General features: G+C 35.2%; 1 protein-coding gene and 1 long non-coding RNA gene across 8 annotated transcripts; one reads left to right on the forward strand and one right to left on the reverse strand.

Annotated features, from left to right (window-relative positions):
* Positions 1 to 33,488: 33,488 nt before the first annotated feature.
* LOC120090427 lies at positions 33,489 to 44,561 on the forward strand. The gene is made up of 6 exons (XR_005485540.1): positions 33,489 to 33,673; positions 33,911 to 33,974; positions 34,306 to 34,372; positions 34,686 to 34,745; positions 38,924 to 39,022; positions 44,426 to 44,561. It is a non-coding gene; the product is annotated as an uncharacterized LOC120090427 (long non-coding RNA).
* On the reverse strand, positions 35,484 to 45,989 carry LOC120090425 (DNA glycosylase/AP lyase ROS1-like). Of its 7 annotated transcripts, none has more exons than XM_039048086.1 (20): positions 45,468 to 45,989; positions 44,411 to 45,000; positions 42,244 to 43,938; positions 41,766 to 42,158; positions 40,946 to 41,036; positions 39,498 to 40,851; positions 39,327 to 39,406; positions 39,090 to 39,174; positions 38,922 to 39,013; positions 38,334 to 38,402; positions 38,174 to 38,210; positions 38,016 to 38,098; positions 37,251 to 37,724; positions 37,045 to 37,081; positions 36,873 to 36,936; positions 36,578 to 36,714; positions 36,411 to 36,476; positions 36,208 to 36,322; positions 36,103 to 36,141; positions 35,484 to 35,809 (listed from the first exon to the last, which is right to left on the reverse strand). In XM_039048086.1, the coding sequence occupies exons 2-20, from the start codon at positions 44,931 to 44,933 to the stop codon at positions 35,691 to 35,693; spliced, it is 5,553 nt and encodes a 1,850-aa protein (XP_038904014.1). In that variant the 5' UTR covers positions 44,934 to 45,000; positions 45,468 to 45,989; the 3' UTR covers positions 35,484 to 35,690. The 7 variants fall into 7 exon arrangements, with proteins under 7 accessions (XP_038904014.1, XP_038904011.1, XP_038904008.1 ...); XM_039048083.1 differs by having other exon boundaries at positions 44,411 to 45,036; XM_039048080.1 differs by having other exon boundaries at positions 44,411 to 45,084.
* Positions 45,990 to 72,089: the final 26,100 nt, after the last annotated feature.

The following is a 72,089-nucleotide window of genomic DNA, read 5'->3' on the forward strand; positions in this document are numbered from 1 at the left end:
TATACAAGTGGATCATGCCTTAAATGATAACCTAAATCGGTCTGTAGTATAAGGATTAAGGTGGGATACCTGATCCTAGTGACACTACGGATACGACCCACTTTGTAGAGGTTTGCAAGTGTTGTAAACTACTACAAATGATAGATCTTGACCATTCGTATGGAGACGTGGAGCGGGGGTGTTTTATACAAAGAGATTGTATAAGACCTAAACCACGAGATGACTAGACTCTGTATATAACGTCGTTGATACTAGAGACTGCATCTCACCTAAATGACCATAGATGACACGACCTCAATCCTGACTGTTTTGTGAACTCCTGCCTTTGAGGGCGGTTCTTTTATTAGTATGGGTGAGAGTTGCCAAATTGCCAACTCAACATGTCTACCTTTTTGGGGATTTGTCTGATCTGGGAGTTGGGAACTCAATCCACAATATGGAATTCATTCCTTTCCCAAAGCATGGATAAGTAGAGAGATTGCTCCCTTAAGGACTGATTCCGGGACTTGAACATAGTGGCTACAACTTCTCTTTGGAAGAGAAGACTAATTCATAGTAGGACTATGATTTATGTTCATTAGAGGGATCAGTGGTACTCAAGGAGACAGATGTAACTACAGGGGCATAATGGTTATTGGCCAGTTGTACTTATGTGCGATCTGTGAAGGGTTGTCGCACTGCTGATTGGTTAAGATGGACACATAATATATCTGTAATGAGAAGAGTTCAACTGTCGGTCTTTAGTGGAGTGTCTGGCAGTTAACGGATGGTGGATCCCGTGACTAAAGAGTTTAGTCAGTTATTCACATACCGTTGGAGCTTCGGATCTACAGGTCCATGAGGTCCTCTTGGTAGCTTGGATTCTATTGAGGATCAGTTCTTGACGTTGATTTGAAATGTTCAAATTGACAAGAGATATTTTGATTATATGTGATATAATCGGTACGATGTATGAGATACATCTAGTGGAGGATTGATATAAATGAGATTTACATTAAGTACCATGGAATAGAAAAAGAACTATGGTTTATATGTTTCATAAGATGAAATATTAAAACTATAGGTTATAATTATAGTATGATAAGTTGGTTATCATTTATATTTATAATAATATTAATTATTAGATAATTAATATTTTATCTTTTAAATAACCAAATGTAGTGGGTGGTTATTGGATCATGGTAACCGTGAGTATAAAGGAAAGTGATTTCCCATTTTTTAAGAATAAGTTTTTTTCACAAAAAGTTTGAAAATATTTTGAGTTTTCTCTCCGGCGAAAAGAAACTCACGGAAGTCTTCAAGTAAATACAAATTTACTAAATGACGGCAGGGCTAGGTAAGCGATCGTGTAGGTGCTAGCTAAACGATCATGCAGTGTTTACTAAACGATTGCATAGCTTTGCTAAACAATCACTGGCCCAAGGTATCTAAACGATAAAGCTAAATGATCGCATAGCTTTTGCTAGACGATCACATAGTTTTATCTAAAAGATTGGGCATCGACCTACACGATAGGTCTCCGACTTCTCCCACTTACCCAGTCGTGTACGCGATCGTTGTTTTCTCCACTCGTCTGCCTTAAACCAAGTCCGAACAGAGCCCACCCTCTGTATTCTCACACGAGAATACCAAGGTCTCCTTGTTGGTGGTGTTAGACTCAACTCGACACCGTCGAGGTTTTCCAAAGGCTGTTCGTGGTGCTGTGGTGTTCGTTCGTTGTTATGAAGGAGTTCATGACCGAGGAGATCGTTGAGGACGAGCACAAAATGTTCGTACTGTGTTCATGCAGTGTTGCGGTCATGTAGATTGAGTGTTCGTGGTTGTTATTGTTTGATCAAAGTTCGCATCAGAGCGTGGAGACGCTTCTGCCGTTGTTAGTACAGTTTTTCCTTTTGTAAATTTGATGTTCATGCTGTTGTACATTGTATAACCGCTTGTTTTGAAGTCGACTGTAAATGATTTATTGATTCACGATTGTAATTTGGAATGGTCTTGCTTCCGCTGCTCACGAAAATCTCGTTTTCGATTTCCTTCAACTACGTTAACAAATTATGCGTGCATATCTACTAAATTGATGTGATTTAACTAGTCTCTACAAAGGCCGACAATCAATTAAATCAAAATCAATCAAGTGTCCTAATTAATAATTAAGGTTGGAAAGACCGTGTCGTAACTATTTTACATGCTCCTAGATTCAATTGGGTTTTTGGCGACCATAAAGAACTAGAAACACATGCATTAAGTTTTAGGATTCAACTATGTTTATTAAGTGTCAAGAAAAGCCATGTTCAAATAACCAAGCAATCTTCAAATCTAAATTAAACATGCATACAAAGATTCAAGGTTAGCCTGTAAACCTAAACATATATGTTCAATTGTTGCTTCAGGGGTAAATTTAAGCATAGGCGAACTACTAGGAAACGTGCGAACTTGACATTAACTAGCAAAGAATTGCAATTATGATAGGGGCGTCAATCCAACATACAAATGCAAATCTAATTCAACTAAGATTTAAAGAAAACATAATTCTAAATTATAAACATCAAATTGGGCAGAAAAGTTAAGAGTTACATTGAATCCTTAATCCAAGAATAGATAGGAAATTGCCTCATCGGTTCATAGACAAACCCATGAGACACAATCCAATCCGTGCTTACAATCCAAAATTAAACTAAAAACTAGCCTAACTAAATTGAAAACATAAAGAGGGAAGAAAAAAGTTCTACCTTTTCTCGAACTCCATTGGAATTCAGCCTCCCCTAACCTAAAATCGAAAAAGAATATTGATAGAAAACAGGACAGCGTTGCAACGCTGAGGAGGCTGATCAAGAACGTAAGGGTGAAGAAGTCCAACATTGCCCTGACCCTCACTTGCGCGCGCACGATGCTCCTCATCCGTCAAAGCACATAGCATTGCAACGTTGATGGGCAGCGTTGCAACGCTACCCATTCTGTCTTACGACATTGGGCGAGCGTCAGGCTAAGCCAATCCGCGAGCGTTGCGATGCTGAAGTAGGGGCATTTCGGTCTTTTTGACTCCTTTGAAACTTGGAAGCTCAACTCACCTCCAAATTTCTTCAAATTAAACCTGATCAGCTCCAAATTGTCGATTCTACCTCTTGGCTGCTCAGTACGTACAAAATAGGAAAATAAACACGTAAAATATGATAACGAGCTCGAATTAAGCTAGAATAATAGCTCTTTTTTAGAGCTATCATTTAATTATTTGCATGTCGCCAATGCTACCCTTTTTCACCTTAGGTGAGGTTGATCGTATACTTCTCTCACCATCCTCGGCTAAATATCAAACTTAACAGCTAACTTAACTCCCTGACCTTCCATATACTTCATGGGCTATACTTCGACATAGTTTCCCTTCCTTAAAGACTTGGCCACATAACATTTTGGAAGGGTTGGCCGCATACATTGACATGACTTTGTCGCATGGAGCTTCTGTTTTCCTTCTAAGTGTGAACTCCTCTTCATTCACCCCAGAGTTCAACACCTCATATTAGTTTTTTATTTTTATTTTTTTACCTTCAAAATGCCTGAGGGCCATCTTTGAACATTTAGAAATTTCCTTCTCCCTTAACATCACATACATGCTCTTACACTTCATATTATTACAAACATTACAATTATTATAAACATAGATTTACAATGAAATTAAACACATAATTAAGATGACTTAAGCATAGTTAACTAGTAAAATGAGTTTAGGGGTTTATAGTAGTTCCCTACCAAAACAATGAATTCTATCCAACGTGCATGGTCACCGATAGGAGAATATGTATGGACTATAGGAAACTCAATGCAACGACAAAGAAGGACCACTTTCCCTTGCCTTTTATTGATTAGTCATTGGACGATTAGTAGGGAATGACTTCTTTTGTTTTCTAGACAGCTATGCAGCCTATAACCTAATTATGATTGCACCTGTAGATTAGGAAAAGACAACCTTCACTTGCCCATATGCACATTTGCTTTCTGACGCATGCCATTTGGGCTATGCAACGCCCCCAGTACTCTAGAGGTGCATGATGGCCATCTTTCCAGACTACCTTGAAGAGTCCATTGAAATTTTTATGGACAATTTTTCAGTATATTGCAAGACATGTGAAGTATGTCGAGATAATCTCGAGAAAATTTTGAGAAGATGTGAAGACACCAATCTAGTTTTGAATTGGAAAAAATGTCATTTCATGGTGATAAAAGGAATTATGCTTGGGCACAAAGTGTCTAAGTTGGGATTGGAGGTTGATAAAGCTAATTAAAGTTGTAAAAAAATTACCATCGCCTACAAACGTGAAAACACTTCAAAGCTTGCTTGGACATGTTGGGTTCTACCATAGGTTTATCAAAGATTTATCTAACATCGCACGTCCCTTGAACTTATTACTAGAAGTTAATAGACCTTTTGAACTCGATCATAATTGTTTAAGAGCATTCAAAGCACCAAAGCGATCGCTAGTCACAACGTCTGTTTTGATCACATTGGATTGGTCAAAGCCATTCAATTTAATGTGTGATGCAAGTGATTATGCGACGGATACAACCTTAACCCAACACAAAGTCCAAGTTCTTCATTCAATCATATGCAAGCAAAACTCTTGACAGTAAACATGAGAATTAGACGACAATAGAGATAGAGTTACTCGCAGTAGTATTAACTGTGGAGAAGTTCAGACCGTACTTATTAGGATAAAAAATGATCATTCATGTAGATCATTCAGCAATTAAGTACCTTATAACTAAGAAGGATGCGAAGTTGTGTTTGATCATATGGGTATTACTGCTGTAAGAGTTTGACATTGAAATCATTTATCGCAAAGGATCAGAAAATAAAGTTATAGATCATCTATTGCGGCTCGAGAACATTAAAAGTGATCGCCTCCAACCAGAGCTGAATGCTTATTTTCCTAATGAAACAATATTAAAAGTTGACGAGTTCTTTCCCTGGTATGTAAACATCATAAATTTTTTGGTCTGCAAATATTTTCTAGAGGAATACACCACGCAACAAAAGAAAAAGCTTATGCACGAATGTAAAGTTGATGAGCCACATATTTATAAAAGAGGCCCATATTATATTTTTCAGGCAGTGTATTCCAGAAACTGCATTTAAATGCATCTATATCAATGTCATGGGTCACCATTTGGTGGTCATTTGGGAGGTCAGCGCACAACAGCAAAAGTACTTCAGAGTGGGTACTATTGGCCCACGCTCTTCAAAGATACCAGAGATTATGTAATGAAGTGCGATAGTTGCCAACGCACTAGGAATATTTTTGGAAGAAATTAAATGTCACTGAATGTTATCCTCGAAGTTGAATTATTCGATAAGAAATTGACTTCATTGGCCCATTCCCACCTTCCAATGCCCGCAACTACATTTTAGTAGCTGTTGATTATGTTTCAAAGTGGGTCAAAGCAATTTCGTATGCTATAAACGATGCGCCAACGATCTCAAAGTTCCTGCAGAAGAATATTTTCACTCGCTTTGGCACACCACATGCCATCATAAGCGATGAGGGCACACATTTCATCAACTGTATTGTCAGCAAACTTTTGATCAAATGCAATGTCCATCACAAAACTGAAACAACCTACCACCCTCAGACTAATGGATAAGCTGAGATGTCCAACATGGGGATTAAATCCATTCTTGAAAAGGTTGTTAATTCAACACATAAAGATTGGGCACAAAAGTTGGACGAGGTGCTATGGGCTTTCCGAACGATGTATAAAATGCCTATTGGAATGCCCCCATATGAACTTTTGTTTGATAAGGCTTGCCACTTGCCTTTAAAACTTGAACACATGGAATTTTGGGCCACCAAGAAGCTCAACTTTAATATTAAAGCATCAAAAGAAGCAAGTAAGTTGTAGTTGTGTGGGCTGGATGAGTGGAGATTACAAACATATGAGAACGCTAAAATCTACAAGGAGCTAATGAAACGTTGGCATGACTGACGCATTAGTAAGAAAAATGTTGAAATTAGCCAAAAGATTCTATTTTTTAACTCACATCTCCATTTGTTCCCAAGAAAATTAAAATCACGCTGGTCAGGACCCTTTGTTATTAAAGAGATCTACCCTCATGGAGTGGTTGAGCTAACACATGAGGATGGGTCAAATACATTCAAGGTTAATGGCCAAAGGATCAAGCCATATTATGGAGGTGATTTTGATCGAGAAAAAGCCTCACTGACTTGGGAAAACCTGAATGATGCTGATTTAAGAGTCCATGCGTTAAGAAAGTTACCATCTTTTCAGGGATGTATTATATCGCTTTTTGTATCTTTTTGTGCTTTCTTTTATTTTGCTTTTACTTTTTGTTGATTTATTTCTTTACTTGAACTTTTGTGAAAAATGATTGCTTTATGAGATTGGATCTGTTTGGGATTAGTTAAGGACGCGATGAGTGCTACGATGAGTTTTGGAATGCATTGAAATCTCAACTCAACACATCCTAGCATAACTCATCGTAAGAGAAGAAACCTTAAACATAAATAATCTGACGGTTAGGATTCATTAAAAGAAGCCATCATGGGCACCGTCTGACACATTGTCACATTAAACTTTCATTTAATGCACATGCATCATGATCACATCAATTTTCGAAATGGGTGCCTGATCGTTTCCTCTTTCTTCTCGCGTCTATTTTAGCCATGTTTCCCCCACATTCCTTACACTTTCAAAGAACCCAACCCTTGCAATTTCTGGAGAAGGCTTTGTTTGACGATCGTTAAGTTCACCGTTTCCCATTTCTTTTTCACCGAACTCCCATTTCAGCCCAATCCTCTACCTCTTATCCAAATGTACCACCAAAAACTTACACTCTCCACTCCGCGACAACTTCCTCCTCTTCTTACGAAGTAGTAATTCCATTGAAGGATTCAACCCTTATCCTTTCCCATCATCCCCACACTTGTCTACATGTCACCACCAAACGTGGTGGCTCATCCATCATTCAACCCTACCTTCCTCATAACTACCTCCACGAAGCGTAAAGAAGCTGCGCTATCTCAATCATCGTCACCGCACGAGCACGCTCAACCACCAACCTTCATATGCCATTAGACGCAACGATGACATGAACAATTTCATTTCATCATACAATTTTTCCAAGATGTTCTTGCTCGCCTCGTGGTTGAGCCAGCCACTCTTCCATATCTGCAAGCTCCCTTGCAATTTCCAGAGGAAGACATGTTGGGTTTTATGCCCTAAAACTCGTAGATAGTAAATGTTATTAATTGACTGTCATCAATAAAGAGTTATAGATGTTAAATAAATAAATGTTATTATTTGTATTGTTGTTTACTTTTTCTTAATAACCATAAATCCAATAAACAAACATCCAAGCCTATCTTATGAGTCTTGAACTATATGTGGAGACATACAAGGATCAATGTTCAAACATAGCCTAAAAGGTGTATAGTATAGGGATAAGGCCATGTACCTTATCTATAAAACTATGGATACGATCCACTTTGTATTTGATACAAATGTAATGGTCCAACGCATTCATGTAGGTGACACACGAGTAGAGGTATCCTATGCAATGAGTTTGCATAAGACTGGACCGTGAAATAGTAACCACTTGATGCACACACTATTGCTAGTTAGGTTTCTATTTCAACAGGATGAACTAAGCGACTTAGTTTTAATCCCAAGTATATTATGAACTCCTGTTCACGAGGGATTGTTCTTTGATTTGTATGGATGATGGTGACCAGATCGCCAACCCAATATGCCTACCATTTTGGGGACGAGACCGAGTGGGGAGTTGGGAACATAATAATACAAGATGGAATTCATTCCTTCCCTCTTTGAGGGTAAGTAGACGAGTGTTCCTTTAACTGCTGTCTCTGAGACTTGAACAAAGAGCCATACCCTCTCATTGGCTCAATAGGGGGTTTCTGTTTATTGGTTGAACCATGAACAAGTTGTTCACTAGAGAAACACTAGTACTTAAGAAGCCAGAAGTAATCCAAGGGTAAAATGGTAATTTTACCCAGTTGAAGTTACAAACACTCGTGAATGATTAACTTGCTAGTATTAGTCTATCTTTGTGGACATATATACATGTATATAGTGAGAAGAGTCTGTGGGTCTTTAGTGGAGTGTACCCGCAGTTAACGAATATTAATTAACTTGGTTAATGAGTTTAACCAATTAATCTCATATCGTTGGAGCTTCTGATCTACAGGTCTACCAGGTCTCCTCGTTAACTTAATAGGGATATTTTGAATTGTTCAAATTATTTCGAGGAAACTATCTATTAATGAGATTAATATATAATTAATTATGGATGTGATCGATAATCAAATTGTAAATTAATATTTGAATAAGATTCAAATTAATTAATTCAGATGAACTAGATTCATAAAGAACTAATTAATAGAGAAATTTTGCACGTATACATGAGATGTATATGATAATTAAATGTATAAATTAAATTGAGTTTAATGTATAAGTAGTTATTTAATTATTGTGCAAATCAAAATTAAATAAGTGTTATTTAATTGAGCTAATTAGTTAAATAAATGTTATTTAATTAATTATAAAAAAGAAAAATATATGGGAAAGATGCTTGACTCTTCTCTATATAAAAACATCCCCATGGCCCTTTGGGAATGCACTAAATACACAATTCTCATTGCAGAGAAACTCTGACAATATACAACTCCCTAGTGTTATTGTGCATAATTTTATTTGAGCCTCTTTACTCTCCAAAACTTTATTCTCCTATCCCTTTCCCAATAATTGGATACCACATATCCTTCTATTGGAATCCCAAAGAATAATGAGGTAACTCTCGTGGTAGTGTTTGTGATCAAGATCGTTTAGAGATCAGTCCGTTGGAACCTTCGAGAGGATTATTTGTAGCATTTGGGGAATCTACAAAGGTAAGAATCGTTTTAACTCTTTCCCAATAACATGCTAGTTTATGTGTTTATTCTATTACACCTAGTATAATGATTTTGTTTATTGTAAAAATCGAATCGCGGGATGAAAGGCGATCTCACACGAGAAATGCTTCCGCTATGGGATTTGATCCCTTCAAGACACACCATCTTACGATCAAAACGACAACAATGTGGGCAAAAACTAGAATTTGGGGGTGTTTGATTTTATTTTCTATCTTTTTTTGTATGCTTGTTAATCAATTAATATGAATTTCATTCCAAGTGTCAATTTTTTCTTTGCCTTTTATTTAAGCTTTTCCCTCACATACCTTTATTATTTCTTACTATTCTTCTTTGTTTGGTTGTGTTCCACAAATGACCTCAATGATACTTGTGCTACCAACTCAATGATTAGTATGATTAGTTTTAGTACTTAACTTTAAGACTTTGTCTTAGGAAACATTTCTTGAAGTTAGTATGAATGCAAGCTTTATCTCAAACCTCTTTTACAATATATTTCTGAAGCCATCACATAATTCAATTTTTAGCAATGAGGACCTTACTACTCTCTAAATTTGGGGGTGGGAGAGGTTTGAGCTAAATTCATTCAATATAGATTTGTTTTTGAAACCTCGTTTGTCTTTATTATTTACAAAGAAAAAAAAGAGGGGAAACGTTTATATTAGAACCTGCTCTAGTTGGATGTTCACATGACACTCATGGGGGGCAAGCCAAAACGAATGCGACAATCATGTTCAACACATAAAATAATTGATCACAACTCTATTGCCTATGTTAAAAATTCACAAAGGCATGAGTTAATTTTGAAAAGAGTGTCTTGCTCGTAGTTGGATGTCCGCATGAAACTCGTGGGGGCAAGCCAAAACAAAGGTGAGATGCTCGGATCAGTGCATGATCAAATCAAAAGAAGCGCATAAAGGAGAATTTTTATTACTAAATTTTGAACCAAAAACCCATTCCTGAAAATGGAATATAAGATAACTTTGAAAATGAGTAAGAGATTTTTGAAAAATAAGCTTACCGCATCTAAAGGCTAGAAATATTTCCATAGATAAAAGAATATAACTAAGGAAAGCACTGGTCTAACAAATCTAGAATAGGAGGCACTTTAAGAGGTCTAGGTAATGTGTCAAAACTTTTAGGAATTTAAATATATGCTTGAGGACAAACATTGTTTTAAATTTGGGATGTGATAACTTGTCGAAATACAAGTTATTTTATCTCTTTTATCTAAAACAATTAGGAAAAATCATGGAAAATACGACAGCTTGGTAAGAACATCATGAGATCAATTATATTATGCAATCACATGTGTACAAAATCTTATAATCCACAAAAGATGTAAAAATCATACTTTTTGAATGCAGAAATCTATTAATGTGATCACAAGATGTCACCGCCGAAGAAATTCCAAATGCCAATATCAGGATTGCATAGTTGGAAACACATACCCTCGTGTGATAAAAGTCTATATAATGCAAGGGCGGTGGAGGTAAAAAAAAAAAACAAACAAACAAACCAAGTTGGTAGCTTACAAGAAAGCTTCATGGCAAAGCCAATAAACTTTTGATGTAGGGCAGATAACACAACAGAGTATGGAAATTAATGCATCTTGTTAGTACAATCATTAGTGAGAGAAGAAGTTGTTCCTTGATGCCTATAAATACTCAACGAGGTCTCCACCTTCAAGATGAGATAAGGTAAAAGAGAGCCAAGACATTGGAAAAACTTTGCACAAATTGTCATTTAAAAAACAATTCCCTTCGAGCCCCCATGAAATCTTGAGTTAAGGCTCAAGATTTCTTCCTAAACAAAAAAAGGGAATCTTTTCCTTTAGTACAATCCTTGCAAAGCAGTCATCCACATAGCCAGAAGGAACAAGGAATTGTACCCCACGACTTGATTTTCTATCTCTGGCTCTTTTTCCTTTACTGTTGTTGTGGTTTATATAGTGTAAGACGTTCAAAAACACCTTTTATCAATATTGATGCATCTATAGTTCATTGTCTATACATATCTCCATCTTCAACCATGAGCAACTAATTTTCTTATGGGCTAAGAAACATTGTAACTAACATGAATTAAGTTAATCTTAATCATGTGTTCAACTTGTTTTATGTATGCTTTATGAATTATTTGAATAAATTGAAAGATTGTTCCAAATATAATGAATCTATGCTTGAAAAACCAAAGGATTTAGACCTCATAAAGCAAGAAGAGATTAACTTTAGAAATAAAGAGACATATTTTGTCACACCCAATCTCGAGCTCACCTTTTAAGCCCAAAAGGAGGCATAAGGACGACAGATACCACCCCTTTGTGATACCTACTGCCCATCTCTTATCTATTTTGCTCAATAAACTTACAACCGAGGAAATATAACTGAAACGCATCCAAAAAGTGTTCTGGTCTTAGAATTTAGTTAGTTTTATGCTTAATTTGAGATCTTTGATGCTTTTATTGTTTAATTGTAGGAAATCGAACAATTGGATGAGAACAAGCGATTTTGAAAGATTAATGATCAAAATACCCCCAAAAAGGTCAAAGTTTTGACATAGGATAATGATCAATGGAGAAAAAGGAAAGAAAATTAAGAAATCAGAGGCAGTGCTACGTTGAACAAGCGTTGCAACGCTGCAAGGCAGAGAGCTCATGGAAACAGGGCAGCGTCTGGAGCTTGCAGCGTTATGACGTTATGATTAGTAATGCTGAAATTACCATCAGCATTGCAATGCCATATAGAAGCGTTAAAAAGTTGTGACTATTGCCTATATGAACAGTTTTTGGCCGGTTTGATTCAGGGAGTGATAACGGGCAGAAATGCACGTTATTACAGTGCTAAGTTATTAAACAATGAAGGTTTTCATTGATAGAATATGTTAGATTGCGTCCAAAAAGCATTAAGTTCATAACAATGCGGTCGCATGCGTCCATCGCATAGAAACAATTAACTTTTGTATTTTTATGCAGAATATGCATTGACGCAAGGCGGAAAGTGCGATCACAAGAAATCAACGGACGAGCGCAACATTATCGTAAGGCTTTGCGGTGATGTGTGCTCGCAAACATCTGCTCGAGAAGGATTGCCGCATAGAGCCGACACAACTTGGTGGGCGTATCTGGGTGAAAGGCATAATTAATCACGATGGGACAGAAAGCTGATGATGGTCGAATCTGAATTAAGTTGACAAGCCGTTAATGATAACAAGTACACTCAGCTTTTCGGTGACAAATATTCGACGCATCAGTCAGAGAATTAAAGCCATTCCATCTGTGTCATCATACAAGAGAAGCCGCCTTTCACCCTGGAGCTCTATAAATATCAAAGGCATCCTTCAGAAAAGGGGTTTAGTTCAGTTCAGCCAGTTCAGTGAGTTTTTGTTCATAGTTTAGCCTTGTTCATAGTTTTCTTTTATTTTTAAGAAGGCGGAGTGAGAGAAGGGAAGATATGCCAGAAAATCGCTCAGGGAAACTCGAGAGAGAACCCAGAGGCATAAAAAGCAGAGAGCGGGCCAACTCTCGCGAGAATGAAATTATCTTTTGAACAAGAGTAGAAAAATCAGTGTAAAAGCCTGGGAAGCAAAAGATTGCTACCAGACTATTTATTCTCTTCTTGCACTTTTATTTTGTATTTCAACTCTACATCTATACAATGGAATTTCTTTACCTACATCTGCTTACTCTCTTAGCACGCATGAGTAACTAAACTTGTCGAATGGATTGAGAAGAACTAAGCTAACATGACCTAGGATCTTCATCGCATGTGATTATCTTGTTTTATGCTGTGCCCAACACCCCTTTAGAGCTACTCGAGAGAGAGTCTGAAGAAAGAATCTAAGACTTGAGAGAGTTAGGTTAGAATCTAGACTCGAGAGAGCAAGATTGGATCTGTATAAACAAGAGATAAATACTTAGAGATAAACTCTGTTTGCCAACCTGCATCACATGCACCCTAGAGATAGGTTATGATATTATGTAATCGCCTTATTTGTGTGTGTGTCATTTTGTCATCACATGGATAAGAATAAAGGCTTATGTGTAGGTCCTATAGACTTATCGCGTATATCACATGCGTTCTAGCATTAGAAGCCGTAGTATTCGCATCGAGAGATAGTTTACTATTGTATGTGTGTTGCATGATCCCATAGCATGAACGCATCCTAGGAAGTGTTAGCCAAACCCTTCTCAACCCGTTCACCGCATACTCATCGCATCTTCTGCTTTATCAACTCTTTTCGAAACTCCGCCGCATTTGTTTATTTTCATTACCGCAAACAACTATTTAATTACTTGGCTACCGCAAAGTCTTCCTGAAAATTACCACCGTATACCGTTTTCCCAAGTCCCTGAGTTCGACCCTGGACTTACCAGGATACTCAGTGGGGTTTATACTTGGATTCCACTGAGAAAACTTGTTGCTCAACCAATTCCATCACCGCATTTCATTCCATATTTTCACCGCATAAAATAACGCATCAAGGAGATACTTTTAGGGCTATTTTGAAAGCGTAAAGAAATATTTCGGTGAGGCTTCCCTAGGGAGTTTAATTTTGAACAGAGGCAACATCTCGAAGCTTCAAAGGATCAAATATTTGAAGAGTTCGTTGGGTTACGATTCCAGATTCGAGGATGAGAGTTAAGAACATGACTTGCAATTTCTTCCCTCTTTTATTTTCTGTCCTTTGTGTTTGGAAACCTCATGAATGGTCTATTTCTGTGTTGTAACCATGAGTGATTGAATTGTGTTTCTAGGGTTGATTTAGTTGTATGGATTATGAAAATTGAATTAGTTGCGTCTTGGATTCAATTTATGCATAATTATTTTTGCATGTTTGTTCTTAATGTTTTTGATTAACTGATCACTAATTGAATGTTCTTGACTTAATGTCTGCCTTAAAAGAGAAAATGTTGAGTTGGATCTCGCATGTTAAACTGTTAATCGAGTATGCATGGGAGTGATAGGAGATTAATAGAGATTGTTGACGTAGAAACTTAATGTTGTGGCTAGTCAAGCGATAGAAGAGATTCAAATTGATGGTTAGTCATTAGAAAGGGTTGAGCTTGAGAGAGGATACTTGGATAAAAGACTCCAAGATCTATAATTTGTATGAAATCAACTTAAGGTCAAAATAATTAATTTGGTTAATTCGTTTAACGAAATCATACCCTAAAACATGTTTTTGTCTGGTTTCACCCCATTTTTATCTTTTCTTGCTTTTTAGGATTACTTTAGTTAGGTTCTCATCATAGTTTGATCCCCTAAATAAAATTAGAAGAATCTCTGAATAGCTAAAAGAGTCAAACCAATTCCTCAGAGGACGATACTAGGTATCTTGACCGTTTTACTATATTATAAATTGACGCATGCGCTTGTGCTACCATCAATAACAACTCCTTGGTTTAACTTATTTCCTTACAACCAGTAATAAGTTTACAAAGCCTCAAACTTAAACTTAATTATAGAGACTCTTTATAACAAACTTTAAGTCCGGAAGCATGGTTGTAGTGTGGCAGACCTTAACCTTAGTAACACCCTGAAACTCCTCTCTTTCGCTACCTGAGTAGAAAAACGTAAAAGAAAAGAAAGAGCTTCACGAAGCTCAGTGAGTGTTAAACAACTTAAAATGTCTCTTTCAACCCTTAGAGACAAATAGCTCAATCAACATATCCACATAATGAGATTACTACTCAAACCCCAAGCTTAGACGAGTGTGTTCCTTGATTTACCTACACACATGGTATACAATTAAGCGTATCCCTTTGTTAATGTGTGCATATAGATTCCCCTATTATGGGCTCATAAACTAGACCTGTCGGTCTTCTGACCATCCCATAGAAGGTTCTTTTCACAGGCTCAGGAACTAGGTCCAACAATCCCTGACCATCATATGTGTTTCTGCCACAGGTTCAAGAGCTAGGTCTTTTGACCCCCTAACCATCCTATGTCATGTACTCACTTCATCATAATGAGATATACATACATCTATAACCACAAGAGTTCTTTAAATAATACCACTTATAGCTCGTTAGTAGAGATCGTCCTTCCTCTTCAAGTTCCCTAGTATCTCTTGGTTCCTTCTGAAATATTAGGCTCGCACTAGCCCTATTTAACTTAGAAACTCATTTTTTGGGTTATAATAACCTTAGAATACCTTTTTGGCCCTAAACTCAACTTACCAACTCCGATGGACATGAAAACAGGCTTCAGACTGACTTCTGACAGCTATGGATGCATGGTAGCCTTCTTCAGTACCTGTTGGATGCATGGTTGCATCATCAGATCAGTTGGGCATATGGTCCACCCTCTTGGACGCATGGTCTACCTTCTTAACTAAACTTTAGACTCAGTTGGTCGCATGACATCATGGTCAATGGATGATACACCCATATCAACGCATAGCCTCTCCCTGAAACCCTAATTCTCTCTAACTCTCACCTTTTGAGTCTCCTTTGAGAGAAATTGAGTTGTGAGCTGAAATGAAGCTCTTTGGGGTATTTATAGGCCCTCAAGAGTGTCCTCGTCGTCATTCCCATGCCATTAACGCATGACACCTCCTCTTTTGAGTGTCTTCACCACATTGAGCCACCACCTACTTGCATAGTCCATGCATAGTCCAACACATAACTCCACCTACTTGCATAGTCCATGCATAGTCCAACACATAACTCCTCATTGAGATGTCACTCCAACAGTTTGCATGTCCTATTGTACGCCCACCTCATCCTTGGCTCGACCAAGACTTCATTTGATTGATCCACATACACCACATTGTTATCAATTTGACCTTGCTCCTTGAGTTTGCTCAAATCAACGCATGATAGCTATGTTAGGTGCATGGTTGCTTCACCAACCTCCTTTATGCGTCCAACAAGCTCCTCCATTGTGCCCATCTTGCTCCTCATAAACCAAAAATGGAATCCACAAAGTCCTCTATGTGCCCAACCTAGTCTTATGCGTCAATCCTTCCTTGACCTCATTCTTCCTTGGTTTCTATCTTCTTCTCAAGGCATAACTTTCTCCTTTAAACTCAAAGGCATAGCCATGTGTCCTTTTTGCCTTACTTTTCCTCCAAGCATACACCCATCTATGCATCCACATGGCCATCTATGCATCCAACACTTTATTCTCTCTTATGCTATGAATCCAACTCTTATTCTCATAGCATAGTTTAGACACTTAGCTAGATTTTTTTTTACTCCAAACTACTATGCCTCCAACACTTAGAAACTTTTCTTCTTCCAAGGCATAGTTTTAGGTACTTAGTTAAACTTTTTCCTTCCAAGGCTCGAACTATGAGCTCTTCTCTTCACCTAAGGATTCTAGTGAAGGATCGGATGTTACATCTTTTGCATCAAAAGCTCATTGCAAGCATCCTAGAAATAGGACATCATGGCTAAATACACTGAGAAGTGCATGTTATGATTTTTGAGTAACTCACTTGAACGCATGATTTATGCATTTACTTAGAAATTGTTAGGAAATATTTCTCTCAACCAGATTTTATTCATTGGAAATCTATATCTCTCTGCATAGACTGTTCTACTTATGATTGTGAATTTCATCCCATCCACCACCATTTATTTGCATTAGCGACAGAATAGAAACACTAACTCATCGCATATTTAACAATAATTTGTGTCAAAATTGAAACAAAAGTTGTCATTGCATCAACAGAACGCAATCCCTGAGTTCAACCCTAGACTCACTAGGATTCTGGTTAGATTTATACTTGGGTTTAATTAGATCAAACAATGTGTCTCTACAAACATCACATAGCATTCAGTTCATCACATAATAAAAATGTACCAGTTGTCACACTAAGTATCTTTGATAAATTATAACAAAACAAGCTTCTTATGCATCAGTAAACAACTGATGGCAATTTAAAGGTCCTATAATTATGGCTAGAAACATGACATCGATTATGTTGGGATTGGTGTCATAATTCTCCCGAAGTCTTATAATTTGTAAATATTTTGTACACATTGTTTTTAATAAAATAAGAGTTATTTTATTTGCATTTACTCATATCCAATAAACAAAGATCAGCATTTATTTTATGTAAACTTAAGCATGTATATGAGATATACAGGTGGATCATGCCTTAGGAATGGTTTGTAGTATAAGGATAAAGGATGGATACCTTATCCTTGTGACACTACGGATACGACCCGCTTTGTAGAGGTTTACAAGTGTTGTGAACTACTACAGATGGTCTTATCCTGACCATTCATATGGAGACATGTGAGCGGGGGTGTCCTATACAAAAAGTTTGTATAAGACTATATCACGAGATGTTTAGTCTCTTTATATAACGCCGTTGATAATTGAGACTTACATCTCACTAAAACGACCATAGGTGACATGACCTTAATCCTGCGTGTTTTAGGAACTTCTACCTATGAGGATGGTCCTTTGACTAGTATGGGTGAGTGGCCATATTGTCAACTCACAAGCCTACCTTTTTGGGGATTTGTTTGATTGGGGAGTTGGGAACTCAGCTACACAAACAGAATTCACTTTTTCCCCAAAGTAAGGGTAAATAGATAGATTACTCCCTTAAGGGCAGATTTCGAGTTTTGAACAAAGTGGCCACACCCTCTATTTGGATGAAAAGAGGAATCATAGTAGGACTATGACTTTTTGTTCATTAGAGAAATCAGTGATACTTAAGGAGTTAGATGTAACTATAGGGAAAAAACAATAAATTGGTCCAGGTGTACTTACGAGCGATTTGTGATGGGTTATCGCACTGTTGAATGGTTAATATGGACACAGAAACGTATCTGTAGTGAGAAGAGTGCAGTTGTCAGTCTTTAGTGGAGTGCCCGGCAGTTAACGGATGGTGGATCCTGTGACTAAAGAGTTTAGTCAATTCTTCACGTGTCGTTGGAGCTTCACGCTACAGGTCCACAAGGTCCCCTTGGTAGCTCAATGGATTCAAGTTAAGAATTATATTTTGGGGTTGATTTGAAGTGTTCAAATTAACAAGAGAAAATTCAATTATATATGATATAATTTGTATGACGTATGAGATACATCAAGTGGAGGAATTAATGTAAATATGATTTACATTAAGTGCCATAAAATATAAAAAGAACTATGGTTTGTATGTTTCATGAGATAAAATATTAAAATTATAGGTTATAAATATAATATGGTAAGTTGGTTATCATATTTATTTATATTAATTATATGATAATTAATTCTTTTTCTCTAATAACCGATTGAGTGGGAGGTTATTGGAAGTTTATGGTAAGCGTGAGATAAAAGGAAAATTGTTTTCCTAAATTTAGAAGTTACTCGATCGAAAAGTACTTGCGAAAATAAGCTATCAAGTGAAAGAGTTTCACTAAGCAATAGCCTTTGAGAGACTACACGATCAACTAAGCGATCACTTAGAGTTGACTATATGATAGTCATTCAACTGATCGTTGCTACAGGATCGAGTGGCTAAGTCTATACAATAGGTTGTCGTTTACAAAATGATCGAGCACATCGTCTATGCGATAGACCAGCTTCTTATCTCCCACTTGCTCGATCGTAGACCTCCAGTCTCTTCCTCAAGCCAAGATCAAACAGAGCCCACAACTCCTAGATTCTCACATCGAGAATACCAAGGTAACCATTGTGGTGGTGTCCCTACTCGGATGGATCGAGTTAGACTCGATTGGGTTCGTGGAGGCTCTGTTCGTTGCGTTCAAGGGCTGTGTTGGACGCATTAAAGATTGATCGAGGGATTCTTGAAGAATGATTCTTCAAAGGCATGCATCCTTTATCCCTTGTATCATCATTTAACATACTGTAATTTATGTATATTCATGACCTGTTAGTTTCCATTTTTAGACGGTAATTGTTTCTGTTCAATCTGAATGGAATTTGGAACGATCCCTCCCGCTGCTCATGGAAATCCTTGTGTTTAATTTCCTTCAATTGGTATCAGAGTCATGTTTTTCTGATATTCCAAATACCATTTTTGTTTTGAACTTCTTTTACAGTTGTGGTGGGTTTTAAGTTTTCTGCATTGTGTTTAAGAGTTAAATGCGTTCGTGGATGTGTTGATGAATGTTTACGAGATGGTTACCTCTGTTTTAAAGCTTTCTTTATGATTACAAAGTGTTGATTTGTAAGGGCTTCTGCATTTTTGGGCATAATTAACAAGCAATCAAGTATGTATTCAAAGAGTTTGAAGTTGTTTGAGTCGTTCGTGATGAAGTTTTGAAGCATGAAGATGCGGTTCTCATTGAGGAAGAAGACCAAAGGTTGGTCGTATCATGTAGCCTAAGGTAAACAATCATTGAGATTTGGTTAAACGATCGTGTAGTATTTACTAAACGATCCTCTAGCTAATGCTAAACAATGGGGTAAAGCGTTTACTCTATCGTGTAGCGTTGGTTGCTCGATCGCATGGATGCTGGAGGTAAACAATCGTATAGAACATTTGATAGCTCATTGTTTAATAAAAGGCGCACGTACTAAATGATCGTGTAGTTAGTAAGCTTCATCACATAGTCACTGACTACACAATCACTCGGTATAGGATATCTTGAAACTTGCTTAGCAATTGATTAGACGATTATGCTTTACCACATCGTTGTCGTTTACTTGATTGCTTAAGCCTTGTGTTGCAAGATGCGCGTTGCTCGATCGCGTGACCTCATGCTTCATCGCATAGTCAAAGGTACACGATTGTTTATGCCCACACAGCATTGCTAAACGATTGAGTAAAGAGTTTACTCCATCGTGTAGGTGATCACACAGATTTGGTACACGATCAAGGAGACGCGTTTCTTCGCCCGGACAGTTCAAGACCCAATTCGCCTGTTTGAACTAGAGACTCATTGCGATTTATAATAGTTAGCTTTCGTTTTTGAGGATTTGAGACTAATTATCCCGGTTCATCGACTTTTATTTAATATACATGAGATGTATGTTGGTTTACGTGCCATAGTGTATGACATATAGATTTAAAACCCACATTAGGTTATGCAATGATTCATGCATCATATATTGTAAGTGTTATAATATAATTAAATGACATGATGAAATTACAAGAAAGCATGCGCATGCATCATGAAATATAAGAGTTATATTTATACATGCATCAAGCATATTCTTGCATCATCTTTATATTATAAGAGTTATAGTATAAGGGTGTATGGAAGCATGTATACTTGGTTTGTTGCTTTGTTATATAAGTGTTATATAAAAGTAGCAATGAATGAACAATGCATGGAGCATGACACTTAGGCTTGTTTATAAGAGTTATGAATGCCTTTTATGTGTTGCTTCGCATTATGTATGGTTTTGGTTGTTTCCGTTTATATGTGTTATCATGGAAATTAGTACTAAAATCAATAAGAAAGAGTTGCATGCGAACTTAGGTGAACTCATGTTTTAAAAGGGTTTTAAAATAGGATTGAGATAGACCTAAGTTCAAGATTCTAATGAGATTAGATACCTAAGGTTAATCTTTTAAATCGGTTTAATAGGAATAAATTGATTTCCATAAAAGATTAAATTTGTATTAAATCTATCTATAAGGGACCTTTTGTTTAAGGCGGGTTCTATCTAGGCTGGGGTATTTAAGCTGACGAAAATAGAACATCCCCACCTGGGAACCTACTTGGAAAGGTGAATTAGATAGATTTGCTACAAGCATGCGCGATAGTTCATCAAAGACTTCATTAAAGAGTTTAATGAATGAGGATCAAAAGTTGTTCAACTTTCCAAAGTAAAAGTTACTTTTGGGAAAACCTAAAAAGTCATTTAGTTAAAATTCTTAGCCGTGCTTTTTCTAAGTAAACTAAACCCTAGGTTATAAAATACTCAGTGGGAGGAAGGGATATATATGATATGTCAATGATTCCACTCACGTTTTTCTTTGAATATTCATGCTGTGAGATTCATGCTTGGCCTCGTGGTGCCTTGGGAGCATCCCCCTTCGGATGGTGTTTGCATGAGTTAATATCAAGGTGGATGGAGAGAGTGTTTATAATAAGTGGGTGAAGGGTGTGTGTCAACACGACCTGCGGTCTCCTTCATTGATTTGCACCCTGAGATCTTCTTGCACTGCCTCGTGGCACCCTGGGAGCGTCCCCCTTCAGATGGCTTTTGTGCGGGTTGTCAATATCAAGGTGAACTCCAAAAATGGATAGGGTCACTTTAGTTTTTTCCCCAATCGTATCTTTTCCCTTCGGATTGGTTGCTTGGGGTGGAACTCTAGGATCTAAAATGAAGGGTTACACTTACGGGAAATTGTTAAGCAAGTTAATGATTTCTTGACCAAATCAATGATGGCTAGTCATTATAGAAGCAAGAATTGTTGTGGTATTAATGACTAGTTGAGAATGTCTCAATTTAGAGGAGGGATAAATTGACTGCCTTTCGGTGGATTTTGCCCTAAACCTTTGAAGCGTCATTTCGAAACTAGATGTCACACAAAGTTCATTTCAATTTTGCTAAACCGTATTGGATGTTGTTTTTCAATGAGTATTTGTTAAAATCTAATGTAGATAAATGTGTTTCTTTTTCAACAATATGTATGATTTTCTGTTAGTTGCTCTAATTTGACCGATTGCATACATTGGAAAGAGTCCGTTAAAACATATTTCATGGTAAACGACCTCAAGTTTGTCATGGTTGAGGAGTGTCCTCAAGTCCCGACCTTTGATGCACCGCGAAATGTTCATAATGCATATGAGGTGTGGATGAAGGCTAATTCGATAGCCCGACTTCACATTTTGGCTAGCATACTTGATGCATTGGCCAAAAGGGTTGAGAACATGGTCATTGCACGTGAGATCATGGACTCGTTGCAAGAATTGTTTGAACGTCAGTTCTCACTTTTTGAGCACAAAGGTATGGATGACAAAGAAAACAATTGTGTCGGTTCTCAAAATATTCTTCAGTCTTTCTTGAATATCAAGGAAGTAAAAGAAAAAGCAAGTGTTGCTGACTCTGATGTAGTTCATCGATGAGAAATGTTGTCTGAAATGGAACTTAGAGCTTATTTAGGTTCTGATACTGATCCCACTACTCTTCAGAAGAGGAAGATGTCTAAAGACAGTAAATGTGGTTTATTTCTTGGAGACGTGTTTGGTAGAGAATGATGATTCTGCCTGGATACTTGATTTAGGTTCTACTAACCACCTTAGTTCTTCCTGCCAAGGGTTTACTTTCTGGCAAATATTGCAAGAAGAAGCGTTAACTTTTCGAGTCGGTATTGGTGAGGTTGTTTTAGTTGTTGCTGTAGGCAGGCTGAAGTTATTTTTTGACAAGAAACGTTATCTGTTTCTGGATAATGTTTTTATAGTTCCTCATATCAAGAGGAACTTAATCTCGATTTCTTGTCTCATTGAACAAGGTTATACCGTCTTATTTTCTGAGAGTAAAGTGTATATTTTCAAGAATGGTATGGAGATTGATTTTGATTCAATAAAAAATAACGTGTATGTACTAAGACCGTTAGTCATAAAAGCCTTGCTTAATACTGAAATGTTCAGTATAGCGACAACTGCCAAAAGACCAAAGGTTTCTCATAAGAAAAACGCCCATCTTTGGCATCTAAGGTTAAGTCACATCAATCTCAATAGGATTGAGAAGTTGGTGAAATTTGGACTTCTAAAGAGTTTAGAAGGAAACTTCTTGTCGGTATGTGGATCATGCCTTAAAGACAAAATGACCAAACGCCCTTTTACTGGAAAGGGTTATAGAGCCAAAGAAACATTGGAGCTTATACATTCAGATCTCTGTGGTCCGATGAGTGTTAGAGCTCGAGGTGGGTATGAATATTTCATCTCTTTTATAGATGATTATTCAAGATACGGGTATCTATACCTAATGCAATGTAAGTCTTAAGCCCTTGACAAGTTGAAAGAGTATAAGGTTGGAGTTGAAAACTTGTTAGGTAAGAAGATAAAAACACTACGATCTGATCGTGGTGGAGAGTATATGGACCTCAAATTTCAAAACTATATGATAGAACATGGAATCACGTCCCAACTCTCGAACTCGGGTACATCTCAATAGAATGGTGTATCAGAAAGGAGAAACAGAACCCTGTTGGACATGATTCGGTCTATGATGAGTTATGCTCATCTTCCAGACTTGTTTTGGGGATTTGTAGTGGAGACTGCATGTTACATTTTGAACAATGTTCCCTCCAAGAGTGTTTCTGAAATGTCTTTTGAGCTCTGGAGAGGCCATAAAGGTAGTTTACGCCACTTCAGAATTTAGGGATGTTCGACCTACGTGCTAGTCGCTAACCTAAAGAAGTTGGAACCGCATTTGAAAGTTTGCCTCTTTGTAGGCTACCTCGGGAAACGAGGGGTGGATACTTATACGATCTAAGTGAGAACAAAGTGTTTGTGTCGACAAAATGCTATCTTCTTAGAAGAAGACCACATCAGAGATCATAAACCACGAAGTAAGCTTGTTTTACATGAGATTTTTTGTGAGACTACTGAGAGTTCAACAAAAGTAGTTGTTGAACAGACTGATCGATCAACAAGAGTTGTTGATGTCGATTCATCTAGTCAACTATCTCGAGAATTGAGACTGCCTCGAAGTAGTGGGAGGGTTATGAATCCACCAGAATGCTGCATGGGTTCGACTGAAGCCCAAAACATCATGTCTGATGATGGGGTTGAGGATCCATTATTTTTTAAGCAAGCAATGAAGGATGTTGACAAAGATGAGTGGATTAAAACCTATAGGGTGTAAGTGGATCTACAAGAAAAAATGAGGTGTAGATGGAAAGGTGCAAATCTTTAAAGCTAGACTCGTGGTAAAGGGTTATACCCTGGTTGAGGGAGTGGACGATGAGGAAACTTTCTCATATGTTGTCATGTTGAAGTCTATTAGGATACTTCTGTTCATAGCCACATTTTATGATTATGAGATATGGTAAATGAACGTTAAGACTACTTTCTGAATGGTAATCTTGAGGAGACCATCTACATGGCTTAACTAGAGGGGTTCATTGTTCCAGATCAAGAGCAAAGAGTTTGCAAGCTTAATAAGTCCATTTATGGGCTGAAACAAGCATTTAGATCGTGGAACATTAGATTTGACAGTGCGATCAAATTGTTTGGCTTTGATCAGAATGTTGATGAGCCTTGTGTTTACAAGAAAATCATCAATAGCTCAGTAGCTTTCCTGGTACTTTATGTGGATGATAACCTACTCATTGGGAATGATGTAGGTTTTCTGACTAACATTAAATCGTGGTTAGCCGCCCAATTCCAAATGAAAGATCTGGGAGAGACACAGTATGTTTTAGGGATCTATATCATTCAGGATTAAGAACAAGAGGTTGGCCTTGTCTCAGGTATCATACATTGATAAAAATGTTGATCAGGTATAGGATGCAAAATTCCAATAGGGGTTTATTACACTTCAGGCATGAAATTATTTTGTCTAAGGAATAGTGTCCTAAGACACCTCAAGTGGTTGAGGAGATGAGATGGATTCCCTATGCTTCTGCTGTTGGAAGCTTAATGTATGCAATGTTATGTACTTGACATGACATGTGCTATGCAATAAGGATTGTCAGTCGTTAACAGTCCAATCCAGGATTAAATCACTGGATGGTGGTAAAAAAAATTCTCAAGTATCTTCGGAGAACGAGAGACTATATTCTCGTATATGGAGATAAGGATTTGATCCTTATAGAATACACAAACTCTGACTTTCAGACCGATAGAGATTCTTGGAAATCGACATCAGGGTCAATGTTCACTTTGAATGGAGAGGCTGTAGTTTAGCGAAGCATCAAGCAAGGATACATCACAGACTCCACTATAGAAGCCGAATACGTAGTCGCTTATGAAGCTGCTAAAGAGGCTGTTTGGCTTAGGAAGTTCCTTACAGATTTGGAAGTTGTTCCAAATATGTCTTTGTCGATCGCTCTCTATTGTGATAACAGCGGGGCTGTGGCAAATTCTAAGGAACCTCGGAGTCATCGTAGAGGCAATCATATCAAATGGAAGTACTATTTGATCAGAAAGATTATGCATCGTGGTGATGTGATAGTCACGAAGATCGCATCGGAGCATAACGTTGTTGATTCGTTTACAAAGGCTTTCACTGCTAAAGTATTTGAGGGTCATCTGGAGAGTCTGGGTCTACGGGACATGCGACATCTTGTCTAGGGCAAGTGGGAGATGATACTGGGGTATAGAGTATACCCTAGTTTATTGTATATTGTATTGTTTTTTCATGTATTGTACATTAGTCTCCCGAGGAGTGGGAGACAGTTGGGGTTAGTGTCTTAATTCTCTCAAAGTCTCGTAATTTGTAAACAGTTTGTACACATTATTTTTAATAAAATAAGAGTTATTTTATTTGTATATACTCATATCCAATAAACAAAAATATGTGGTTATTTTATGTAAACTTAAGCATGTATATAAGATATACAAGTGGATCATGCCTTAAGTAATAACCTAAATGGTCTGTAGTATAAGGATAAAGGAGGGATACCTTATCCTTGTGACACTACGGATTCGACCCACTTTGTAGAGGTTTACAAGTGTTGTGAACTACTACAGATGATTTGATCCTGACCATTCATGTGGAGACATGCGAGTGGGGGTGTCCTATACAAAGAGTTTGTATAAGACCGAACCACGAAATGATTAGTCTCTTTATATAACGTCGTTGATAATTGAGACTTACATCTCACTAAAACGACCGTAAGTGACATGACCTTAATCTTGAGTATTTTGGAAACTCCTACCTATGAGGGCGGTCCTTTGATTAGTATGGGTGAGAGTGGCCAGATTTCCAATTCAACAAGACTACCTTTTTGGGGATTTGTCTGATTGGGGAGTTGGGAACTCAGTTACATAAGATGGAATTCACTCATTATCCAAAGCAGGGGTAAGTAGATAGATTGGGCTGATTCTGGATCTTGAACATAGTGGCCACACCCTCTCTTTGGAAGAGAGGACCCAGTTATAGTAGGACTGTGACTTATTGTTCATTAGAGGAATTGGTGGTACTTAAGGAGTTAGATGTAACTACAGGGGCAAAACGGTAAATTGGCCCAACTGTATTTACGAGCGATTTGTGAAGGGTTATCGCACTGTTGATTGGTTAATATGGACACAAAAATGTATCTGTAGTGAGAAAAGTGCAGTTTTCGGTCGTTAGTGAAGTGCCCGGCACCTAACGAATAGTGGATCCCATGACTAAAGAGTTTAGTCGGTTCTTCACGTACCATTGGAGCTTCAAGCTACAAGTCCATGAGGTCCCTTTGGTAGCTCAATAGATTTTAAGTTGAAAATCAGATATTGGGGTTGATTTGAAGTGTTCAAATTAACAAGAGAAAATTCAATTATATATGATATAATTGGTATGATGTATGAGATACATCAAGTGGAGGAATTAATGTAAATATGATTTACATTAAGTACCATAAAATAGAAAAAGAACTATGATCTGTATGTTTCATGAGATGAAATATTAAAACTATAGGTTATAAATATAATATGATAAGTTGATTATCATATTTATTTATAATATATTAATTATATGATAATGAATTCTTTTTCTTTAATAACCGATTGAGTGGGAGGTTATTGTAAGTTTATAGTAACCGTGAGATAAAATAAAAATTGTTTTCCTAAATTTAGAAGTTACTTCATTCGGAAAGTACTCACGGAAATAAGCTATTAAGTGAAAAAGTTTCACTAAGCGATAGCCTTTGAGAGACTACACGATCAGCTAAGCGATCGCTTAGAGTTGACTATATGATAGTCATTTAGTTGATCGTTGCTACATGATTGAGTGGCTAAGTCTATACGATAGGCTGCCATTTACTAAACGATCGAGCACATCGTTTATGCGATAGACCAACTTCTTATCCCCCACTTGCTCGATCGTCTACTCGATCGTATACCTCAAGCCAAGATCAGAAAGAGCCCAAAACTCCTAGATTCTCACACTGAGAATACTAAGGTAACCATTGTGGTGGTGTCCTCATTCAGTTCGTGGATCGAGTTAGACTCGATTGGTTTCGTGGAGGCTTTGTTTGTTGCGTTCGAGGGCTGTGTTGGACGCATTGAAGATTGATTGAGGGATTCTTAAAGAATGGTTCTTCAAAGGTATGCATCATCTATCCCTTGTATCATTGTCTAGCATGCTGTAATTTATGTATGTGCAGGACCTGTTAGTTTCCGTTCTTAGACTGTAATTTTTTGTGTTCAATTCGAATGGAATTTAGAACGATCCTTTCCGTTGCTCATGAAAATCCTCGTGTTTGATTTTCTTTAGACTGCACTTCGCTTGCTTTTTCTTTCACCAATTGACAATACTCTTTGTTTTCGTGGTCTTCCAGTTGGACGTTTAACTATCAGAGGTCATACATTCACATCAACCAAGAGAGTTCCAGTCATAATGATTTCCAATAAGATAAACTGAACCTTTATAGGTTGACAATAGTGTAATGGAAAAATAGTAGTCTGACATAAAACATAGATATCTAAATTTAGCCCACGAATAACAACACAAGCATGAGCACATGGAATCTTCTCCAAATCCTAAACACCACAATTGCACAATTTAGAGACCAAATTAACCACGAAATGATCGTATCTATCAACTACTAAATATTCTTTATTACTAATAGGATCAACCTGAAAAACTAAATATAATCAACTACCTGATAAAAAAATACCATCGTAAACTAATGGCTAATTTTGTAACTTGAAGCTTCTTGATGATTGTGTTGCTCTCGCAACTCAAACTCTATCCAACTAGTCAAAATAGTCTTTATGGATAATGTTGTTTGACCTTTTTCATAAAATCAATCTTGTAGTATTTCCCTAATGGAATCAAGTAAGGATTCAACATGGAGCTCTATAGTCTATTTCAAAATATTATTCAAGCACTCTGAAATATTGTAATCATCATATTATACATTTTTCTCCTAGAATACGCACGTGCCCACTTCTCAAAACCATTTTTACTAAGATATTCCCCAATAGTAGGATATATCGATTCCATCTATTTCATATAAAACTTAAACTTATCAATTGTATACACTTTTGAACAACTAAAGAATACATTCAATTAAAGAACCCTTATATGTCAACTCCATATTTTGTAAAAAATGTCGTTGACAAACACAATATTCAATAGTTGGAACAACATTCATAACACCTTTTGGAATGCTAAGATGTCGATAAAAAATAATGATTAATCCCTTGTTCACCAAAACTATTCTTTATATTCTAAAAAAATCATTTTCATGATGCATCATTTTTAGAGTTAATAATACTAAAAGCAAGAGGAAAATTTGATTGCTATCATCACCTGTTGAAACTGTCAAAAGAGTTTCAACATATTTACATTTCAAGAACGTGCCATCAACAAACATATTGAATCTATGATGCTTCCAACCCTCAATTGACACTCCAATAGTCATATAACAATACTTAAAATGCCCATTCATGTCAGCTTTATAGGCCATGAATGTACCTAAAATAGAACAGACATAAAAATAAACAATTAAGCAACCTCATGAAAAGTGTATAATTGATTGGTGCCTATCAGTGATAGCATCTATCACTAGTTGGAGTCTATTACCGATAACTTCCATCATTTTAGTTTATCATTAATGGAAGCTATTAGTGACAAACTCCTATTAGTGTCATAAGCTATTGTCGATAGATCATGCAACCTCGTTAATAAGTTGGAAAAATAAACATGGATTCCTTTCTTCTAACTTCATCAAAAACTTTAGAATCAAAGCATATGATTCATGTGCATCGCCTTTCAAAGACTCTGTTATTTATTTTTTTCCCTCCATGCTTTATAATAGCTAACATTTACTCCAAATTCCTTACGGACTTTATTTATAATATCACAATGAGTCGAGGCATAAGAAGAACTAAATCTAAAATCATTTTTCAAACATTCAACCATTAAGGACAGGAAAGCTTCTCATGAGAGGTGTGAACACTTTTTGTAGAACAATCATGAATATCAATAAACTTCCTAAGAATCCACAAACACTACCATTGTAATGGGATGCCCTCACATACCATTGACAACCATCTTGAACATATCGAAGCACACTTAGATCATGAATTTGATCTAACAATCTTAAATTCAAAATTCTTATTGACTGTTATCAAGTAAAAACATTTTGATAAAATCTATTTGCTAGCTAACACATTCTTTTCTTTCAAATCACGAGCAATATATATATATATTCATAATCACTTAAAATTTCCATCATCAATCATAGGTATAGAAAAAGGAACAACAGATAAATAATTATCGACTCCATTGGAAACAATATTAGAAGATACTTCCAAACACGAACTAGTGACATGAGCAACTAAATGATGTATTGTGTTGTGTTCCTTAATTAAAGCCAAAAACCAAGCTACATCATTATCTTCACGAATCTCAACTACATTTTGAATTTCATTCATAACAAGAATCTAGTAAAATTTATAGTTCTATAGAAAAAGTAGATGCATTCAAATAAATCTCCTTCATTGTTAAACCCACAAAATTTTCAAAAACCATTATATCATCTACTAGAACTCCAGTAGATTTGTAATTCACATAACAATATTTTTCATTTCATAGTCCACCATGAAAGACAACTATTAGAATAACCATGTTTTAAAATTCTTGCAAAAGTAAAACAAAAACTCGTGAATAACAATATTAATAGGTTATAATATCTATCAAAATAAAATATCAATCCATCATCATCACTGGTACTAGCCTATAACTAGGTATATCTTTCAACGAATATCAATAAGAAACAATGAACACATAAAAAATGATAGCAGTGGCATATATTCTAGTAATGATAGCCAATTGATTTGTTCCTATTGACAACAACAACTTCTAAACCTCAAATTAATAGAGCAAAAATTTCCATGAATGACAACCAAAAAGCCAAGGTAGTCGTAATATCAAACATCAAAATACGCTGATATGTTTCTACAAATATTATACAATATCAAAGAAAAGAGTGAAGAACGCAAACTTCAAAATCATTAAAGAAAATAATGAAGAGTGCAATATCTTAATAAATTGAGCAAACCTCGAAATATCGAAGAAAATAGTGAAGAATGCAATGAAGAAAGTAAAACTTCATGAAAGCACAACAAACTCCCCTTACAATCCACTCTGTTCACAATGAATTGAATAAGTTATTAGGTTATCGAGAAAAAAGAGAAAGCACTACAAGAAAAACCACATTTCTTGATGTTTGCAATTCTAAATACTTGACATTCTTATGAAAAAATGTCAAGAAATAGGTGATTTAAAAAAAAAAAAAAAAGTCAAAAATTAATTTTAGAAAGTGGGGGTCGTGTATTTTTCCTGGAAAATACAGTACTTGACGTTTTAAAAATGTCAAGTTCAATTAATGGATTATTGACATTTTAAAAACATCAAGAATTGTAGAATATACAGGGTAGCATTGCAACACTACGTATTTTGCCGAAAAAATGAAAAAACATGCACGCCTCATGCATGCAACATTGCAACACTACAGGTTTTGACAAAAAAATTGTGTGCCTCTTGAACAGCGTTGCAATGCTCTTTTAGTAGTATCGCGGTGCTATCAACCAGATTTAAAAGAAATTCTAGTAGTCGATTTTCAGTCTATCTTTTGCAACGCTTTTAGTCATTTTTTGCGCAATACACTGGAAATCTTCTTGGTTTTTCACCTCCCTTTGATGCTTCTTTGTTATTCCATCAATCTTGGAGAGATTCTTCATTGAGGTAAGTAGATTTGAGACATGAACTTTCGAAGTTAGAGCTTAATCTTGATTTTCTTGTTTAGATTGAGTTTAAGTCTTTATTTTCTTGGTTTGATTAGACTTAATATTGATTTTCTTGTTTAGATTAGGCTTAATCTTGTTTAGATTATGTTTAAATCTTGATTTTCTTGGTTTGAGGCATGAAGTTTCAAAGTTAGGACTTGATTTTCTCGGTTTAGGCATGAACTTTCAAAGTTGGGGCTTGATTTTTTTGGTTCGAGGCTTGAACTTTCAAAGCTAGAGTTTAATCTCTCATGTATATTATTGAATCTCATAATAAACTCTTGTTTCATATTGTTCTTGAAGGAAATTGAATTTTAGAGAACGTGCCAAAGTTGGGATTGCCACTTTGCCAAAGTTAGGGCTTTAATTGTAGAGAACTTGCAAGAACTTGCCACTTTTTTTTAATTAAATGTTTGCCAAAGTTAAATATGTCAATGTGTCTAATTTGTTAGGGCTTTATGAACTAAGTAATGCTTTGCCAAACTTGGGTCCAATTTTTAGTTATTGGAATTAATTTATGTTTAGCACATTAGACCACGTGCACACCTTGGATTCAATTTTTTGAGGTCCGATTACATATTGGGTTCAATTTTTTTAGATGGATTTGTCTTTATTCTCTGATTTGTCTTACTTTCTTGAGGTTGGAATGTTGTAGAGCTAGACATGACAAGTTGTATGTATTGGGAACTTGTTTGTTTTCCACAACTTTTTTTTGAAGTTGATAATTGTTTATCATCTTTTCTTACTAGATTTACAATCATGGATGCATAAGAGTATATTATCCAATGATTATGAATTGGGTGTGGAAAACTACATCGTGAGGTATACGAGGGATATTGTGACTAAAAGAAATATTGTCATCTCATATTTGGTATGTTATCGTCATTTCGACATTTCAAATAGCATAGGGAAAAATAGAATCCATTATAATATTTGGCTTTTGTGTTTATAGATTGATACAAGGAAACCGTACTCACAAATTGAGTTAGATGAGATGCGGATAGAGTTGGCTGAATTTTTTAGATTGCTACTTGTGATTGTGGTTGGTCATTTTGGATGTGTTTATTCCGGCGGATCAATTTATGGATTTACTTCATATCCATATAGGTGTACATATCTTTTGGTATTAGTCAAATGTGCAAGGGAGGGTAGTTTTGGATTGGTACATGTGTTGGTAGATAGATGGTTTTATTGATAGAAGTTTTAGAAATGTATTTTTTGAAACTGTTCATATTGGGTTGATAGAATTATGCTCCTTATATTATTTTGGAAGTGTCCATATGAGTTGACTGTTAGAATTATGTTGCTTAGGTTGTATATATTGACAATGTTAAACAAGTTAAGTTTTTATGAAAGATATTGGTGGTTTTTTTTTTTTTTTTTGTTGATATATAAGTTTGTCAATTCATGTATATTGTTTATTTGACTGATGAATGTATGTTATATATATATATATATATATATATATATCAAATGTGGTTTTTGGATCAAAATACAGGAGCAATTATAGGTAAAAATGTCATCATCGTAGATTTTTTAAAAAAATCACAAGCAAATTTATTGACACTTTTTAAATGTCAAGTTCACAAAATTTATTGATATTTTTTCCTTGTCAAGAATGTCCATATTCTTGACATTTCAAAAATGTCAAGTGTGTTTCTTGACGTTTGACGTTTTTTAAATGTCAAGTTCACAAAATTTCTTGACGTTTATTTCCTTGTCAAGAATGCACATATTTTTTATATTTCAAACGTGTCAAGTATCTGTGTTTCTGACGTTTTTCAAATGTCAAGTGTCACTTTTCTTGACGTTTTAAAATCAACATTATTGACATTGGTTTCCTTGACGTTTTTAAAAACATCAAGAAAAATCATTCTTGACATTTAAAAAACGTCAAGAAACACTGTTTTTGTAGTAGTGAAGAAAATGGCAAATGAGCTGATGAAATTGAAAAAAACAAAAAACCAAATTGAAAAAAAAAAGAATGCAAAAAGAAAACACACTTAAAATCGAAGATGCAAGAGAGAAAAATAAAATGAACTCACAATCTGAAGATGGGGAGACTGAATCAAAGATGAAGCAACGGAAAAATGAAAGAAAAGGAAAGAAAAACGGAGATGCAGGGTCGATAGATCAAATAAAAAAGAAGGAAAAGGGAAAAGTAAAAAGGGAAAGTTAACAGTAGGGCATGCACTTGAGGGTAAATTTGGAATTTAAAAAAAAACTTCATAGCTTCATGGGTCAATATTTGCCACATTAACAAATATTTTAAAGGTGGACTATATTTTAAGATTATTTTTCTGTTCGTATTATTTGATACAAATTTCCATGTAAATATGTATAGTTCATATGTTAGTTTGAGTACACAAAATTAGTTTCAGAAATTAAAATACAACGAATCGATTAATCTGGTCGATCATAAGTCAATCACAACTGATCACAGTAATTATTAAATATAATTTTGTTAATATAAACATAGTTTGAATTTTTTAATATTATTTTTTTTAAGTATAATGTGAGGATGGATATCAAATCTCTAACTTCAAAGGAAAAAGGTAATACTAATGATCATTAAGCTTAGTTTGATTTAGTAAACTATAATTTCAATAGAACAAAAAGGAGAAAAAGAAAGAAGAAAAAAAAGTTAGGTTGAAATTAAATTCCCCCTAGCATAAACTAAAAATGAAAAACTGATTATTTATTCATTCATTAAAAAAAAAAGGGAAAACCTAAAATCAATAGAGTTGGGCGGGAAAAGTACAAAAATTGGCGGCTAAGATGAAAAAACAGCCAATTTTCTCCCTTTCACTCTCTTTCACCTTCTTCCTTCCCGCTTTCTAACATCTTTGGCTATTCACTGCTTTCTCCTCAGTCCGATCGCCATCCGCGATTCGATCTCTCTCCGAGCGTTCTCTCGCACCATACATTCGCAACCAAGGTACGTTTCTTCATCTGTAAGAGTGGTCTCTAACGACGTTTCAGGCACCAGTTGAAATTGGTCAGATATAAGTTTATCTCATAATCGCATCCTGCTTCGTCCAATTCAATTCAGTTGATCACATTATCTGTAATTTGCGCAAGATTTGTTCATTTACTATATAACTTGACCACTTTTATATTGTTTATTGTCGATGATTGGTTGTCATTTGAGCTCAATCTGTTTCTTTATCTTCAGATCGATCTTCCTCTGTTCCGATTTCCATCTGCACAGCCACTTGTATCACATTTTCGGCGTCAAGGTATGTTTCCTTCTCTGAAATAGTGGTTTTATAGAGATGTTTCGAGTTCTAGTTGAAATTGGTTGGAGATCCGTTTTTTCTGATGAGCGTATTCTGCTTCGTTAATCCAATTCAATTTCTCCCATTTCAGTTGCTAGAAATTTGATGCCTGTGCCACTAAGCCACTAAAATAAGATCGACAAGGCCTAATAGTAATAGCTTAAGATCTTAGAACTGTTTGTTAGTAAGAAATTGAGCAAGAGCAGTGCATTTACTATAAAATTCGACTACTTTTATTTGTTTCTTAGTTGATGAATGGTAACCGTCTTAGCTCATTTTGCTTTCTCTTCAGTTCGATCTCCCGTGTTGCGCTTCAATTTCCATCTACGCTTTCACTCGGATCATACAATGTAGTCAAGGTGCACGTCTTCATCCAATATAGCGATCTTATAATTAACCATGTTTCGAGTTCTAGTTGACATTGGTCGGAAATCAATTTATCTGATTATCATATCCTACTTTGTCTAATCCACTTTAATTTCTTTTATAATTTGCTAAAAGTTTGACGTCTATGCCATTAAGAAGATTTTTAGTCCAGCCGAACTTAAGATTTTTGAATGAATGGTTATTTAGGAAGTTGCACAAGACTTTGTTCATTTCTTATATCTTACTACTTTTATTGTTTCTTGCTCAATGATTGGTAACTGTTTGTGCTTAATCCATATTTTCCAGCATACGAAATTCACGAGATATAATCTTCAAACGGGATAGGATTACATGGCACATCAAAGTGTGAGTAGCGAGATTTTCGTTCTAGTCGAATGAATTCTAAGTTAATTTAATTTATATAGCGAGGACTTTTGACTCTCTTTCGAGGGTCATCATTATTTTTTTATTAATTTTTTTTACGAGCATATTGGGGGATTTCTATGTTTGCGCGATTGTATTTGCAAGTGATTTGGTTTGCTTCTTTTTAAATCTTTTTAATAAATTTTGTCACTATATATTTAAATGTCTGTCAAAATAGATCACTTCAGGAGTGACAATCTTGAACAACAATTTCTAATATATTCCTTTTCAAATAAAAGTTCAGTTAAAAAATATTTATAATGTTTTTTGCCGTCTTTGATAACCAAGTATTCCTTTTCCTGAGCCTGTAGAATAGTATTTTCAAATATAAAATTACTCAGAAGTTTGTTTTTAAATGCATTTTCGAGTGTATATATATTCTTGCATACAGCTCCCAGACTACCTCCTAATCTCTTTTAGATTCTTAAAGGAGTTATATTTTGTTTCACAGACAAAGACACTAAACACTGCCTCTGAGTTTAATAGTCTTGTCTTTTGCATCTCTACGCTCATCCTTAACTCTAATCAATTATCTGCCTGGAAAGAAAACACAACTTTCTCCCCAACACACAGCTAAATTTCTGATGGTCGCTAGTGTGACGTGCTGTAATCTGCCATATGCTGCTATGGAACTGGTATCTCACATCTTGGATAGAGAAATTAATAAAAATATCTCATGGCTAGTGTCGGACGCTAGTTTTTTATGAATGATTCGGACTTGAGCTTGAAATGACTAATTCTAATGTTGTTAATCACGTGTCAAACAGGAATTTACAAATGGATATTAACTTATTTGTGAGGGGTTGGAAGCTATGTTACCAAATGTTGTTCTTTTCTTACTGCTAGTTATTCGTGCTGTCCTGGTTTGGGCTTCATCTCCTGGTTCTCTTATTGATCATCTGTCTTACCTCTTCCTCTGTTCAATTTGCTGGCTGGAAAATGAAGCCTGGCCATCAATGGTCGGGGTGCCCTTGTTTTTTGATCAAAACCTCTTACACAGACGAATCCTGCATGTTATGAATGCATTTGAGTGAAAGTAGAGAATGATAAGGATGGGAGATTTATGATAGTTTAATGTTTACTCTAAGTCATTGGTTTGCTGCGAACACAGGACCGGTAAATCCTCAAATTTTGTTTCTTGTTATCAGCATTCTAACATTTTTAACATTGTATTTTGTTTTGTAAATGTTACACTCTTTCACATGTCATCTGCAACCGCACACATATATATAGCAAACTGCATTCTTTTTTCCAATGGCACATATAGATGATAGTACACAATAAATTCAAGAATAGATACCTCTCCAGAAACAGTGTTGGATGCCTTGTGTCGATAAACCTGGTGGACAAGAACTGTTATTATTTAATCAATCACACAATAAGAGGTATATGTTCTATGAGGAACCTTTGAATATCGTTGGGATGGAGGTCCCAAAATACACGGTGCGTCTAGGTAGATTCCATATCCAGTCCCTTGGAACATCTATTGGGTTGAGGCTTGATTCGTGATCTGCAAACACCTACAAATAAAATATTTATAGTTAGTTCTGGCACTAAAAGCCTTGAAGGACAACATAAAAACATGGTACATATAGTATTCAACTTTACCTCATTGACTTGAAAGTAGGTACCATTCAGTGGAAAGCTTCCTCTCATTGCTGTCCGACATGGTATCTGTTTTTTTTTTTTTGGGTTGGGGGGGGTGAGTATTGATTAGGATTCAGTATACTAGGTATATTTGAGTATAACAACTTACTTGACAAGACTTATCTCACCAAAATAGTCCCTCGAACCATGAAGGAGTTGGCTTCTCTGACACTGTTGCACGAGAGGCACTCCTCCTCATGACACAATTGATGGTGTTCTTGATTACACCTTCTTTCCGGTAGTTGGATAGAATTTGCTGTTTCACCTAAGTGGTATAAAAATAGAACTAATTACAGAATTCATGAGCGGACATACTTCAAAAAGTAATACTCCATAGTTATGGATCCTTTTTTGGAGCCTTTTGGTTCAGTCTTCTGTCCTTGAATTAGAGAGAGATTTGTAATATCTTGGAGGTACATCTACCTGGTGTCCATATAGCCAAAAGGTACGAGGAAGGATCATCTGGCTCTCTTCTATCCAACTTCAACTGTATTATAAGAATTACCACATGGTCATAATGCTCCACATTCCCCATAAATGAAACACTTCAAAAGAAAGTAAAATTGTTCGTTCTTTAGATGTAAGAATCACGCACCTTCTCAAGAAGAGGGTGGCTATCTGGAAGTTCATAGCTGCAGACGGTGGAAAAAAATTAGTACGGGAAGTAGAAATATTTGTTTGAAATGTGATGCCTATGGCCGTTGACATTGGACATCCACTGGCAAAATTATATCATGTAGCACCATCTATATGGGAATTCGAAAGATCTTGATGAGTAAGGGTAGCAAATGTTTTGCTTACACTTGATGCTCTGTTCGCAGCCGGCTAACATTCTTAAGTTTGGGCATGGGAATTGATGCGGCTTCTGGGGTTAATGCAATTAAGGCTTTTGACATGTCGCCTTCTTGAAGTTCCATATTCTTTTGAACGTAGTTCTGCAAATTCTGTGAGAACTCCTCAATGTTTAGTTTTATTGTAGGAATTTCATCAGGGTCTTCGTAGAAGGCATCCTCAATGTCGATGATTGCATCTTGTGTGGTGCTTTCTTGCTCTGGTGTTGCTGGTTCTTCAATAATGGGTACGCACGTACTACCTGTAGTCTTACCATCTGATTGATGGGTTTCTGATGGCTTGATCTCTTCAGATGATATTGTCGAGGGAGGGAGGGACAGCATTGGTTGATCAATTGTTCTGGCTTGGTTATCGTCAGGTTCTCTGCATTCAGTAGTACTGACTATTCTTTTATCTTCTGGTGCTGGAAGGCCGAGTCTTGCACTGGGATATGTAAGAAGCATGTCTATTAGTTACCCCACTTATCCATAATTAAAGATTGCCGTCCCTATGAAAATTGCTGTAAGAATTAAGTTTTAAAGTACTATCTCCGCCCTTAACATGTGATTAGTGACATTCTAAAAAAGTTAAAACTCAAAATAGTAGCTATTAGCTGAGGGCTAAATTATGTTGCTTATGCACGTACACTGTCTTTAAAAAAAGATTGGAAATAAAGAAAGAGAGAGGGAAAGAAAGACTGCATGGACTGATATACTGGAAGAAGGATGGACAAACCTTGCAAATGCGCTTGCGAAGTGCCTACATTCTCCTCTCATTGGACAAGCATTACAATTTGGTTTGCTTTTTGTACAAAAAACCTGCGCCATACATTCCTGTCAAAATCATATATTAAGTTGGCTTATGTTAGAACCAAAATTTTCAAGTAAAACTACCTTTCCAAACGTAATCATTTGGTAGTGCAGCTCGTACCTGCATCCAGATTATAGCCAATTGGTGGGAACTTAGTTTGAATTCTCTTAATTACCACAACTAAATGATAAAAAACAAGAAATGCATCCCATTTATAGGTCTATAAGTTGAAAACATGCTTACAGTGTTCTTTGGTCAAGCTTGCAAAGCCGAGGCCATAGATACTTTTGGATTGACTCCAGCACGGGGTACCTTGGAGGGGGAGCAAGAAAAGCTTCAAAGAGTGATATTATTATTTACAGTGTTCAGCAGAGTTTTGCACAGTTTCTTTTACTCGTAATATTGCAAGTTTTATATTTTTGTATTATTTGATTGGAACAGAAGTCCTAATTAAAATCTCCTTGAAATTTTAGTTCAATCTATATTTATAAGAACTGATATTATCAAATGAACTCTAGTTAAAAATAACATTTATATTCATTTTATACTTTTTAAAGAAAGATAGTGTTCTAGAGTTTTTATATCATCAGGAGAATTGAGTATTGAATTTTCTGTTTTTCATATGGAAATCATTGATAAGCCAAGTTTATATTGCAGCGAAACAGTTTGAAATAATTTATATCATTAATCAATAGGATGTTAATTAAAAAAATTGAGTCTTTATTTAAAATTGTGAACCATCAGTAATGGATTTCAGAATATTTTCTTGACATATCTTTAATGTGGCAAAGATGTATGGATTTTGCTAACATATAGGCTTGTGATACTCACAGTTCTAGAAGATGCAACTGTAGGGACTCTGGTAGAGGTTGAAGAGGTACCCATCCCAGTCGTACAGCTATACGACCAACATTTGTATCAACCTGTTACAGGTACAAGATATAATCATATGTATATATGTTTGATCTGATTCCATATTAATACTTCATTTTGACTTACTGGAAAGGCAAGATGATGGAGAGTAAGAAGTCGCACACACTCCACACTTTTTAGTCCCAATCCTCTTATGCTTAGTAGATATTCTCTGCATATTTTACATTTACGTGTAAAACCCAATGTATGAATCATGCAATTTTGGTGGATGCAACATATTCTCTAGTGTAGAAGGTAACAATCTCAATATTCTTCAAATTCAATTTTTAAGAATTTGGTATTTAAGTTCTTGAGTAATCTTACTTTGCTTGGTCTGGTTCAACATCCCTTAACCATTCGAGATCAATGCTCCCATGATCTTTCACCAGACGGTTTAGAAAATCCTGTACAAATTACTCATACAGTACTCAGCTAGTGGTAGGGATTGATTAGAATTTTGAATCATGTTGTTTGAAATTAATTTTATAACGATACCTTGATTCGTTCAGCAAGCATGTTGTTCATGCCCCGTTCTCTGATGGCGTGTGCAATCTCATTCACATCTGCACATCTTATAGCTTCCCAATCCAGTGAGTCCATTGTATTTTCAGTTCTCTGCCGTGTCTTTCCATTGGTTTCTGTCTGTTTTCGTAAGTTGTCCCAATTAATGTTATTTTCTTTTTCCTTTGCAACCTGTTTTCTCTGAGATCTTGAAGAGGCAGGGTTCATCTCTTTAAACTCATTACTAAGTTGATCATACTCCTTTGGATTTGACTGTATTGCCATTTCTGTAGCATTTGGTGGAATTTCATGCACATTATTTGTACATTCTACTGGCGACTCCACATTTTGAGGGTCTTCAATCACACTGCCTTGAGACTGTAAGGTCAAATCTGGCTCCTTTGCGTTGATGCTTAATTCACTACTTGTTGACGGTGCTTCAACGATATCCACTACGAGCTCTATTTCAACATTATAATGATTGTCAGATTCTACAGTCAGTGTACTTTGTTCAGTATGAAAATGTTCGTCCTTGTTCTGGCAATCATTAGAAGTTTGAACTCCATTGCATGTCTGACAGCAGTCAACCTCCAATGATTTTGAGGTCTGATTTTGCTGCATTTGATAGCCACTCAAATGATGGATAGAATCTTTGAGGGATATTTCAGGATCATCTGGTTGGAAAGTGTCATCTATTCTTCCGTCACACTTTTCTGCTAATTTGTTGGTGGTGGTATTTTCTGACTGGTCAACGGAGGTATCAATAGTATAATTAGCATTTAAAGTATTTAGTCTAGCCATCTGAATGAGCTCCTCTGATGAGTCGATGTGTGCCTCTGTGGAACAGCTTGGTAGATCTTCTGAGTTCCCTTCTGAGGATGGTTCAATACTCTCACTGGTTTGAGGAATCGATAAATCCAAACAGTCTTGACATGAAAATGAATCAACTGTTTCTTTCTCTCCGTAGAGACATGCTTGCATTGGGCTGGTTCCAGTCAATGATATTTCTCCCACAGAATTGCTACATGTCTCAAGAATATTATGAGATGAACTATAACTTATTTTTTCTGGTCCTTTGTTTGAGCTCCCATCCTCAACATTACTTCCAGAAGATTCATTGTTGTCAACAATTATTCGTCCTTCACTTTTTCTCATTTCATTTTTCTTCATCGAGCCCTCTTCACTTATTTGCTGATGTAGTATCTGTTTGTTCAAATTCATGCCATTCTCTAAATTCAACATGCATTCTTCGGGTTCATCCAACTCTATAATTGGCTCTTGAGAGCATGATGCTTGGTGACACTTTGGCTTAGGAGGGAAGCGTGCGGCAAGAGACATGAAGGCAGAGCTGCAAACATGAGGAGTTAGTAAAAGAAAGGGGAAAGATGGAGACTACTTTGAATTACACTTCTTAGCTCACACCATTTAACCACATAGCTTACCTAGAAAGGTGATCTGAGACATTCTGGGTAAGGAATACTCCAACCACAGAGTCCACAACTGATCCCTTCCATTGAGAGAAACGCCTATCTCCTGGAGAAATGAAATCAAGTTACTGTTTGGCCAGATCAGCAAAGTAGTTGCTACAGTAAGGATGCCTACTAGGCCTAGATTAATCCTTCATGCAAGTTAATATTTCATTTGTGTTTTTCTGGAACACATTGCTGACAAGTACATATATATGTGCAGAAGCACTTGACTTTGAAGCCTAAGAACTTGATTTACTGTTTAATCCACTCCAAAAAGGGATATACAAGAGGATATGCAGAAGCATAGGGCTTCTAAGGGCATATTTGGGAGTGATTCTGAAATAGTTAAAATTACTCTAAAACATGTTTTTAATCAATTAAAATCAATTTAATATTTAATTTTACACTTTTCATATCGAAATTAATTTTGAATGATTAAAAACATGTTTCGATGTGATTTTGAAAATGACAAGTAATTTTAACCATATCAGAATCACTCTCAACACGTCCCAAGCCTAGGAATTAGATTTTTCTTGTTTAATTCCTATAAGAAGGTATGTCAAAGGTGTTATTGCTCTAGAACCCTCCTGTTACTCTTTCCCTCATTTCTCGCATGGATTGATTTTATTGAATCAATGTCATACTCCACTCATAAACCCAATTGTCTAATGAGCTTATCTGAATGTGAAGTTAATTCATCATTGAGCTTTGTAATTCATTTGATGTCTACATGGAGTTATAGAGGCAACTCTTTGATAGTGGTTGGTTAAGAGTTGAATAGTTTATTTTGTACCTTGAACAAGATGCATCCGAGCAATAAATGAATCTGCTCGTCCTCGAAACACCTTCCTCTCTTCTTCCCACCATTTGATCTTTTCTTCATCTGTTCCATCAATGCCTTCACTGTTAATATTTCCCATCAAAAGCTTCCATACTCTACCAGTCTCTTCATCAAGCTCGACTTTAGGTCGGGGCCGTCGTTTCTTTATAGGATTAAATGGAACAATAGTTCCATCTCTTCCATAGACAACAATAGCATTCTGCTCCTGATTTTGTATGTTGTAGGATACAAGTGCTTGCTCTCTATATCCCAAATGGTTGCTTTCCTTGTTGATGTCTAGATGCTTTAATTGTTCAACTATGAGATCAATAAAGCACATTTGATTGACATGTTCTGGAGCAGTGCCTGTATAGATAAAGGAAAAGAAAAAAAAAATCTTTAAATGGGCGAATATCTTGAGCATTGGGAAAGAAACTTTTAATCTTGGTACCTAATGTCTTCAAAAAGAATTGGTGGGAATGGAAGGATACAAATCTGCGGTCCTGAAGATCTTTGTTTACATTGAGAAGTGCTGAGTTTGACGGTTTCTTCTTGGTTCTTTTCTTCTTTGCCACCGTTGCATGCATCATCTCGAATAGTCCATTTATGCATGTTCCCGATGTATTGATATTTTTTGCAGAACTGGCTAAGGGAGGGTGATTAGTTGGATATATTGGCTGCTTCTCACAATGACCAATTCTTTCTGATGGAGCCAAGCCAGAAAGTCGTTTGGCTGTTCTAGGTTTTTTTATTGTTTTCTCAGTCTGACCTAAAGCCATGATACCTCCATATGTTTGCAACTTATCCTGGACACCGTTTCCTCCATGCCCAGCTACAGTTCTACTTTTACAAATATTAAATTGAGGTCCAGCTATCCAATTGTTGGATTTTGATACCATGTAATTTCTCTGGGGGTCATTGAAAGAGCATGCACTTTCTGGCCTCATGAAATGTGTGGCTGTAGTAAATGCACTCGAGGAAACAGGGTTCTGCCCCTTCTCAGTTCTTTTTTTCTTGTAAATGTGGGGAAAATGCATCCAGGACATGGACTGATATGCAGATAATGTATTATAATGGGCCCCTGTTAAATTTATGCTCCCAGTATGTGCTTGTTTGATGGCCCGAGAACGTTTCCTCAGGCAACAAGTTGCTTGCTCTCTTGATGTCATTGTGGGGTTCTTGCAGAAGATAAGACCATGTGAACTTCCTGGTAACGATCGATTGTCATTATTTAGCATGGTTTCTACTACATTTCCTTTCTCAGAATTGGAAATTACTTTACCAATTTGTTCTGTATTGTTCTCCATTTGGGTTTTTGAAGGTTGTTTTCTCTCAGAAGAATTATGTTCAGCTGAAAGTTCAGTGGTCAGGGCTTGTTTCTCAGATACAGATTCGTATCTTTTCAGCATCTGATTCATGGACCAGTTTGGATCAGTGGAAGAGCCTACTTCTTCAAGCCTCACTTCCTCTAGTCCTGTAGTTGATTGAATGTTTTGAGTGAGTGAACCTTGTTCCAATGGCCCTGATTCGAAGGTTCCGTCTCTTGTTTGGGCCTGCGTATCAAAATTTATGGCCCTTCTGCATGACTTCCTTCTATGCTTGAGCATTTCTTGGTCTGAGGTTTCACCTATTACTTCTATTGGGGGAGTTGCTGAAGGCTTACTAACTCCACTTTTCCTGACACGCTTTCTCATACTTGGATTGGAACTAGGTGTCTTCAAATTTGGTTTTGTTCTTTTAGTTTTTCCTTCGATTATGACCTTAGGTCTATGTTTTCTCCTTCTCTGTCTTGATGCTGGTGTTTTATTCAGGTCACCATCGTTCTTGCCTTCCTTTCCATCTGGGGTACAAGTAGCAGTAATTGTTGAGTGCATTGCAGGTTCAAGAAGTTCTTTATTTTCCTTCAGGTTTTCACCATCAATTATTATTGAAGTATTACAGTTGTGGTTCTGTTCTCTCTCATCTTGTTTGTTCTCAGTTGGTATCTGCTGTACTTCTGTATCTCTTTCGGTATATTTAATCTTGCCCATGTCTGGAGTCAGAGGGGCAAATTGGGAGGTAATTCTAATAGCAGCTGCATGTGACTCTGTTCCAGATGGAAAATTAAGGTCATAGGTATGCTGGCCGCCATGGTCAGATATTCCATCTGTAAATTTCCAGATACTCAATTTCAGAACAATGGATGTTAGCAACTATGAACAAATGGAGATTTATCACATTATTCATTATAGGAACCCATTAGAATTACACTTTTTTCCACAACTTAAGTAGAAGGAATATGGTCTTAAACTAATTGAAGCATGTAGCAATAGCCAAAAAAACAATGGCAGAACTTCACAGGATACAGAAATGGGAAATAAAGAAAATGCATATCCATGAATTAACAAATAGCTGAAAGTAGAATAACCACGAATTCTCCATTTTCAATCAGTTTTCTCCTACTAATTCCCTTTTCTGTTAGATTGTCTCAATCACCCCAAAGATTAATACTTTTAATACTATACTGTTGCTCTTATTTCTTCATGCTTCTTGTACTAAATGTTATTAAAACATCGTCAATTATACCATATTGAAAAATCTCAAGTCCAATTGACTTTATTCAAATTAGCTGGACTTACACTCTGTGGCTTCAGGTATGCAGCTGCCACTGAGACGATCCTTCGTAGAGCTAGACTCCAATTCAATTTGATAGCTGGAGCCAGAATCGAACAGGTCACTCGCATTTCCACCCAATGCAGCATCAGCACCCACAATAGAAGCCGCATCTGCTAGTGCCATTAGCTGCAAAAAAGGAATGCCCCCCAGTGCATCCATAGAATGTATCCCCACTGTTCCATTCTCATTACAGGCCACTTGAAATTGCCCAGCCCGAGCTGCTGCCCACTCGGAAGAACCATCAGCTCCCATGGAATTAGCTCCACCGTAACATGCAACTCTACTGCTGGTCTCAACTTCCTTGTTAGAATTTGAGAACAGTCTCTCTGATCCCAACCAACATGGTCGTGGCTGATTCCTGTCCATCCTTGCATAGATCAATGGCTGCAGCGGCGGTTTTGGTAGAATGGGCTTCATGGGTGTCGCCGGAATCCAAGAACCGCCTTGGACATCGGCCTTATTTCCCTCAGGTTGGCCGAAATTCATTTGATTGGTTTTCACTCAAGCAGAAAAGCCAATTTTTTGTTCCAGAAAAAGCCAGCTTCTCTTTTCCCTGCAAAGGTACGCCTTCGTTTCTTAATCCAATTCTCTGTTCACGGTGAGAAAACGCGATAAGTTTAGAAATTTCATGGAGTACCTGTGAAACCCAAAAAACCCAGTTTTATGTTTCAGCTGAAACAGATCGTAGCTGAAATTTAGTACAAAATTATACTCAACAATTAAGAACCCATCTGAACTAAAGATCTCCGTTGTAAAACCCTGCTGCTCTTTCATGGCAACATAAAAACACCCAGTTTTCAAAAATGGGGGAAATCAGACGAAAGTAGAGAGCAACCCAGTCTTCAGCTTCAATGATCATTGAAATAGAAGGGGAAGGCAAAAAAAACCTAACAAGCCACAATATTTTTCCTTTCCCTTCCATTACAAAATTAATTAAGCTGAAAAATTAGCATATTTTCAGGGTAATAGTTACCGGAGGACTGAGTCAATGTCGGCAAGATCTGAGTTGTTACTACTCACCAGAAGGCCAATAAATCTCTATCTTCCTTCAACCCTCCCTAATACTCTTCCCTCTTCTCACTTCCTCCGGTGTCGGACCATATTGCCGCCCGCCACCGAGCTCCGGCAAACTGTCATTGTTTCCACCTTCCTCCCAAGCTTTGTCGTATGCCTTGTAATCAACAAAAAGGCCTATTTGTTCAAGAATCATTTAGATCCCCCTTTGTCCTAGATTTCAGACTACTGCCATAAGTGATGAGCGACGACGACTTGGAGTGATTTTTGTAAGAAAAAAAAAAAAGAAAAAAAGACTAGAAGGAAGAAAGAGAGATGAAGGACAGGATTGAATGGATGGGAAAAGAGTAAGGGCGAGGAAGGGAAAAGAGGACGGCGGTGGTGGTGGCGATGTTCATTGAAAAATGGACGTGGCACCTGCAAACCTCGCTCGAGGAGAGGAAGGGAACGAGGAAGAGGTTAAAAAGAGAAGAAGATTTTAATTTTGAGCGATACTTGAGTGCATGGCCTGCATGAACTTTTAACTATGCGACAGAAAAAATTTAAAAATATTTTAAAAAATTATGTTTATCGTATAAAGATACGTATAATTTATGATTCATTATATATATATAAAATTTAATTTATTTCTTTTCAAATTAATCTAGAAAACTAATTTTAAATTAAAAAACTATACTATATGACTGTCATGTCATATTTTTTATTAAAAAAATTGGTGCAATTTGATTGTAGGTATCTATTGTATCATCTAAATAACATCCAATAAAAATGTGTCGTGTGGTAATTTTTTTAATTGATTTTTTTATTAAGGGAAAATAATGCATGATATTAGGTGCAATCTAGTTATCGTCTTTTATTAAAAGAAATTGAAACCATTTTAAATTATTTTAAAATTTTCACAAATTAAGTTGTTTGATAGTTAATTTGGTTTTCTGTTTTTTAATTTTAAAATGTTATAAAATTTAATAAGTGAAAAAAATATCCTTTTCAAAAACTTAGATTTTGTTTTTGAAAACATATCATTTTTTTTTTGGAAATTTTCACCAATTAAAAAAAATATCAAACTATATATATATATATATATATATTTGATAGACATTGATATATTTCTATCAATTTTTATTAATGATAGATTTATATCAGCTTATCTTAATCTCTATCAAAGAAGATTAACATTTTGTTATTTTATTTAATAGTTGTCTTATACAAATAACAAAGTTTTTTTTAAAGTAAATTTAAAACTCAGTTAAAATTGTTGTAAGATATGAATAACATTAATTTCTTTTGAAAAAATAGAAAACCAGTGATTTTTTGGCAAAAGACTCAACCTTAAGAAAATTCTCTTTTCAAAAGATGTAATTATTTCAATTGCAGTCATTAAAAAAAACTATTTCAATTACTACAGATAGTTTATAGATATAATTCTCTTAAAAAATAAAACTATTGTTTTTTTGGTGTTTTTCATATGTTTATTTTGTTATTTTTCTTCATTTTGATATTGCTTTATCAATATAATTCTCTTAAAATAATAGTTAAAAATAAATATATAATTTTATAATTATATATATTAGATGAAAATTATTGTAGAAATAGTTTAATTTTTTATAACGAAAATACATAACTAAAAAAGCCATAAAAACTTACTTATAATTTTGAAAAATAGAAAAAAAATAATTATGTAGCATGCATTTGTTTTTTGTTTTAAAAAGAGAAAATTTAGTTTTTTCTTTTTTTAATGTATAGTTTTTTATTATTAAAAAATTGTAAATAAAAATCCATACCAAACAACTTGTGATTTAAAGAATATTTAAGTATAAATCAAAAACACACACACAAAAAAAATATTTTAATATGAATAAAATTAATAAAATAAAATAATGTTGTTTTAACTTTTTGAGGATTGGGAGGGGAGAGCGTATTAACCGTAGTATTCAACGGTAACCTGGTTGAATATGGCGGCCAAACAAAACAAACCCGTTTCATCAGCCAACGGTGGTTGCCATTTCGTCTGTGAATACCTCCGTTAGTCTTGACCCCAAGGGAATCTTCTTATCTTTCCCTTTTTTAACCTATCTTAATTCCTCTTGTTTTGAAGATCTGATAACTTCACTCTACGAATCATCAAAAACTGTGTGCTTCTTTTGTTCATGATCGACACGTATAATTAGTTAGCAAAAGACACTGCGATGGCCGCCTTTTATTTTTCGAACCTCCCGTTGCGTTGGCCAAACCCCTTTGTCTCATGTAACAAAATTCAAGTGTTGTATGTAGTTTAATTTAACCACATTTATTACACATACGATTTGCTTTTTCAGTTATTTTTATTTTTCCAGTTACATTTAAACTTCAAACCTTTAACATGAATAAATAGCAAAACATCACTTTTGATTATATTCTTGTCTATCCATTTGAATCTTAAATTTTAAGGATTAAAATATTATTTTGTTGATTGTATTTTGGAGTTTATTCTATTTTAATTTCTCTACTTTTAAATATTTGAATTTCATACTTGTATTTTTAATAAATCTTAAATTTAGTTATTCAAAGATTTATTGAATTTCATGTTCTAAAATTTGATATTTGAAAGTACAGAAATTAAAATTTATTTTAATCAATTTCTATTTTATTAATTTTTACCATATATAGAAGGACCAAATATATGACCAAAGTTTGCTTAGATGAATTCAATAAATCATAAAACATGTATACAATATGAAATTTATAAACAAATAATTTTCTTTTTATAGAAAGGCAATAAGATTTTTTTTTTAATTTATGAATTTTGGGAATGTTACTCAATGGTTTAATTTATACATGGATTAAACTCACTTTTGTGTTAAGTTTTATTTTATTGAAATTAATGAGTTTACAACATTTGTAGATTGCTTTTTTTTTTTTTTTCGTTAAAATTAGTTGGTAAATTAACTAAAGTAAAATTAAAAATTTACTATCCAAATTTGATAGGGGTTCAAAATTATTTTTTTTATTAAGGTCTTGTTTGGTAATCATTTTGTGTTTTGTTTTTATTTTTGAAAATTAAGTCTATAGACACTACTTTGATCTTCAAATTTCTTATTTCGTTATTTTCTTTTCACCAATGATTTAAAAAACCAAGCTAAATTATGAGAATTAAAAAAATAGCCTTCAAAAAGTTGTCTTTGTTTTTTAGAAATTGGTTAAGAATTTAATCATTATATTTAAAAAAGATACAAATTATTGTAAGAAATGTGGATAAGTTTAATTTTTAAAAACAAAAAACAAAGATTCAAATGATTACTAGAAGGATCTAAAATGTCTACATTTAATTATATTTGTGATGATTGTCTTTTTTTTTTGGAAGAGAGAGAAATTAGACGTTATGTAAATTAAAATTCCAAACTAATTATTATATTAACTTAAACCATTTATTAGTGATTTATAACCATTTATCCTTAATTTTATTTAAAATCAACTCAAAATTACATAATAAAATTATTATTCTCCTAAATTCTTAGGAAAAAAAATGGTCGTGTAGTTCTTTCCACTTAGAACTAGACCTTTTCCATTTGATTTCAATTTTCCCCCTAATATATGTTAATCCTTACCTTTAAGGAAGAATCTTATACGAATAAGAAAATTATGCGTAAAATACTCTTAAAATAAAATGCTAATAAAAGGTTTAAATTGATTCTCTGCTAAAAATTTAGGTAATTAATTGATATAATTATTCATTCAAAAATTTAATTGATATAAATAGATTCTCCCAATATACGTCACAGCAATTCTCAAACTTAAACTTGATACCAATTTTCCTATATTTTGGAAATTATAATTCTTCCTCCCAATTTATTCATCATATTTTTTTTTTTTACTGTTTTAATTATATATCTCAAAACTTTAGTTGGGTTTTAATATATATATATATATAATTAAAAAAAAGATAAAATTATTTTAAATGGTAAAATTATTGAAAATATTTTTAAGTATAGTAAAATGTCACTGTTAACGGTGCTAGATTGTGATAGATATCTATCATTGATACTGATAGATGTATATCGCAATTTATCACTCACAGATAATGAAAACTTGCTATATTTATAAATATGTTGACTCATTTTCTTTAATTTGAAAACAACTCTTTCAAATAATAAAAATAAATTCTTCTAAAATAATTAAATCTATTTTTTTAAAAGTAAGTAATGTATTGACTTTTAAACGGTTTAAAAGTATATCGAATTATGTTTATGTATGTAAAAAAACAACTAAATAAATACTTTTTAAAAATAATGAGAGAAAATCTAAGGTTTGATTTATATATTCATAATATAAGAACTAGTTTAATTATATTAATTAAATATTTAAGAGGTGTTTGGGGCAAAAATTATCTCAAGATTATAATAATCACTTCTTGCTACAGTAAATACTATTTTGTAGTTATCAATTAGTTAAAGTCAACATTATTTCAAAATCCCAATTTGTTATAACTTTTGCTATTTTATATTCATAATTTTTTTATTCTTTACTACCGTGTTGACTATTTTTTTCTCAAATTAAAATAATTCACACCAAACACATATTATTATAACCCAAACTAAAATAATCTATATCCAAACATAAATTATTATAACCCAAACTAAAATAATTTATACCCAAACATAAATTATTATAACCCAACCACAATAATTTAGGATTATAATAACTAACTCGTTGTTCCAAACGCCATCTTAGGGAGAAGGAGGAAAAAAGAAAAAGAAAGAAAATTTGTTGGGTGGTAATTTATATATTTAATAGAATTGAAAATATGTGTTTTTTTTCCTGCAGATAGAATTATAATAACCAACTCGTTGTTTCAAACCTCATCTTAGGAAGAAAGAGGAAAAAGAAAAGAGAGAAAATTTGTAAGGTGGTAATTTATATATTTAGTAGAATTGAAAATATGTGTTTTTTTTCTGACAGATAGAACTATAATAACTAATTGGTTGTTTCAAACCTCACCTTAGGAAGAAAGAGGAAAAAAAGAAAAAGGGGAAATTTGTAAGGTGGTAATTTATCTATTTAATAAAATAAAAAATGTTTTTTTTTTCTGACAGGCTAATAAGATTTACATGATATTTTTTTTTTTTTTGTAGAAGTGTGTCCCATGTAATTTGGATAAGATATGACACGGAAAATTATAAAGACCTATGTGTCCTACAAAAAACAAGTAGTAGCCCTTCAAAACCCTTTACAATAATATTTTTTCTATAGCCAAATGGATTCATGGGACCCACCAATACCTTCCTAAAACGATTAACGATTTTTCTGATCTTGTAAGACAGTAAAAGTCAACTCGAATTATTTTATTTTAGTTATTAGTGACGACTAGTCACTGATAACTAGAATAATTTTTTTAAACAAAACAAAAAAAATTTATAATTTTTTTAATTATTTTGTTAAAAAAATAAAGATTTAAATACTATTTTGATCTTTATACTTTTAGTTTTTTAGTTTTTGTTTATTTTTGTTCTTCGTTCATTTTGTTTCCTATATTTATAATTTTGGTTTGTTTTGGTTCTTATATTTTAAAAATGTCATATTAGTCATTGTACTTTTAATCTTGATTTTTTTTTCTTTTGAATTTTAAAAAAAATGACCATTTTTATTCTTTAAAATGAAAATGAAAGGATCAAAATAACAACTTTTTAAAAGTATAAGAATCAAAATGAACCAAAGATAAAAATACGAAAACTAAAATGAACATTTTTAAAGTATAGATACCAAAATGAAACAATTTGAAAATATAAGGACTGAATTGAACCAAAATCAAGAATATAGAGACTAAAGTAGTATTTAAACAAAAAATAAATTATAAATTAAGGTTGAAAAGAAAACTTGTTTAGTGGTAACTTTCAGTTGATTGAGGCACACATTTAGAGTAATAAAATTTGGAGTTAATTTGTTTGCAAAATTAATAAATCGATGTTCAATGTACATAATGGGTTGGATTATGAAATTTGTGTTTGTAGTACAAAGTTGAGTTATTAAGTTCAAGCTATCTAGTGCTATGTTTTGTAACCTAAAAGAAGTCTAACTTTTGTACTAGCTATTTTGTTTACTTAACTTTTTGTTCAATCATTCAATCACGCACACACATTTTAAAAAAATATAAATAAAAATAAATACTCGATTGGAATGTCAACTTAAAAAATCTAGATATACTCTGCAATTTTATGCATGTAACTATTGTACTTGAGATGGACAAAATATTCTTGCTTCATACAAACAACAAAATAACGATATATTTTCACATTAGTAGAATATATGAGTGGAATATGCAAATAATAATAATAAATAGGTATACAAGAGGTTTAAGTTTTTTTGATAACACATTTTATTAAATTGTAGGTTAGAGTTTATTATGCATGATTGTCGGTTTGGTTTAGAGCATTTGTATTTGTCACTATTCATAAACACGACATAGGACATTTTAACAATATTATGTCTAAAATTGAAAATGCATATTTGAAAAAAAAATGCATCTATTTGTCATATGAAAAAACACATTTCATTTTTTCCCTAAAAGAATACAAACGTATATGTATTATATAATAGAGTAAACATATATGCAGCGGAAGAAACCAGAATCAATAAGTACTCTAATTATATTTAATTTAAGTTTAAAAGCATGCAAGCAAACATTTTCATAGAAGATGGTTTCAACATGTTATACCTTTGATTAAACTCTGCAATTCCAACTCCTCTCCATGAATTGGATCTCTAAATCACCAATAGACCACCACATTGATCTTCTCTACCATCCTCTAACTTGGATTGAGAGGCGAAATTTTTGATTGAGGTCAATTAGGTAAAGGGAGAAGAGGGTTTGATATATAGTGGAGAATTTCAGAAAATTCAGTTGCATGAATGATGACGAAAATTAGCCGTAAAAAACTTGATGACTAAAATTATGTGGGACGCAATCATGCGATGCATGTCTTAAGTTATGCGTTTATACTCATGCGTCAGTGGTCATGCGATGGAAAGGAAAATATGCGTTGATCTCAAATGCAATGACCATGCGTTCCTGTCACAAGTTTTCTTGCGCTCGCACCAAGTATAACGCGAACGTAATTTTCTCGGGTGATCCGAGGTCGAACTCAGGGACTTGTAGCTAAATGTATGCAGTGATGTGTTTGCGGCGGATGAATAAAAGAATGATGGGGGGGTATAAGCTAACAAACTACTCCTACTCCTAACTAACAGACAAAGCAGTGGGAATATGATTGAGAGGTAGAGACACGACAACGGTTGATGCATAGTAAATGCGTGGAAAAATAGATAAAATGTGAGGATATCTTCATCGCAACCCTAAGCTTGACCGCAAGGGCAACCCCAGCCAACACAAACTAATGTGATCATGCCATACACATCCGACGCAGATGCACGTGAAGTGTACTAACAAACGGTACTTATTCCTAAGTCTCCATTCTTGCTTATGCGATCTTAATCTAGCTCTCTCGAGCCTCGATTCTAACCTAGCTCTCTCAAGTCGTAGGTTCTTTCTTTAGACTCTCTCTCGAGTAGCTCTAAAGGTGTAATAGACGCATAGATAAGACAAGGTAGCCACAAAAGCTTGGTTGACATAAGATCATTCCTATTCCTAGTGAACACTTGCTTACATTGCTTAATGCGACCAACCATTTACCCTCCCAGACAGTTAGTTGTTGTTGATTTTACTCATAGACAAGCATTGTGTCCGCTTATAGACAAGAGTTGCTACAACTTCACACTAAGCAAACAAGGTTTTCTCATAACACTTACACAACGCACACCTTTCAGTGGTTTGCTACATGCTTCATATTCTTATGCCACATGATTAAGTATGCGATACTCTAACAGTCTCACTAAGTGATGCAATGAAAGTAAGGATATTAAGTAAATGAAGATGGAGATGGAATCGAAGAAATTATAGAAATACATTGATCACAAAATGTATTAATTCCTTAAGCCAAAATGTAATAAAATACAATATAAGGAAAGAAGAGAAATGGAAAAGGCTAGCTGGAAACAATGTCTTGCTTCCAGCAGATGTGTGTCAAGGCTACCGGTGGTGCCATGGATGGGTGGTGGAGCAGACTCTCTCGAGCTCTAACTCCGGCGAAGGCTCCGGTCGTCACTTGGAATGGATGAAGGAGATGAAGAACTCTTAAGCTATCTCTCACGCTTTTGTCTGGATCACAAGGATCCGCCCTAAGGCGAGCCTCAGGCGAAAAACCTTGGATGATTGTAATTCTACTCAACGACTTCTATTTATAGAGCTTGATCGCCGACAACATTAATGGACCTGCTCTGATTCTGACATTCGCGGCGCGATGGTCCTTTTCTGAATCCCTGCTGTTAAGGGCGTGGTAGGTGAAATGTCAACATCATCTTTTGATTCTCCCGAGGTATGCATTCATGTTGCATTCCACCAACCTTGCGGTCATCCCTCTATTATGGTTATCATCATGTAGTCGCAACCTTCTTACAATGACCGCATTCGCTTGGCGACTACAACTTCTATGTGAAGGATGCATGCGGTTGATGGCCGGAACATCCATGGTCGAACGTATGCGTTTACCTTTGCGATGGAGAAATTCTCCGCATGCGGTCATCTTTGCGATAGCCCAGCTTCCGTGTATGTGTCCGCTTCCTGCGTTAGCTACAAAGATAGACAATTGAACGCATAATAACACATAATAATGGGTTAGCCGAGATTCTTAATGCCGAATGATGCAAACTCATTTTCTCATGAATTTTTAACATATTCACCGCATATTTCTCTTAACAATTCTCATAATTCTAAATAAAAGGCCCAAGATGACGTGTATTTCTGCCCGTCATCAATGAACCCCCAAAATTCTGAAAAATTGAAGCTTTTAAAGAGTTAATTCATGCAAGCACTACTTGGTTCAACCCATTGACACTTTAATAAGCACCAAGATAGTGGGAAAGGTGTCAAATTTGGGATTAGTCCACCCAAATTGGAACAATTGGAAAATTCCACTAACTTGGAATTTTCCAATTTCCAATTTTTTTAAATTTAATTCTCAATTAAATTAAAAACTAATTTCAATTTCAGAAAAGTGAAATTAGAATTGGAATTTAATTTTAATTTAAAAAATTAATTAATTAATTAAAAATAATTTAATATCAAATATTAAATTAATCAAACACCCTAATGCATACATGAATCCTATTCATGTTAATCAATATTTAAATATTGTAAACTCTCCAATTTACGTTTAATTTCGATAAATTTAAACGTTTAATTATATCAAATATAATTAACCAAACCCTAAGTTGAATTTGAATACTTCAAATTCACAACCCCAATTTCGATATTGAACATTTCAAATTCACTCAATTCACTAATCCAAGGAGTAATTTTACGAGCTAGTAGAGGGACCTTATGGACCTACAGATCATGAGCTCCAACGATTTGAGATTAATTGGCTAAACTCTTTAGACCAAATTAATCAATATTCATTAACTACCGAGACACCCCACTATAGCTCACTACAAAAAATCACACTTCTCTCGTCGCTTGAAATTACCAAGAAATGGTGGAAAACGCATCGAGAGATCCTCTCCTGACGATGTACTAATTGTTGGGAGTTTGGTCGGGAGAAATCTGTCGGGAGTAGAATTCCTGATGTCAAAAAAGGACCGTCAGGAGTGGTTCATGAACTCCCGACATCGAATATAAGATGTGGGGAGTTATGGGAACTCCTAATGGGTAATATACACCATCGGGAGTTCCACTAACTCTCGACGGACACTTCTATTTGATGACCCTCTAGTTCGTGCGGAGTTCCATAATTCCCCACGGACTCTTTCACTCGTGTGGAACTCCCGACGACCCACTAATGCATGAGGAGTTCCAAGAACTCCCGACAGTACCTTATTTGTGCCGGATATTCCTTCAATGGTTGAATATTGACTTTTAAAATTATTTAATTTGTAATTTGTATTTTTTTTTTTAATTTGATCTGGATAACCTGTAAAGCATCATTAACCAACTCAAACATATTCACATAATATATAAAACAAACAAAACGAAGTCCATACTATAACAAATAAAAGAAAAGTTACAACATAGTTTATAAAAGAAATTTGTCTTCAAAAATACATGAAAGATATACGATGAAAACAACGTCAAGAAATATGTCTTCGGAAATACAGAAAATAAAACAACTTCTGGAACACAAAATCTTTAACAATTGTTCAACCTCATCTCCGAACAACATCCTACAACAAAACAAAAACATTCAAATGTCATAAACTTCCATAAACAAACAAAAAACTCCAAGTTCAACTCCAAAACGAGTTTCACGAAACCCAACACACCCCCCACAACATATTCAAACTTCATAAACAAGAACGAACACACAAAAAACTAAAACTTCCCCCCCAAAACAATCTAAACCAAACTCGACCAACCCCCTCACAACACGTTTAAACTTCATAAACATCCATAAACACACAAAAACTCCAAGTTCAATGGAAAAACGAGCAAAACGAGTATAACCAAACTCTACCCACCCCCCACGACATTCCCGACGCTCATAAACATAAAAAGACACACAAAAACCCTACAAGTTCAACTCCAAAATGATTATAACCGAACTCTACCCACTCCCACAACATTAAACTTCATAAATATCAATGAACACACAAACTTCATAAACATCCATAAACACACAAAAAATCCAAGTTCAATGGCAAAACAAGTAGAACCAAGCTCTACCCATCTCCCACGACATTCTCGATGCTAATAGACAAACACACAATAACGACAAAAAACACATCAAAATCTAGTTGTTTGGCACCATAACTGCAAAATAGCCAATAATTCTTTATCATAAAGCTACTAGTAAGACATAACTACTTCACTACTATAATTGTAGGATGACAACATATTAGACAACTAAATAATGAAGTAATTATACCTAATTCGGTGGCCCTCCTCTCTGTGATCGTATCATGTCTTCAATCATTTTTTTTTTTCATTTCTTCCATTTGTCTTGCATGATCCTCTCTCATTTTTTTTAACGTCTTCAAGTTCCTTAATCCTCGATGAGACTGTTCGAAATTTTCTCTCAATTTCCTCACCTCCCCATCCGTTCCTTGAGTAGATGATGAACTCGATGAGCTACTACCCCTTTTTGACTTAGGTTTAGGGCCCCAACCTAGGCCTTTGAATATCCGGATCGTCTACCCAAAATTGTCTCACAAATTTCATCCCCTGTTAGTGGTTGGGAATCTTCTAGAATGTGGTTGGATTGTAATTCTAACATTTGATTATGGACATATTAATTAAATGTGTAAGTACGAGCGACTGAAGTTAGAAATGAAAAACAAGATGAAAGTAAAACAAAAATGGTTACATGTGCATTTTCAACTACCTAATTCATGAACTTGCCACATTTAGAGTGTGTTTTCGTAAATAGGTCAACACATCCTATTTCTCAACCTTCCTTTGCTTGCAGCTCTGATTGAATTTGCAGGAATGACTTCGATCCACTTACGTGGTCGAACATGTAATTTCTCTCTATTCTTCATGTTCGTCTTCGTTCGAAATCATTAATATGAAACTTTGCCACATCTAAAAATTGGGATACTCCTTCTCTATACTCTATTGATTTAATCCATTCTTTATTCATCCTTAAAAATAAATCTTTTTTGACCAACTTGTAATCCAAAACAATAACCAGTATTAGAGGACAAAGTACAAAGCCTTTATTAAGCATGGATTTTGATTAATTTAATAACCAATTCCAAGTTCGTTCGGAGAATTTAAAAATTTAAATAACCTCTAATAGGTGATTTAACTTGTGTATACACAACATCCATGGAATATAATTTATATCAAACAAACCCATTTTTTCATAGGTATACCACTTGTCAACTACCTCACGACATTCAAGTCAAATAATAAACCTTATACTCTAGGCAAAATTAATCAAGCATTAATTCAACCACCTCAACACATGTTTCCACCCAAATAATGACATTGTGATCTCCAATAAAACACTTCATATGCCCCAAATTCATTAGTTATTCCTACCCTTTAGACTTTCCAAATCTCTAAACACCCTGTCTATGTCCTCTTTCTCATGAAAGATATATACACCCATATTTCCTACGACCCTTGTACTCTAAGTTAAACTTGTTGTGATCAAAACGCATCATAACATTTTCAATTCAATTCAAAGTTCAACAATGCACCATAATTTTTCCTCCAACCACTGGCGCTGCCTCTACCTCTGCTAACAACCTCCCACCATATTCAAACTCCCAAAACAATCAAAGCCAACTTTCAATCATAATATGTATATTCAATAACAATAACAATAACAAAATTAATATGTATATTCAATAACAATAACATTAACAAAATTAATATGTATATTCAAAATAATAACAAAACAAATATTGGATTTTGATTTTGATTATGCCACCAAAACAATCAAAACAAACTTTCAATCACAATATATATATTCAATAACAATAACAATAAAAAAATTAATATGTATATTCAATAACAATAATAATAACAAAATTAATATGTATATTCAAAACAATAACAAAACAAATATTGGATTGTGATTTTGATTATGCCACCAAAACAATTAAAGCAAACTTTCAATCACAATATGTATATTCAAGAACTAAAACTTGTTTTATTGCTATTTTTTTTATCTTGTATTTTCCAAAAAACAAAGATGAGAGAAATATTTTAAGAGAGAAAATTTTCAAATTACCTTTTAAGGATCTTCTATCGGTGGCGAACAACGGAGAGCGAAAAATGATCAGGAGCGACGAACAATGGAAGCGACAATCGACTGCTAGGGTTTCAGATTGGGGAAGAAGAAAGGCAGTCGATCTGCCTTATGCCTGATTTGGGTTTTATACCAAAAGAAAGGAACTCCCGACGAATAAATAATCTGTCGGGAGTTATAGTAACTCTCGACAGGTAATGTCCCACTGTCGGGAGATTGGAACATCTCCCAACAATAGTATATGTCGTCGGGAGTTCTTCATAACTCCCGATGGGTCCCTTACGTCGTCAGGAGAGACTCTATCTCCCGACGACGAATTTAATCGTCGGGAGACCCTCTTTTTCTTTTAGATGCTTGATAGTTGCTATTTCCTCACTGTATATATATTTTTGTCCACTTTAACTATAATCAGTAAGTCGATCTTTCACAGGTCATTCGTATTTACACCTAGGTCAAAATTACCGTTTTACCCCTGTAAATGCATCTTGCTCCTTAAGCTCCCACTGATCCTCTATTGAACAATTTGTTTATAGTCTAACTAATAAACCATATCCCTCTCAGCCATGAGAGGGCGGAGCCTTTGTTCAAAACCAGAAGTCAGTACTTAAGGGAACAACTTATCTGCTAACCCTAACTTGGGTAGGAGCGAATTCCATCTTGTAAGACTATGTCCCCAACTACTATCCAATCTTATCCCCAAAATGAGAGGCTTATTGAGCAGTGCTGTTGAACTACTCTCACCTATGTAGATCAAAGGATAATCCTGAATAAACAGGAGTTCATAGTTAGCTCAGGATTAAGATCGAGTTACTCTAGGTCATCGAATTTGAAATAGTCAGTTTTAACAGTAAATGGTCGTTATACAGAAAAGTGGCTATTTCGTGGTTCGGTATTATGCAAACATCCTTTGCATAAGATGTCTCCACTAGCATGTCTCCACATGAATGATTTTGGGATCACATCATTTGTATCAATATATAAAGTGAATCGCATCCAATAGTATCACATGGACGAGGTACCCAATCTCCTCCATATACGTATAGACCATTTTGGCTATATACTAAAACTTGATCCACTTTTATGTCTCCACATAAAGTTAAGTATTCATATTATAGCCATGGATTCGTTATTGGATTTTTTTTATAACAGAATGTAATATCAATAACATTTTATTGAATGAACAACTCAATAATACTTTTATTGATAAATAGAATATGTTTCCAATATTTACGAACTATGAATTTTAGGACATTCCAAATAATCTCCCACTTGGACTAATACTCTAGTGAGTTACAAATATATACAAATATATATAATGTATACAATGTTGAGATTAAGAGAGAAAATACCATAAGCTAGGGCATCTATATACCCTTGACATTCTTCCTTGTCCGACCAGGTGGCCCTCGAGCACTTTAGCTGAGAGGGCCTTTGCAAATGGATCTGCAAGATTGTCCTCAGAGGCTATCTGCATGACTATCACATCTCCTCGATGTACTATCTCCCTGATGAGATGGTACTTTCTCTAGATATGTTTACCGCATTTGTGGCTTCTTGGTTCTTTTAAATTGGCAACTGCTCCACTGTTATCACAATACAGAGTGATAGGCAGATGCATATTTAGAACCACTTCTAATCTGTCAGGAACTTGCGTAGCCATACGACTTCTTTAGCTGCTTCACATAGCTATGTATTCACTTTCCATAATGAAGTCAGTGATACAACTCTGCTTGACGCTTCTCCACATTATAGCTTCTTCATTAAGAGTGAAAACTAATCCTGAAGTAGATTTCTTAGAATCTACATCAGTTTGAAAATCAGGATCAGTGTATCCTGTAAGGATCAAATCCTTAGGCACATACACGAGCATATAGTCTCTCGTTCTTCAAAGATACTTGAGGATATTCTTAACAGCAGTCCAATGACTGTGTTCATGGTTACCTGTTGAAAATTTCAACTGCGAAGCATATGTCTTGACGTGTACACAACATCGCGTACATCAGGCTCCCAACTGCTGATGCATATGAAATTCTTTTTATTTCCTCAACTTCTTGAGGTATCTTAGGACACTGTTCCTTTGAAAAATAAATTCCATGTCTAAAAGGTAACATACCCTTTTTGGAATTTTGTATATTATACCTGTTGAGATTAGTGTCCTAAATCTCTTTGTAATCTTGTACTTTATAAACATTGTATAAACATATTATTGTTAATAAAATAAATGTTATTTTATAAGTATATACTCAATCCATAAACTAAGATCTGAGGTTATTTCATGTAATTTAAATAAGTATGTAGAGAAATACAAGTGGATCTTGTTTAAATAATAACCTAAACAGTCTGTAGTAGATGGATGAGGCTGAGTACTTTATCCTGGTGACACTATAGATACAACCCACTTTGTAGGTATTACAAATATTGTAAAGTGCTATAGATGATCTGATCCTGATCATTCATGTGGAGACATGTGAACGGGGGTATCCTATACAAAGAGTTTGTATAAGACCGGACCACACAATGATTAGTCTCTTTATATAATGCCGTTAATAATAGAGACTTACATTTCACTAGGATGACCATAGGTGACATGACCTGAATCCTGAGTGAGTTGTGAATCCTGTTCATGAAGGCGGTCCTTTGATTTGTATGAGTGAGAGTGACCAGATTGCCAACTCAACAAACCTATACCATTTTGGGGATTCGTCTGACTGGGGAGCTAGGAACACAACTACATAAGACGAAATTGACTCCTTCCTCGATGTAGGGTCAAGTAGATAAATTGCTCCCTTAAGGGCTGATTCAGGATCTTGAACATAGTGGTCATACCCTTTCTTGGCCCGAGAGGGACTTAGTCATAGTTGGACTATGACTTATTATTCATTAGAAGAATCAGTGGTACTTATGAAGTTAGATATAACTACAGGGGCAAAATGGAAATTTTGGCCCAACTGTACTTACGAGCAATTTGTGAAGGGTCATCGCACTGTTGATTGGTTATATCCAATGGACATAAAAATTTATCTGTAGTGTGAAGAATGCAACTGTCAGTCTTTAGTGGAGTGACCGGCAGTTAACAGATGTTGGGTAATTTAATTAAAGAGTTTAATTAATTATCCGAGTACCATTGGAGCTTCAATCTACATGTCCATAAAGTCTCCTTTGTAGCTCAACAGAGATTTAACTGAGAATTAATTTTGGATTAATTTGAAGTGTTCAAATTAATTGAGGAAATTAATTATATATGATATAATTAATTAAATTGATTATATATGTGATATAATTAATATAATGTATTTGATACATTATAATTTAAGATAATATAAGAGGAATTTGAATATTATTCAAATATCAATTATATGAATGAGATTCATGTAATTAAATATAAATATGATTTATATTGAGAGGAATTGAATATTTGGATATGATTCAAATATCAATTATATGGATGAGATTCATATAAGTGAATTTAGTATAAATGTGATTTATATTAAATGTCATGTATTGTTGAGAGAAAATAAAATCTATAGTTTATGTTATATTTGATGCAATATAAACTATAGGCTATATGTTATATTTGATATAACATATAGTGAATATATATAATAAAGTAGCTATTATATTTATATATATTATTAATATTAATTTAATTGAAATTAATTAAAGGGAAGGATTAGCAACTCCCTCTCCTTATTCTCTCAATGTTTTATGTGGGTTGTGATTAAGGTGGTTGGAGATTTTTCATCTTCTTCCTCAATTGGCTTTGAGAGAAGAGTTCTCTCCAAGAAAAAAGTTTACAGAGAAGAAAAGTTTTTCTCTTCCCTCTCTTCCTCTCCATCTCTTTCCCTCTTCCAAAGATTCAAGCAAAGCCTACAGCTCTTGCTTGAATTCTTTATCCCAAGAGAATACAGAGGGTTCTCAAGTGGTGGTATACGTTCTTAAAGAAGGAGATCCGCATGGAGAAGGAGTTTCGTTTGTGGCTTGTACGAGGGATTTCTTGAAGAAATGGTTCTTCAAAGGTAAGGGTTTCTGAAACCCTAAGTATTTTATTTCAAGTATGCTATAATTTAAGAAAATGCATATCTTGTTCTTATTTACTGTAAAACTTATATTCAATGAAAAATGGAATTTGGGTCGATCTTTGCTTTCGTTCAAATGATCTTTTTCTAAAATTTCCTTCAATACCTTGACAACATCTTGTCAGTATAAAATGTTTGAGATAACGCTAGTGTTCTGTTCTTGCAATTCTAAACAATTTGGATTCCAAAAATGTACTGTGCATTTCCTAAATCTTTTATTTGGAATTGCGATGCTAGCCATATTTTTACATCAGTAAGAAAACTTGTCTCATTCCCAATGAGCAAGATATCATTAACATAAATGACCAGGAAAGTTACAGTTTTGTTGAATATCTTCTTCTAAACACAAGGTCCATCAACATTTTGCTCAAAACCATAAGATTTGATCGTAGTGTCAAATCTTATATTCCGAGATCTTGATGTTTGTTTTAACACATAAATCGATCTTTTAAGCTTGCAAACTTTTTTCTCTTGATCTTGTTCAATAAACCCTTCAGGTTGAGATATGTAAATACTTTCATCAAGATGACCATTCAAAAAGGCTGTATTGACATCCATTTTCCATAATTCATAGTCATAAAATGCAACAATGGATAAAAGTATTCTTATAGATTTTATCATGGCAATAGGAGAGAAGGTTTCTTCATAGTCTACCATTTCTCTTTGGGTAAAACCTTTTGCCACAAGTCTGGTTTTATAGGTCTACAGCTTTCCAGTTTGATCTCGCTTTCTCTTGTTAATCCACTTGCAACCAATGGGTTTGACCTCATCTGGTTGACCTACACGTTCCCAGATAGAATTGAAGTACATTGACTCTATTTCTAGGTTCATTGATCTCTATCTACATCTTCCATTGCCTATTTTGAAGGTTAATGAATCATCTAAGCTATTATCAGGTATGATGACATGAGTTTCTGGTAGACCCATGTATCGATTAGGTTGTCGTACAATTCTCCCACTATGTCGAGGCATTCTCAACTCTTGAGAAGGATGTGATGGAGCAACAACTGTTGTTGATGGACCAGCTTGATTAACAACTCTTATTGAATTTGTAGTTTCTCTGGACATTTCATTGAAAACTAGTTTACTGCGAGGTTGATGATTCCTAATATGATCTTCTTCTAAGAATGTAGCATTTGTAGATACAAATACTTTATCTTCTTGAGGATCATTAAAAAATCCACCTTTTGTTTCTTTAGGGTATCCTACAAATAGGCATAATTTTGAGCGTCATTCCAATTTCTTAGGATTTTGCACCAACACGTGTGTCGGGCATCCCCAGATTCTGAAGTAACGCAAACTACCTTTACGTCCTCTCCATAACTCATACGGTGTTTCTGAAACATTTTTTGAGGGAACCATGTTCAAAATATATACTGCAGTTTGTACTGCATAGCTCCAAAAGGATTGAGGTAACTGAGGATAACTCATCATTGAACGAACCATGTCTAATAAGGTTCGATTTCTCCTTTTTGCAACACCCTTTTATTGTGATTTTCTAGGTGCTGTGAGTTGGGATCGAATTCCATGATCTACTATAGTTCTGAAATTGTAAATCCATACACTCACACCTTGATTTGATCGAAATGTTTTGATTCTTTTACCTAATAAGTTTTCAACTTGTCTTAAATTATTTGAACTTTTCAAGAGTTTCATACTTGTGACTCATTATGTAAATATATCCATACCTTGAATAATCATCAACAAAATTGACGAAATATTCATATCTTCTTCGAGCTTTAACATTCATCGGACCACAATGGTCTGAATATATAAGTTTTAGGGGTTTTTTGACTTTAAGACCTTTTCTTGTAAAAGCTCTTTTGGTCATTTTATCTTCAAGAACACGGAGGCAATGAATTGTCTTCTAACTGGTTTAGATGACTGTTTTTTTACCAGTCTCCCAATCCTGTTAAGATTTATTTGACCAAGTCTTAAGTGCCAAAGATAGGCATTGGGAGAAATCTTTCATCTTTTATTTTGAATTTTTGCTGTTTTAAACATCTCTATATTTAAAATGGATTTTGCTTCCATTGGTTTTAACACATACATTCAAGTCTAATAGAATAAATATGAACACCTCTTGAACTAACGAACACTTCATTGATCTCAAAGATTACTTTGTACATATTTTCTAGTAGACAAGACAAAAAGATTAAGTTCATTTTCATTTTAGGTACATAATATACATTTCAAGTAAAATGTAAGCATCTCCGAAATATAACTTGACGTCTCCCATTGCTTCTGCTAAAATGACTTCATCTGTTCCCACCTTGAAAATCATTTCATTTTCTGATAGCTGTGTCCAAGAACTAATTTCTTGAAGAAAAGTGCAAATATGGTGAGCGGCGCCTGAATCTAGTATCCAGGTTAAGTGAGAAGTTTCCACTAAATATGTTTCTACCACAAGTAAATTGGATTTACCTTGGTTTAACTTTTCAGCAAGATACTGCGGGGAATTGCATTTCCAATGCCCATCTTCATTGCAATGGAAACATTTTCCTTTTGGTGCTTTATTCTTGCTTTTCTTTACAAAGGCTTTCTTCTTCCCTTTTTATTTCTTCTTCATCTGGATACTCTTATCCTTTGAAGTAGAAACAAAATTCTTTTTCTTTGAAGGTTTCGTTCTAGAGGAAGATCCCTTCAGAAACTTCTTTTGTGAAACAACATTTGCTTCACTTTCCTTATTTTTCATTAAGGATTGGTAAGTCTATTGTTCATTCAGAAGAGTGGTCAAATTGTAATCAATCTTATTCATTACAACATTAGTACAAAATGTTAGAAAGATCTTCAGAAAAGATTCCATTATCATACTAACTTGATTCCTTTCATATATAACAGTGCCATGAGCTTCCGTAATGTTGAAATGGACCATAATGTCCAGGATATGTCTCTAACAGAGGCCCCCTCTTTCATGTGGGAGTTATAGACGTATTTAATAGCATCATGTTGTACCAAAGAAGACGGTTGTCCGAAAATCTCTTGCAACGACGCCATGATCTCACGTGCAGTGACCAAGGCTTCATGCTTCTTAGTAAGCACATCAAATATGCTTGCAAAGATATAGGCTCTGGCTTTATTGTTAGCCCGAACCCATTTATCATAGGCTTTTCGAATATTTTGGTTAGCATTTGAACTGGGAAGAGGAAGACATTCCTTTGTTAAAACAAACCTCAAATCATCAACCACTAGTATCGTATTTATGTTTGATTTCCAGTTTTCAAACCCTTCACCGTTGAATTTATCGGAAGCTAATAGTTGTATAATCGAGTTCGACATTACTGAAAATAAACAAATTCTTTTAGACTTATGCATCTAAATCCAATTTTAGCAAAAAGTAATAAAGTACCCATATCTCTTTATTTATTTGCAACGATACATTAATGAGTCAGAATAGAAGCTACCGAAGGGCAGTCAAATATTCCTTCACTAAGAAAGACAATCTTGACCAAATACTATCGCTGGAATAACTCTTATTCCTATAGTCATTTAGTTACCATTTTCGGTCAAGAACTTACTAATACTTAGTAACTCTTGTAAGTGTGACCCTCCATTTTCAGTTTCATGAAATGGTATGAATATGCCCCCTAATTGGAAGACAATGTTTAAGACGGAACTATGAACCCTATTCATTTTTTAAACTTGGGTTATTCGTATTCTTATGTTATAGCCCTCCGAGGGGATCACCGTGGTTAACAAATAGCTAGTGCCGCCTAAAAACGACAACAGATGCAACATAGGAATCTCACGGTTCAAATTAATGGAAGATACTGTAGGATATGTTGACATATTTCCTTCACCCACTTACTATGAACTACTTCCCTTATTCACCTTGTTATTGACCCATGTAAACACTTTTCGAATGAAGTAGTTGAGGTAAAATCGACACGAAGCTGAGCATGGATCTCACGGTGTGAACTCTTAAGGACGTGAGAGCTAAAAATGATATATCATATATATTGTTATTCTCCCAACTGAAATGTTCTAAACGTTTGGGTATACTTTTACTTAGGTATATTTCGACTAATAAATATCATAAGTCTACGTGATTTTCCAAACAAAACTCTTATATTTGGATTTAACCTACGATGTCTACGTGATAAAACTATTTTATTACCTCACACCACTCACACAAGCTCATAAAACCGATTAACAATGCTCAATTATTTGGCCATAATTCCCAGGTAGGAAGTGTTCTGTAGACTGTCAACTTAAATACCTTCAGCCTTAGACAGGATTTTATACCCGTTGAGTTTGTAACCGTATTTTATAAGATAACAACATATTTTAACTATTTAAAACAAGTTGTTAACCTAAATAAGCATGCAACTTATTTTTGTTATGGATTTTAATGTCTAATCCAATTTTATAACAACTTATAAAACTAAATAGACATGTTTTGCATCCATAACAATCATCAAAGACATTCAAACTTTAATATAACTCTTATATTAAACTTTAGAAACCTTAAATATGCATACTATATATTATAATTCTTTGTAATGTATTTTCAATGCATGTAACATACTTTCCTTGTTGGGGTTGATGCCCTAAAGTCTCATGTCCTGTAGTTTATAAACAGCTTGTACGAACGCTTGTGTTGTTAATATATGATATTTACTTCACATCTTGTTTTTTGCTCATTTACTTGTTTTATTTGCTTTCCACAAACCAATAAACATAAATCTCTGGTTATCTGTATGTGACTCAAGCATGTATGTGATGACATACAAGTGGATCATGTCTTGAGTGATAACCAAAATGGTCTGTAGTATATGGATAAAGGAGGAAAATTTTATCCTGGTAACGCTACGGAAGCGACCCGCTCTGTGGAATGGTCACAAGTGTTGTGACTTGTCACAAATGGTCTGATCCTGATCATTCGTGTTGAGGACATGCGAGTGGGGGCGTCCTATACAAAGAGTTTGTATTAAGACCTGACCACAGAGCTTTAAGTCTCGTTATATAACCCTCATGACAAAGATCTTCACTTCCTAGGATGACCATAGGTAACCTGATCTCAATCTTGAGTGGGTTGGGAACTCCTGCCATTGAGGGCGGCCCTTTGATTTGTATGGGTGCGAGTGGTCAGGTCGCCGATTCAAACCTACCATTTTGGGGATTTGTCTGATATTGGAGCTGGGAACTCAGCTACACAAGATGGAATTCATTCCTTCCCCGAGGCAGGGGTAAGTAGATAGATAGCTCCTTTAAGGGCTGATTCCGGGGCTTGAACGATGTGGCACCATACACCTTCTTTTAGCCTGAGAGGTGTTCACACATAGTTGGACTATGTTGTATTCATTAGAGAAATCAGTGGAACTTAAGGAGTGAGATGTAACTACAGAGGCAAAACGGTAAATTGGCCCAGCTGTACTTATGAGCATCTGTGAAGGGTCATTGTACTCATGCTTGGTTATATCCGATGGACACAGAAATATATCTGTGGTAAGAAGAGTTCAGCTGTTGGTCTTTAGTGGAATGCCTGACAGTTAACGGATGGTGGATCTTGTGGCTAAAGAGTTTAGTCAGCTATTCACGTACCGTTGGAGCTTCAAGCCACAGGACCATTAGGTCCCCTGGGTAGCTTGGATAAAGTCGAGAACCAGTATTTGGGTTAATTTGAAATCTTCAAATTGACAAGAGGAAGTTCAATTATATATGATATAATTGGACTAGTTAATTATATATGATATAATTGGCAAATGTATAAGATATATTATTATGGGGGAAATTAGATATAAATATGATTTATATCAAGTAGAAGAGAAAATACTATAGTAGATATGTGATATCAAACTATAGGATATAAATATAATATGATTATATTAATTAATTAATTAATTGATTAATTATATGATAATTAATCATTTTTCCACGTTCAGACGTGGGTTGGTGGACAACATCAGTTATGGTAACCAATGAATTAAAAATGAAAAAAAGTTTTCATTTGGGATTGTGCAATCGATATTCCTTCTTCTGCCCAAAAGATTTCATGAAACGATCGCCCGAGATCCTATACGATAGTTGCTTCTCCGCCTAAACGATCGTCCACCTCGCGATTTAATTAAATGATCATACACCTTTTCCTAAACGATCGTTCAGCATTTTCTACACGATCGTGTAGCTCCTCTATGCGATAAGCACTTCTGCTATTTGATAGCATTGTTTTCTCTCCTACTTGCTTATCTCCTACACGACTCGTTTTTCCTCCATTCTCTACCAAATTCACCAAAGCCCACCCTTTGAGTTTTCACTCTGAGAATACCTGGGGCTCATTAATGGTGGTGTCGTCCCCGTTGTGGTGTTCGTGTTCGCGTTGATCGTGCTGTTGCAGTCGACGTTCCTACTGGGCGTTGGTAGATCTCTGGGAGGGTTTCCACTGCGTTGGAGTTCCAGAGTGTGAAGATAGTCTTCAACTAGTATGGAACTCTATCCCTTATGATTTTGTTTCTTCTTAGGATGCCGATAATTAGATTTATTTGCATAACTGTATGTGATGAATGTATATTGTTATATTTCGGTCATGGTGAGATCGGAGCGATCCGAACGCGCTTATGAACTCTCAGTATGAGATCCTTCAATTGGTATCAGAGCCAGGTTCTGATACTCCGATTTCATCTATTGCAATGAAATGACTTTTACATTCATGGTGAGTGCATTTCTACGCTTTTAATTGTTAAATCTGCTGTGGATGTGCCGGATTAATAAATGTTTTCGGGATGATTAGCCTCGATTTGTTTAAGATCCTTTTACATTTGTGGTTAATTGTAAAGGTCCCTACATTTTAGGGCATTAATAATCGTTATCAAGTCTGTATTCAAAGTTTGTTTGAAGTTTTGAGTCGTTCGTCGAAGTTCTGGGCAAGTGTTGCAGTTCTTCGAGGAAGAAGGCGATCCAGGGTTGATCGCATCGTGCAGAAGATGTTCTACGTGATTGCTGTTGATCGCATCGTAAAGATGAAGGAGTACGTGATTTCTGATGAACGCATCGGTTAAACGATAGGGAATGCGATCAAGAATTGGTCGCATCGGGTTGATGATCGGAATGCGATCACTAGACGGTCGTTTAGGTTAGCAAGCTTCATCGCTTAGTAACTGACTAAACGATCGCTTAGTAACTTAAGGTAATTGTTTACCTGTCGTCGTGATATACGATCGCATGGATAGTCAGGCTTCGCAGCCTCGTCGTTGTCTACACGATCGTTTACTTATGCTCCTATCGTCTAGTGCGCGCTGAACAATCGTCTACCTGCTGGAGTTTGCTACACGATGAAGACCTGCTAGCAGTTCAAGACTCGATTCACCTGTGAACTGGTTTACTTGATGACAAATGTTATAGATAGGGTTTTTCATTCCGATTTTTTTTGTAAAGGCTCATCCCGGTCCATTAATTTTTTGTTTATTACATGCGATGTATATTTTTTTTTATAAGACATATGGTATGTACATATAGTAAATCCCACCTTAGGTTATGCAATGGTCATGCATCATCTCTTTATTGTAATTGTTATAATTTAGAAAAACATGATTTAATTATGTAAGAGCATGCTCATGCATCATATAATATAAGAGTTATATTTATGCATGCATAAAAAGCATTGACATGCATCATCTTTATATTATAATTGTTATAGTATAAAGGGTGAATGATAACATGTTTGCTTGGTTGTTACGCGTTATATAAAAGTTATATATAGTAATAACCAGACATGGCATGAAGCATGACACATAGGTTATTTTATAAATGTTATAAACAACTAGTTGTGCGCAATGGTTTTAGTTGTATCTTTTTAAAAGTTAAAGAGAAATTAGAACTAAAAGAAATAAGAAAGACATGCATGCTCACTTAGGTTTAATTCATGGTTTTAAAATGTTTAAAACTTGGAGCACATAGACCTAAGATCACGATTCTAATATGATTAGCAACCCTAAGGCTTTAATCTTTTAATCAGTTTAATAGGATTAAATTGGCTGATAAAAGGTTAAAATGTAGCAAATCTATCTATAAGAGATCTTTTTGTCTAAGGTGGGTTTTGTCTAGGCTGGGGTATTTAAGTTGACGGAAATGTAATACCCCTACCTGGGAACTTACCTAGAAAGGTGAATTAGATAGATTTGATGCATGCATGCAAGTTAAGGACAATCCATTAAAGTGTTTAAATGTGACTGCTTGAACTTGTTCATATTTCATAGACAAACATTATTTATGAACAGAGTTTAAAAAGACGACTTAGACTAAAATCAGTAGTTGAATTGTTTAGGTTAATGAATCCCTAAGCAGAACATTTAGTGGGAGGTACTTGGGGCATAAGACGCTTCACTTAAACCTTTCACGTTTCTCCTAAATAGTCTACACCATGAGATCTATCCTCGGCCTTGCAACACCTTTGGCGTGTAACCCCAATGGATGGTGTTTGGGTAGGTCAATATCAAGGTGGATGGAGAGAATGTTCATAGTAAGTGGGAGCGGGAAGTGCGATAGCATATCCCCCGGTCTCCCTTGTTAGGTTGAATAAAGTTACTGTGCATCGCCTCGAGGCACCTAGGAGTGTCCCCCTAAAGAATGGCAGTTTTACGCGTTTTTTTATTTGATCTCTTGTAAGAGGATAAGGTAACTTAGTCTTATCCTAATTTGTCTTTTCCCTACGGTAATTGCATTAGGGCGGGACTCTGGCACTGAAAGCGAGGGGTTACATATATGTAGAATAGGTAAAGGTTAACGATTCTGGACCGAAAAATGGTGGCTGTTAGGTTCAGTTCCAAGAGTTGGTTCTGCCTAATGCTTGAGAATGTCTCATTCTAGCGAAGGGGCAATTGATCACCCCACCGTCATTGCAAAATAGAAGTCTTTAACTTAGGGTACTTGAAACTGTTTTGCATAACTGATTGGTTTAAAAGTGGTTTAGCAAAATCTGTTTAAAGTTTTGTTCGTATTTTCAGCAACATTTTCAAAAATGGCAACAACCACGTTATCGTTGTTAAGCATCGAAAAAATTACTGACGATAATTTCGCAACATGGAAACACATGATCACAATGATCCTAATCATCGGGGATCTCATGTTCGCTCTCATGGAGGCTTGTCCTTCTATTCCAGCTCTAAATGCCGCTCGAAATGTTTGAGAGACATACGAGCGATGGACAAGGGCGAATGAGAAGGCCCGAGCCTACATCTTGGCAAGTCTTTCTGATGTCTTGGGCAAGAAACATGAGCCTATGGTCTCAGCGTGTGAGATCATGGAGTCTCTACGGAGGATATTTGGACAACCGTCTGAACAATTTATGCATGAGGCTCTTAAATACATATTCAACTCCAAAATGCAAGAAGGCACCTCTGTTCGTGAACATGTGCTTAACATGATGGTCCACTTCAATGTGGCGGAGTTGAATGAGTCTACCATCGAAAGCTTCTTGCACTTCAATGCAAGAAGGCACCTCTGTTCGTGAACAGCCAGGTTAGCATAATCCTGCATTCTTTACCGGAGAGCTTCTTGCACTTCGTTAGCAATGTGATTCTTAACAAAGTGAAATATAACCTTACAACTCTTCTCTACGAGTTTACGAAATACCAATCTTTACTGAAAAGTAAAGAGAGGTAGAAGTGTGAGACAAATGTTGCTTCATCCTCCAGGACATTCCATAGAGGTTTGACCTTAGGAACGAAGTCTGCACCTTTTGCTTCTAACTCTGCAAGGAGGAAGAAGAAGAAAGGTGGTAAGGGTAAAGGGAAAGCACTTGCTAACCCACCGTCTGTTGCCCCAAGGAGGCG

This window comes from Benincasa hispida, chromosome 11 (genome assembly GCF_009727055.1).
Source record: "Benincasa hispida cultivar B227 chromosome 11, ASM972705v1, whole genome shotgun sequence".
NCBI classification, from domain to species: Eukaryota; Viridiplantae; Streptophyta; class Magnoliopsida; order Cucurbitales; family Cucurbitaceae; genus Benincasa; species Benincasa hispida.

Coding starts and splice junctions, on each gene's coding strand:
- LOC120090425 (XM_039048086.1), bottom strand. CDS start 44,933: ATGAATTTCGGCCAACCTGAGGGAAATAAGGCCGATGTCCAAGGCGGT. Junction 39,175..39,326: donor GTTGAACCAGACCAAGCAAA/GTAAGATTACTC, acceptor TAAAATATGCAG/AGAATATCTACTAAGCATAA. Junction 39,014..39,089: donor TCCATCATCTTGCCTTTCCA/GTAAGTCAAAAT, acceptor TACCTGTAACAG/GTTGATACAAATGTTGGTCG.